The sequence below is a fragment of the Mirounga angustirostris genome, unplaced genomic scaffold, assembly GCF_029215605.1.
Source record: "Mirounga angustirostris isolate CCGP_5_RB_7025 unplaced genomic scaffold, mMirAng1.0.hap1 SCAF_4, whole genome shotgun sequence".
Classification (NCBI taxonomy): Eukaryota; Metazoa; Chordata; class Mammalia; order Carnivora; family Phocidae; genus Mirounga; species Mirounga angustirostris.
Genome location: NW_026991712.1, coordinates 175,651,039 through 175,721,211, shown reverse-complemented (window position 1 = coordinate 175,721,211; position 70,173 = coordinate 175,651,039). Strand labels below are relative to the sequence as shown.

Below are 70,173 nucleotides of genomic sequence, written 5' to 3'. Positions count from 1 at the left end.
GGAAAGGAGCAGGAGGGGCTTAGATGCTGGCATGCAAATTCTGTTAGGAATATTTACCATCAGCGGAGCTTCTACTGTGTGTCGGGCACTGGGCTGTTGTCTCATTTAATTTTCACAACCGCACCATGAGGAAGATACTGATATTCCCATTTTACAGGTGAGGAAAGTGGGGCTCAGAGAGGTTAGAAAGTTGCTAGGGTCACACATCCGGTATGTGGCAGAATCTGGGTTTGAACACAGATCTGCCAGAGCCACCCTTACTATGAGCTGGGCACTGCTCTAAGTGGTTCACACATCGTAACATAAGGTAGGTACTGCCCTAATCCCCATGTTACAGATGAGTCATTGCACCCAGGGGCTCCGCCATACTTTCTTGCCCTCCCCACACTGATGGAGGTGGAAGTGAGGAGAGCTGGCAGAGTCTGGAAAACTGCTGCCCCAACCTCACTGCGGAAGAGAAGAAAGTGGACCCCCATCTCCTAAGAGGTACCCCCATGGGGGAGAACATATCCTTTTAGCCAGTGGTAGGATCCTGCCCTCGACCCATCCCTCCCTGCAAAGCTCCACTCACTGCAAAGATCCCATGGCCTGGGGTCCATCCATGGGAACCTGCAGAGGGTATCGGAGAGCAAGCTGGGAGTTACCGAAGGTTTGCAGGAGAGGGTGCTTCCCCGAAGGCTCTGAGTTCGTCTCTGATCCCCTGCACTGGCTGGGTGTTGGGTACTTTGGTGTGTTCCCATTGTGAAAATTCCTTCAACAGCTTTGCTATCAGACTGATGTGGCTTTGAATTCCAGCTTAACAACGGCATTACCTTGATTCCACTGCTTCATCTCTCTGAGCCTCAGGTTTCCCATCTGAGAAATGGGGCCAGCAACGCACCCCCTGACAGCTTGCTGTCATGAGTTCAGGTGGAATGATGGGGACTATAGGCACACAGGTCATGATCAGTAAATGTATGGCACCTGCTGACTCCTCCTCCCAGGAGGAAAGAGTCTAAAATTCTGACCAAAGCAAGGCACTGGGCAAACTGACTTCCCCACGTGCCTCACACCCAGAGTCTCTTGTTTCTAAATGATGCAGAGCTGGTCACACACAGCGGGGGGATTTCCACTTTGACCTCTCAGTTCATTCAGAGTGATCTAAACTCAGACTAGTGGCCGTGGAATGTACTTTCAGAATCAGAAATCCCCACAGCCAGCAGCTTTGCGGTGGTCATTGCCAGAAGGTTCTTCCTTTCCCGGCCCTGGCCCGGCCCCTGCTGCTTTCCTCAAGCACACATCAACCTGGGAGGCAGGAGAGCCTGGGCATTCAGAAGGAAGTGGGGCCAGACTGGCCTGACTTGGATTCTCACTGCTCATCTGTTTCCTCATCTGTTAAATGGGGTGGAGGGAAATGAGAATGCCCCCCACCGGGGTTTTGGTAAGGATTCCAAGGGGCATATAGGGTGCTTGGCTTGTACACTGAGGCACTCCATAAACGGCGGTTGGTGTTGTTATTAATATTAGCTTATGGGGGGCAAAGACCACACTTCCAAGAAATCCCACAGGAAGCCAGCAAGCGACTCCATTCAACAGGCATTTCCTGAGCACCTACTATTCGCTGTCAGCAGGCCCAGCGCAGTGCATCGGGTGCAGAGACAAAAGGGTAAGGCAGATCCCCACTAGGAACTTATGATGTCCCCAGAGCAACCAGACACTTCAGAGCTGGTTGGAACCTGGGCTGTGCCAACCCCTGGCGCTCCATCTCCGGGTTGGGGGGTGGGGACCTCACACCAATTTGCATGAGATGATTTGCTTGGAGGTGAGTTGATCTGCCTGAGGAGTCAGAATGGGGGCATGGCTGTGGACACCAAGATATTCATTTGGCAGGTTTGGCTGGAGCCCAATGGAGAGGGCCATATAGAAGCTTCGGGCATAGGCTACGGTCACCGGGTAGGACCCAGGGGACAGACATGGCAGTGTGGGGCTAGAAGCATGCCCCCTCCTCTGTGCACAGCACAGTGTGGCTCTGAGGCTAGAAGGTGGGGTGGCCCCACCGGGCGTCTGAGAGCCTGCAACTTTGGGGTGCTGAAGCCTCCATGAACAGCTGTGGAGGTCACACGGGGGAGCAGAGGAGAAGACTAGGAGAATCCTGGGGCTCCCGAGGCTCCCACAGAGACTCCCAGAAATAATAGCAAGACTTTATTTGGGAAGTAGGGGCTCAAGGGGGTTCTGACTCACATGGGCGGGATAATAAGCCAGAGGCATTTCTTACTGTTGATATGACCCCCCAGGGGTTGGGGGTGAGACCTGGTGAAAGGGTTAGCTTAGAGGGATACACCATGAACTCCATGGGAAAGAACGGTGCTCTGCCTCGCACAAAGTCTTTGCTCACTCCCTCCTCAAAGCACAATTTAGAAGCTGGTATTATTTGCTCCACTTCCAGAAGGGTTAGTGGGACTTTAAAGGGTCAAACCACTCAAACAGAGGGATGACCAGACCTAGTGTCACTCCCAAGTCTGGTTTTTCCCAGTGGGCTGTAGCCGTGGGCTTGTGGACAATGGCTGAATGGTGCCCGCCCTCAATTTCTATGTTGAAATCCTAGTCCCCGGTACGTCAGCATGTGGCCATATTTGGAGAGAGTCTTTAAAGACGTAATTGAGTTAAAATGAAGTCATTAGGGTAGGTCCTAATTCAATATGACTCCTTGTAAGAAGGGGAGCTTGGGACAGGGACAGGCAGGGAGGAACGAGCATGTGAGGACCCAGGGAGAAGATGACGGTCCGCAAACCAAGGACAGAGGCCTCAGAAGGAACCAACCCAGCTGACACCTTGACCTGCAACTTCCAGCCTCCAGAAGTTTAAGAAAGGAAATGTCGGTTGTTAAAGCCACCCAGCCTGTGGTACTTGGTGATGGCAGCTAGAGTAGACTAACGCAGGTGTTAAGGGAGCCCAGAGAGAAGAAGAGATGCCCTGGCAGGCTCCCTGGAGGAGGCGAGCAGCTTAGTCATCATCCTCTTTCTTCTGCTTGCACCCCCACACCTCCCCCCAGCGTACACACACACACCAGGCCTGCAGTTCAGGGATTTGATCTGCGGGACTGGCCAGATCCTCCAGACGCTGCCTGTAGACAGGCCTTCCCTGACTCATAAGGCCGAGACACATGGCCCTCCAGTTTACAGCCTCCGGTGTCTGCCTCCATAAAATGGAAACGATGTCCTTTGATGCCTCATTCCTCCACAGTCAACTGCTTAATGATTAGGGATGATTTGGCAAAGCAATCATTATAGATATGGATATATAGAACATTTTTGTTATAAATGCAGAAGCCGTCTGTTTTTCTTAGAAACGCTGTTTCTTTTAAAATCAACCTTACTGAGGTACGATTTACAAAGAATGAAATTTACCAATAAAATGTGTCAAGTTCAGTGAATTTTGACAGATGTTCACCCCTGTAGAGCCACACCCCAGCCACCCAGAAAATGCTTCCATTCCCCAAAAAAGTTCCCTCGGAGAAAAAAAAAGAAGAAGAAGAAGAAGAAGAAGGTAGCAGGAGGGGAAGAATGAAGGGGGGAAAATCAGAGGGGTAGACGAACCATGAGAGACGATGGACTCTGAAAAACAAACTGAGGGTTCTAGAGGGGAGGAGGGTGGGAGGATGGGTTAGCCTGGTGAATGGTATTGAGGAGGGCACGTTCTGCATGGAGCACTGGGTGTTATGCACAAACAATGAATCATGGAACACTACATCTAAAACTAATGATGTAATGTATGGGCATTAACATAAGAATAAATAAAAAAAAATAAAGCCAATTAGATCTTCAAAAAAAAAAAGTTCCCTCGGGCCCCCCTCCAGGTTGTGTTGTCCCATGGAATGGGGTCCCCTCCTTTCAACTGGGGAGCCGGTATTCCGTTGTATGAATGTATCACAGTCTGTCCTTTTTCCAATTGGTGAACATTTGGATCATTTATAATTTGTAGCTTTATGAATGTTTGTGTATATGTCTTTGTATGAGCACATGCTTCCTTTACTCTTGGGTAAAAAGCAAGGGGTGACTTGACTAGGTCGTATGGTAGGTGTATGTTTAATTTGATAAGAAATTGCCCAGCTGATTTCCAGAGTGGCTGTACCATTTTACATTCCTCCCACAAGTATGTGAAAGTTCCAGTTGCTTCACATCATCCCCCAAATTTAGTATGGTCAGTCTTTTAAATTTTAGGCATTCTAATAAATGTGTAGTAAATCTCATGTGGTATTAACTTTCATTTCCCTAATGCCTCATGATCCTGAGCGCCTTTTGTATATGCTCATTTGTCAACCAATATCTTCCTTGGTGAAGAGTCTGTGCAAATCATTTACTCATTTTATTTATTTTATTTTTATTTATTTTTTAAAAAGATCTTATGTATTTACTTGACAGAGAGAGACACAGCGTGAGAGGGAACACAAGCAGAGGGGAGGGGTAGAGGGAGAGGGAGAAGCAGGCTTCCCGCGGAGCAGGGAGCCCGATGTGGGGCTCGATCTCAGGACCCTGGTATCATGACCTGAGCCGAAGGCAGATGCTTGATGACTGAGCCACCCAGGTGCCCCTATTTTAATTTTTTTTAAAAAATTTTATTTATTTATTTCAGAGAGAGAGGAGAGACAGAGAGAGAATGAGAGAGCACACAAACATGAGTGGGGGAGGGGCAGAGGGAGAAGCAGACTCCCCACTGAGCAAGGAGCCCAATGTGGGACTCCATCCCAGGACCCCAGGATCATGACCTGAGCTGAAGGCAGACAACCGACTGAACCACCCAGGCGCCCTCATCTACTCATTTTTAAAAATCGTGTTGTTGGGCGCCTGGGTGTCTCAGTCATTGAGCGTCTGCCTTGGCTCAGGTCATGATCCCGGGGTCCTAGCATCGAGCCCCACATCGGTCTCTCTGCTCAGCGGGAAGCCTGCTTCTCCCTCTCCCACTCCCCCCTGCTTATGTTCCCTCTCTAGCTGTGTCTATCTCTCTCAAATAAATAAATAAAATCTTAAAAAAAAATCGTGTTGTTTTCTTATTATTGAGTTTTAAGAGCTCTTTATATATTCTGGATATCAGTCCTCTATCAGATATTTGCAAATATTTTCTTTTGGTCTGTGATTTGTCTTTCCATGCTCTAAAAGCCTCTTTTAAAAAGCAGAAATTGAATTTTCATGAAGTTCAGTTTATTGTGTTTTTTTCCTCTTATATAGTGTGCTTTTGGTGTTGTACTGAGAAATCTGACTCATCTGACACAAAGATTTTCTTCAATGTGTTCGTCTAGAAATTTCATAAGCTTAGGTTTTACATCTAGGTGTATGATCCATTTTTTAATATTTTTTTTAAATGTTGGCAAAATATACAAAACTAATATTTACTCTCCTCACCATTTCAGAGTGTACAGGTTAATGGCATTAAGTACATTCACACTGTTGCAACCATTACCACCATCCGTCTGCAGAATGCTTTTCATCTTGTGAAACAAACTCTGCACCATTAAACATTAACTCCCCATCCTCCCTGTCTCTCCCTAGTCCCTGGCCACCAACATTCTACTTTCTGTCTCTATGAATGTGACTACTCTGGGGGCCTCATAGATGTGGAATCATACAGTATTTGTCCTTTTTATGACTGGCTTATTTTACCTAACGTAATGTCCTCAAGGTTTATCCAGATGGCATGAATCAGAATTTCCTTCATTTTTAAAGCTGAATAATATGATCCATTTAAAAAAATAGCTTTATTGAAATATAATTTGGGTACCATACCATTCATTCATTTCAAGTGTACACTTTGATGTGGGTTTTGCTTTTGTATATTCAGGTATGCAACCATCACCACAATCTAATTTACCACATCCTCCAAAAAACCTACCCTTTAGCAGTCACTCCCCAGCCCCTTCTGTCACACACTCCCTCCCCCCAGCCCTAGGCAGCCACTAATTTACTTAATGTCTCTACAGATTTGCCTATTCTGGACATTTCATGTAAATAAAATCATATAACATGTGGCCTTTTGTAACTGGCTTCTTTAATTTTACATAATTTTTCAAGGTTCGTCCATGTTATAACATGTATCATCAATATTTTATTCCTTTTAATTGTTGAATAATATTCCACAGTATAGATATGCCACATTTTATGTGTCAGTTCATCAACTGATGGACATTTGGGTTTTTCCTACTTTTTGGTTATTATAAATAATGCTGCTATGAACATGTGTGCAGATTTTTTTGTGTGTGGTTGGATATTTTCATTTCTCCTTGGTGGCATTGCTGGGTCATATGGTGATTCCATGTTTGGAGCTTTGGGAAACTGCTGAAGAGTTTCCCAAAGTGGCTGCACTGTTTTACATTCCCACAGGCAATGTATGCTGGTTCCAATTTTCCACATCCTTACTAATGCTTGCTATCATTTGTCTTTTTTATTATAGCCATCTTAGTGGATGTGAAGTGGTATCACATTTTGGTTTTTATTTGCATTTCCCTACTGACTAATAATGTTGAGCTTCTTTTCATGTGATTATTGGCCATTTGTTTCTCTTTTTGGAGAAATGTCTATTCAAATCCTTTGCCTATTTTCAAATTGGGTTGTTATCTTTTTATTGTTGAGTTGTAAGAGTTCTTTATATATTCTGGACACAAGTCCCTTATTAGACATATGATGTGCACATATTTTCTCCCATTCTGTGGGTTGTCCTTTTACTTTCTTGATAGTATAGTTTGCAGGAAAAAGTTTTAATTTTAATGAACTTCAGTTTATCCTTTTTTTTCCACTGTACTTTTGTTGTGGTATCTAAAACATCACCTAACGCAAAGTCACAAAGGTTTAATCCTATGTTTTCTTCTAAGAGTTTTATAGTTTTAACCTTTCCATTAGATCTATCATCCGTTTGGAGTTAACTTCTGTGTATGGTGTGAGGAAGGGATCCAACTCCATTCTTTTGCATGTGGATATCCAGTTATTTCAGCACCATCTGTGGAAGACTTTCCCTATTGAATTGTCTTGGCACCCTCATTGAACTATGAGCCATTCTGATAAATTTTTGTATATAATGAGAGGTATGAATGGAAATTCTTTTTTTCTTTCCTCTCTCTTTCTCCCTCCCTCCTATTCTCCCTCTTTTTCTTTCTTTCCTCCTTCTTTCCCTCCTTCCTCCTTCTTTCCTTCTTTCCTTCCTTCCTTCCTTCCTTCCTTCCTTCCTTCCTTCCTTCCTTCCTTCCTCCTTCTCTCTTTCACTCTCTCTCTTATTGATAGTCAATTATTCTAGCACCATTATTGAAAATCAATTCTTCCTCCATGAAACTGCCTTTGCATCTTTGTCAAAAATAAATTTTCCAGGGGTGCCTGGGTGGTTCAGTCGGTTAAGTGGCCAGCTTTTGATTTCAGCTCAGGTCATGATCTCAGGGTCCTGGGATTAAGCCCTGTGTCAGGCTCCATACTCAGTGGAGTCTGTTGGGGATTCTCTCTCCCTCTTCCCTACTGCTCACACTCTTTCTCTCTCAAATAAATAAAATCTTAAAAAAATAAATTTTCCATAAATGTGTAGCATTAATTCTGCATCATCTATTTTGTTCCATTTGTCTCTTTGTCTATCTTTATACCCGTGCACACTGTCTTGATTATAGTAAGGTTATAAGCCTTAAAATCAAATGATGTAAATCCAACAACTTTGTTCTTCATTTCAAAGTTGATTTAATATTCTAAGGGTTTTTTAAGTTTCCATATGAATTTTAGGATCAGCCTGGCCATTTCTATAAGAAAAGTCTATAGGATTTTAATTGGGAATGCATTGGCCCTATAGAGCAAATGGGGAGAACTGATATCTTAACAATATGCAGTCTTCTGATTCATGAACATGGTATATCCCTGCATTTATTTTGGTCTTCCTTGATTTTCCTGAGCATTGTTTTATAGTTTTCAGTGTACATGTCTTCCATGTATTTTGTCAAATTTATCTGTAAATATTTCATATTTTTGGATATTATTATGTGTTTTTCAATTTCAATTTCCAGTTGTTCATTGCTAGTATATAGAAGTACAATTAATTTCCTTATATTTTCATCTTCTATTATGTAACATTCTAAACTCACTTATTAGTTCTAGTAGCTTTTTAAAGATTCTACAGTATTTTTTACATGGACTACCATGTTTATGCCAATAGAGACAATCTTACTTCTTCCTTTCCAATCTCAATGCCTTTTATTTCTTTTCTTGCCAGTACAATGTTGAGTAGAAGTGGTGAAAGTAGATATCCTCACTTTGTTCCTAATCTTAGGGGGGAGAGCAATCAGTCGTTCACCATTAAGTATGATGTTAGCTGCAAGGGGTTTTTGTAATGCTCTCTTTCTTTTTTTTTTTTTTAATTTTTTTTTTTAAGATTTTATTTATTTGCAAGAGAGACAATGAGAGAGAGACAGAGAGCATGAGAGGGAGGAGGGTCAGAGGGAGAAGCAGACTCCCTGCTGAGCAGGGAGCCTGATGTGGGACTCGATCCCGGGACTCCAGGATCATGACCTGAGCCGAAGGCAGTCGCTTAACCAACTGAGCCACCCAGGTGCCCTGTAATGAATGCTCTCTTTCAAGCTAATGAAGTTCCCTTCTATTTCAGTTTGCTGACATTTTATTTTTTTTAAATCAGGAAGGTCAGATTTTGTCAAATGGGCTGTTTCTTTGTATTTATTAAAAAAATCATATAGTTTTTCTTCCTTAGTCTGTTATTATGGTTAATTACATTGATTGATTTTTAATGTAAAACCAACCTTTCATTTCTGGGATAAACCCCATTTGCTCATGGTCTATTTTCCTTTTTTATATTGTTAGACTCTTTGCTAATGTTTTGTTACAAATTTTTGCATCTAGGGGCCCCTGGGTGGCCCAGTTGGTTAAAAGTCCAGCTCTTGATCTCAGCTCAGGTCTTGATCTCAGGGTCATGAGTTCAAGCCCCACGTTGGGTTCCAAGCCCCAAAGAATTTTTGCATCTATGTTCATGAGGGATATTAATCTGTGGTTTTCTCTTCTTGTAATGTCTTTATCTGGTTTTGGTATCAGAATAATTATGGTTACCAGAAGGAGTTAAGCGGAAGCATTTCCTCCACTTAAATTTCCTGGGAGAATTTGTTTATAATTGGTGTTATGAGCTGAATTTTGCCTCCCCCCATTCATATGTTGATGCTAACCCCCAATATCTGAGAATGTGACTGTATTTGGATATATGGTTTTAAAGGGGTGATTAAGTTAAAATAAAGTCATTAGGTGGTCCCTAATCCAATTGGACTGGTATCTTTATTTTTTAAAAGATTTATTTATTTATTTGAGAGAGAGAGAGACAATGGGTGAGGGGCAGAGGGTGAGGGAGAGAATCTCAAGCAGACTCCCTGCTGAGCGCGGAGCCCAACTCAGGGCTGGATCTCACAGCCCTGAGATCATGACCCGAGCCGAAATCAAGAGTCAGACACTTACCTGACTGAGCCACCCAGGTACCCCTAGACTGGTATCTTTATAAGAAGAGGAAATTTGGGCACACAAAGAGACAAGAGGGATGTACCTGTACAGAGGAAAGACCATGTGAGGATACAGAAAGCAGATGGCCATCTGTAAGTCAGAGAGGGGCCCTCAGAAAGAAACCAACCTTGCCAGGGCCTTAATCTTGGACTTTCAGACAAGAACTATGAGAAAACAAATTTCTGTTATTTAAGCCACTCAGTCCATGCTAGTTTGCTATGGTAGCTCTAGCAGTCTCATACAACTGGTATTATTTCTTTATTATGCATTTGGTCAAATTTACCAGTGAAGTCATCTGAACCTGGAGTTTAAACACGGACATGTTTTAATTTACATATTCAATTTCTTTAATAGACATAGGGCTATTTCCAGATGTGTGAGCTTGTGTCTTGCAAGGAAATTGGCCATTCCATCTTTGTTATCAAATATATTGTCTTACATTCATTTTAATAAAAAAACACAAATAAGAAAACAAAACCACCAGTTATCCTACTGTCTAAAAATAACCATTACTCATGTTTTGCTGTATATTCTTCCAGATAATTTTTATACATGTGCACACCAACTTCCTTATTTCCCCCAGGCCCCCCTTTTTAAATAAAACTGCTATTACCCTTAATATCCAGGGTTTTTTTTTTTTTTTTGTATCATCAGATCTTTGAAGACACCATTATGGGTGGATGTTTACTAATGTGCTTAACTTATCCCCTAACTTATGTTGCTTCTGATTTGGGGAGGGAGCATCACAAAGAATGCCACATCCGTACCCTTTGCTTTGTTGCTGGGAACAACTCAGGTGTGCATCTTGGTTTACAGGCTTAGGAGTGGAATTACTGGGTTGGCCAGTTTATCATTGACTTCTGGTTTTGAGTACCCTGTGCTTCAGGGGAGGTGTGGGGAGGGAAGAACCCATCCCATTCCCCCTCCCCATCCCCCAGGGACTCACTATCTCTGGAGAACAGCACAGCCAATGGGAATGTGAGAAAGCAAGTGCAAGTTAGCACCTTCCGTGCAGGGACATGGGAGTGGATGCAGCGGAGTTTTGGTAGAGTAACTTCCTGGGAAAGAGGAGGCCCGGGATCCACAGAGAGGAAGTTGGGCCAGGAGAGATGGAGGCTGGAAGAAGGGGAACGATGGCCGCCTGGTTTGGTAGAGCCAGAAGAGGAAGTTGGAAAAGCCAAGGGTAGGAAGGGAAGCCCCAGGGGATTACCTTTGTCCCTTGTCAGCAAGTTTGGGGACATTGGGAGACAAGGGCTGATGTGAAATCGGAGGGGGGGTTTGTATGGACTAATTTCCAAGAGGACTCTTCTCTCCCTCTTCCTTGTTCCCCTTCCCACCACCATCTCAATTCACCTCAAGGCTGGAGAATAGGCTTCTGCTTGGTAGCCGTCAGATCTTTAACTGGGCACTTGCCCCATGTCCTGGATGAGTCGACACCTGTCACCTGTTAGCATGATCCTTGCTCGGTGAGGCCCGGTTACATTCTACAGCTGGGGACTGGAGGCCAGGGAAGGGAAATCTCCTGCTGGGCTCTCAGAACCAAGAAGAGGGGGTGCTGGAGTTGGAGACCCTGTCAGTGCAACTGTCCAAACCTCTGGGGGCTCCAGGGCTCCAGCCCCGCTCTGCTTCTCTCCTGTCCCTCTCCTCCCACACACATGTCACCCCCACAAGAGGCAAATGGCAGCAACTCGCAGGCCACTGGACTTTCAACCAGAGACGGCTGTGCCCCCAAGGGTACCTCTAGAAATGTTTGGAGACATTTTTGGTTGTTACAACTTGGCAAGGTTCGGGGAGAGGAGCGTGGGGCGGGGGCCCCTCCTAGGTCTCGTGCTGGAGGTCAGGGATGCTGCTCAGCACTCTGGATGCCCAGGACGGCCCCCACCACAGAGAGGTGTCGGGCTCACGTGCCACAGTGGCGCTGTGACAGAGAAGACTGCTCCCGGAGGAGCAGATGGGCTTGCCCTTGCAGATGCCAGCTGGGGACTTCCTCCAGTCTCTGTCCTCCACCGCAAAACCCCACTGTAGTGGCCCCATCTCTCTCCAGTGCCCCGTGTCAAGCCCGCCGCACTGTGCTTTAACAAATGGAACTGAATGATTTTTTGTTTCACATCCGTTTCAGGTGGGAACAGGGAGACCTCTGGGTGAACTTCCTTCCAGATGTGCAGGGAGGGGCCAGCTCCTGGGCAGGTGTGCCAACCCCTACCTGCAGGCCGAGTGCCCTGGGGTGGGGACCATACCAGGCAGCTGTGGGCAGGGCAGTGGGAGGGAGGAGGTGGAGTCTCCTTTTTCTAGGGCAGTGTCACCTGCCTCCAGCCCAGGGGCACTGCCCCTGGACTACCCTGCCAACGCGAGCGGCCGTGCGAAGCTGGGGCCTGTTCCCCGGAGCCTTCAGAGTGACCGTGGACCTTACAAGCCCTATGTTGCTGGACCCCCAGAACGCAGAACATGGCAGATGGGGTGCAGGCCAACCCCAAAGTGTTCAGGAAGAAGGTGCTGGTTAGGTACCCCTCTGGGTGGATGGGCCCAAGTCTCAGGGCCTCTTCTCCCTGGAGAACGTCCAGGTACGTGCCTGCTACCTGGGGATGGAATCCTCCATGGACAGCAGCAGGGATGGGGTTGGGGAACTGGCTCCTAGAGCCCATTTCTCCAGAGAGAAGAGCTCTAAGTCTCTGAGTGATGGTGAGATATGTCACTGCATTTTCAGCACCATAAGGATCATCTAGTCAATCCTCAGGCCCAGAGAGGCCAAAGTATCTACCCGACGTCACACAGCATTTTGGAAGAAGAGCTGGGACTAGAATCTAGGGACCCAGGTCTCTTGGCTCCAAGTGCAAGACCCAGCCAGCAGGTTGGGTCATGTGACTTCCTGGAGTGTGTATGGAAAGGAGGTTGGTTCTGATCTGTGACGGTGGCCCGACCCCATGAGACAGTGAGCTTCCTGTCTTGGAAGATGGTGCAGGAAGGGCATTCCTGCTCAGGGTAAGAAGGAAGGAGGCTCCTAGTGCTTCCCAGCTCTGCCAGCCTGGGGACTGTTCTTTCAGCAGGTGCAGGGCCGGTGGGAGGTTCTCTTCACAGAGCCTGGGGAGGCAGGAACAGATCCCTGAAGGGGCAGCATTGATGGGCCTCTGATGGGGCCTGGGAGGGAGCTGCAGGCCCAGAGCTGCAGGAGAGCGGAAGGGACGGACTCAGGACTTGGATTTTCTCCTCTCTCAGATCTAGCTTGGGTATGAAGTTCTTCACCATGGTCATCCTGGCCGGCAGCGGTGAGTAAAGGCTCTGGGGGGGCTCCTCTTTCTCTCCCGCTCCCACACTTTCTCCTGTGACCTTGGGCACCTAGGTTCTCGAGCCACTGGCTGGGGGCCTGAGCTGCCTCCCTGGGCCGCCACTTCCTTGCTCAGGCCCGGGCGGCCTTCATTGCCTTGGGGCTGTTTGCTCGCCCGGCCAGCCATAAACACACCGAGGGGCGCTTGGCTTGGCATTTACGAGCCTCCAAGGGCGACAGGGCCCAGAGCTGAGCAAGCATCGTAAAACGGTAGTGTTTGCTTAGGGCATCTGGCCGCCCCGGGAAAACCTGGGTGTTTGTGTAGATAGGAGTGTGTGTTTGTGTACATGTGTACATTAGACAAGAGCTGTGGGTTTGTGTGTGGCTGGACGCACGTATATCTCTGTGTGTGGAGGGCTGTCTCAGCACACGTCGGCAAAACGTGCAGGTGTATGTTAATTGGGGCACCTGGATGTGCGTGAGGTGTGTGCGTAGCAGGTGTCTGGGAGCTCACAAGCCGTCGGGGCGGGGAGGGGTCCGGGGGCTCCTTTCCTGGGACTGGTGCTCCCGGGCACCGCGCTGGGGACAGTGAGGCTCCTGACGCAGATCTGACCCCGCACACAGCCAGGTGTCTCGGGGAGCTGGGAGGTGGCCCGAACCCCTCACTGACTTCTCACCCAGCCTGTTACATATCACCCGAACGCAGCCTGGTTTGCGGGAAAGAAAGAGATCCCAGGAACAAAATAAGGTTAGCCCTGTGGCCAGATGTGAGAAAGAGGGGGTTGAATTGGCTGCTGAAGTTGTTCAGAAACCAAGCCCTTGCCTTCTGCCCCCACACCGGCCGGGGACAGCTGCAGCCTGACCGAGCGCAGACTGCGTGTCTTCTGCTGGGAGCGTGAGTGTGGATCGTGTGTGTTGCCTGTTGGAGTGTGTACCGGCGTGCGGCTGAGTGTGTGAGGTGTAGGTGTGAGTGCGGGTGTGTGCACGACTGTGTATGAGAGTGTGCATCTGTGTGGGAGGTGCCTGCGAGTGCATCACGGGTGTGTGCTTGTGAACACATGCGGTGTGTAGAGGGAAGTGCGAGTGTGCATCTCGCATGAGTGTGCTGTGTGGGAGGAGGGTATGCATGGGTGTGTGACCTGTGTGTGTGTCTGGGTGTGAGCTTGCTGAGCAGGACCACGTGGCCACGTGTACGAGGTGTGTACGGGTGAATGTGTGTTTGCGGGTGAGTGTGCACCGGAGCGTGTGCGCGGACGGGAGCCTGAGGAGTGGGTGCCCGTGTGAGTGTGACGGGGTGTGTCTCCCTGCGTGTGAGGGGTGGCGTGCTCGTGTGATCATGCCCACCTTGTGTGGAGCTGCTGGTCAGGGTGCCCTGCGGATGGAAGTCTGCCCCTCCCCCCCAGGATAACACCTGCACAGCCAGACGGTGGGCAGCGGGAGGCCGGGGCTTCAGGCCAGGGAGCCAGGAGGCCAGGACCCCACAGAGGGTGCTCCCTCCTCCCAGCCCGGGCACCTGGCGCCCTGCAGGAGAGCCGCTTTATCCCTAGATTTGGCAATTGATGGCAAAGCGCTTGTGCAACCTGCCCACGGCACCACAGGGCTCACGGAGAAACCTGTTTGCAAACCCGGGGATGTCTGGGCTTGACTCCCAAGGTCCAATTTCAGATCGGACCCCCAAGCTGCTTGGCACGCGCGTCCTCCTCCAGCCGCAGGACGCCAACACGGCGGGGGGAAGGGCTGGGGGAGACAGCTAGCGTCCCCTTTCTCCCTCCCCCCCACCCACAGCCCTCACACCCCTCCTGCAGCTCAGGGATGGGCTCAGGCCCATGGGACGTGGGGTCCTGCCTCTCCCTGCCCCAGACCCCGCTGAGACATGTACCTCACTCGGCACCATCCTGTCCCGGCCCCTTGCCCGTTTCCTTTCTTGTTTGCTCCTTATCTTCTGTAATGACAAAAATCACCAAGCCAATAGACAGGAAGACTCAGGTAGAGCAGGATTCCCCAAATCCCTTAAATGGGGCTAGAGCGGCTCTCCTGCCTTGTGCGGGGTGGTCTCACCCAAGTAAGGACTTAAGCACCAGGCTCTGGATTGACTCAGCAGTGAGCGAGGAGGAGATGCTGAGTCAGCACAGGCCCTGGGGGCCCAGGAGGCGGGGAGCAGGGGAGAGGAGAATCTGTCGGTGGGGTGGACTGGCCTGGCAGGTGCTGCCGCTGAGTTTGCTGGTGTAGGAAGGGGTCATGGTGCTATTGCTTCTGGTGAGACATGGACAAAGGGAAAATGTGTGTGTCTCTGTCTGTCTGTCTTTGCTGAATGACCAGAGCACTGAATTGTCTCTGGATTCATTATAACTGGCACCAGCCCCAGGACAGTGGTAGGGACCCTGAGTCCCTCCTGGGGGCAGAGGAGCCAGACCAAGCTCAGGGCCCAGAATCAAACATTCAGAAGAGCATGTGGCATTTGTGAAGCCCCTTACAGTGGACCGGACACTTGGGATCTCACTGCCTGGGTCCAAATTCTATCCCTACCACTTTTTGATAATGTTCTCGGGCAAGTTACTCAGTGCTCTGGGCCTCAGTCTCCTCATCTATAAAGTGGGGATAATAACAGCACTCAGTGAGCTAATGCATGGGAGGGGCTTAGGACAGCGCCTGGCACAGAGCCCTCAACAAATAGTAACAATAATTACTTTCTAAGGGCCCTAGTGCCTCACGATTTTTTTTTTTAAGATTTCATTTATTTATTTGAGAGAGAGACAGAGAGAATGAGCAGAGCGGGGAGAGGGGCAGAGGGAAAGGGAGAAGCAGACTCCCTGCTGAGCAGGGAGCCCAATGCGACATGGGGCTCTATCCCAGGACCCTGGGATCATGACCTGAGCAGAAGGCAGATGCTGGACGGAGCCCACCCAGGCGCCCCTTCTCACAGCTTTTTATACATTGTTTCCATCCTCCCCCTCTGCTCACCCTCCTTCCCTCCCTCCTCTTTTCCCTGGCCCCGGGGTGTGGGGAGGACAGTCAGTCAGACAGGAAGGGCCATCCACCAGGCAGGACGCTCACAGCACCCCTTGGTTCTCTTGCAGTCCTGCCCGAGGCCTGCAGCAGCCTGCTTAACCTGAAGTCCATGGTGGAAGCCATCACGGGGAGGAGCGCCATCCTGTCCTTCGTGGGTTACGGCTGCTACTGTGGGCTGGGAGGGCACGGGCTGCCCATGGACGAGGTGGACTGGTAGGTCCCCGAGCGCTTGCGCTGCTGTGGTGTTGGGACTGGGAAGGGGGCGGGCAGTGAGGGTCAGACTGGTCTCCGTCTCTGATGGATGGGACAGGACCCTTTCCCCAAAGGATGAGGCTGGTTCAGTGAGTTAGTGACCGGGAGCCTGACCTTGACCCGTGTCCTCCTCAACTGTCTTGGATGCTTTCTACTGTCCTTCTCCAAGTCTTGGGCTTGGAGGCATTTGAACTCGCACTCTCACCAGGAAGGAAACATTGACCTGCCCCAAAACACATGAGAGCAACGAACACGCAGCTCACCCTCAGCAAAAGCAAGGGCTGTGACCCCTCTCACCCCCATCACCCTGGAGGCTCTGATGGAGGGCTGAGCTTACTTTCTGCTCCTATCTCCCCAGAAGCAGCCAGCACCAAGTCTGGTATCATGGGGACCGGGGTGGGGGGAGGCTTGATAAATGCATGTTGACTAACTTCTTTCCTCCACCAGAGGGGATGGGGGTGGCCACACTACATTTGCTTCCTGTCCTTCACCCCCCGCCCCCCAATCCCACTCGCCCCTGCACACAGCCAGGCATGGCCCCTTCATATAGTCAGGCACGCTCCTTTAACAGTGACTGAGCCCTGACCCTCCTTCCCATCCTGACCACATCACCGGACAGCCTGAAGCTTCCTGCCTCCTGCAGCTGCATCAGGGCTCTCAGGGGGAAAGCCAGGAGCCCTGCACATAGAACAGGGAGGCAGGGATCATGCGCAAGAAACTGGGCCACTGGCCGGGCTCTGCCTGGCTGTGTGACCTCAGGAAGGTAACTGCCCCTCTCTGGGCCTCAGTCTGAAGGTCTGATCTGTAAGGAACTGGTACAGATGGTTGAGGTCTCTGCCAGTGAGAGACCAGCCAAGCCTACCTACATGGGCCTGCTATCCTCTACCTGCCCCTAGGTGCTGCCACGCCCATGACTGCTGTTACCAGAAGCTCTTTGACCTGGGCTGTCACCCCTATGTGGACCACTATGAACACGCCATCGAGAATAATACTTCGGTCGTCTGCAGTGAGTTCTCCCCCTGCCGTTTCCCCCTCCCCCATCTAGGAGAAGGGCTTAGATTGCCAGTCCCCCTGACTGCCCTGTCCTGGGGCTGTGCACACGGTTGCCAGATGACATATACAGGATGCCCACTTAAATTTGAGTTTCAGATAAACAACGAAAAATATTTTCACCTAAGTATATCCTAAATATTGCATGGGACAGCCTCATATTAAAAATTAAATGTTAGCATAAAATCAGTTACTAGTAGTATAAAATTAAGAGTTAGTGTAAGTATATCCCATGTAATATCTGGGACATACTTAGACTAAAATATGTACTGTTTTTCTGAAATTCAAATTAGCCAGGCTTCTTGTTTTTTTTTTTTTTTTTTTTAAAGATTTTATTTATTTATTTGAGAGACAGAGAATGAGAGACAGAGAGCACAAGAGGGAAGAGGGTCAAAGGGAGAAGCAGACCCCTTGCTGAGCAGAGAGCCCGATGCGGGACTCGATCCTGGGACTCCAGGATCATGACCTGAGCCGAAGGCAGTCGTTTAACCAACTGAGCCACCCAGGCACCCCCAGGCTTCTTGTTTTTGTTTGTTAAATCTGAGAACCCTAGCTGTGGTCCTCATCCTGATATGCTCTGATCCTCCAAGCCTGAATTAGCAGCCTGATTCCCTGGTCCTTGATTCTTAGGCTTCGCAGGGTTTAGGGAGGGTTCCGATTCAGTGGGTCTGGGTGAGGGCCCAGGAATCTTGTTTTTAACCAGATCCTCTGGTGATGCTGAGACTTTGTGACATGCCGACCTGGGTTCAAACCTGGATTCTGTCAGCATCTCCTGCTGTGTGACCTTAAGCAGGGTCCTTCCCTACCTGGCCCTAGTCTCTCCATGGGCCCATGGAAGTGTTTAGATCAGAGCAGACCTGTTCCGTTCTGGTTCTGTCTTTGGGACCTGGCCAGAAGGTGGCCTCATCCCAGGACTCTGTGTTTCCAGGATTCAAGCTATGGGAACCAGGCCCTGCAGGGTTCCCTCCCTTGCCATGAACTCTCCAGGCCATTTCTCAACTGAGGGATGTGGCGTCCAAGTTAATGGCCCAAGTGTCCCTGCCTTGCCTCCCCTTAGGTAGCAGATGCCTCCTGGCCCAGTCCCATGGGCAGCCCTGGGCTCCCTTTGTCTCCTTGTCTTAACCAGGTTCTTGCTCACTATTCCTCACTAAAAGCTCACAAGCAAGCCCAGCTTTGCAAAGAAACCCTAAGTCTCCTTTTCTCTGGGGAAGAGTCTGGTGGGGAACTGGGCACGTCTGGGGACCCTTGGGAGCCCAGGGCACTGAGGTTCTCATACACTGTTGTTCAAACGTGGAGTGAAGGGGCTGGCTTGGGAGAGGGGATGTCCCCTCATTAAAGCATTTCAAGGATCCCCAAAGGGCGGTGGATTAACCCAAGCCATGGTTTTCACATTGGTTTCTGGGGATTCCTGTGGTCATGGGGGTCGGGGATAGGGGGGTCCCTGAGTGGTCCAGTTGGCCCGGTTAACCCATTTGATAGCTTAAGGGCTTCTCTTTTGGCCATTTGATAAGTTAGCCTCCTGCAAAGAGTCTCATTTAAGAGCAAGGATTCTGCTGATGGAAAGTTTGAGAAGTTTGCAAACCACTGAGCCAGTGAGGGGTTCTCAAAGGGTGTTCCCCGAACCAGCAACATCACCATCACCTAGAAACTTACTAGAAATGCAGATTACCAGGCCCCACCCAGACCTACTGAATCTGAAGCTGTGGGGCTGGAGCCCAGCAGTCTTTGTCTCAACAAACCCCCGGTGGACCCTAGCGCACCCCTAAGGTTAAGAACGGTCAGGGTGGATGATTTCTGGAGGCTCAGAATAGGAGCAGGAGTAACAGTGGCAGCAGTGACTAGGACTTAAGCATTTGCTCATGGGACGCCCTGCGCCAAGCTCTTTAGGAGCCCTTCCTCAGCGGCTCCTTACCACCAGCTCCCTCCAGTGGAGTGGGGGGAAGGGAGTTCTGTGATTCTGTGATGGAAGAGAGGAGGCCCCGGGGTGGGGAGTTCCTGACACCCGAGTGTCTGTCCCAGCTCTGCCTTGGGTTGGCTGGGTGACTTAGGTAAACTCCTTTCTGAGCCTCAGTTTCCCCAACTATAAAGTGGCACATTGGACTTCAGGGCTTCTCTGATTTAAGTGCGCCCAGAGCCACCAGGAGGGCGGTGGACACAGATGACTGGGCCCGCCCCAGAGCTGCTGAGCCGTGGGCCCGGGGTGACCCATCAGGGACGCTCTGCTGCCGCCTCCCACGGGACCACCTTCCAAGGCTCACTAGAACCTCTGCTCTGCACAGGTGAGCTCAACGAGACGGAGTGTGATAAGCAGACATGCGAATGTGACAAGAGCGTGGTTCTGTGTCTTCGGAACCAGGCGTACAACGAGAAGCATCGAAACTATCTCAACATCTACTGTCAGGGTCCCATGCCCAACTGCAGCATCTATGAGCCCCCCCCGGGGGAGGTGGCCCGCAGACACTTCTCCCCCGCTCCCCATACACCTCCCTAGTGCCCTCTGGGGACCAGAAAGATGGAGCAGGGGGAGATGGGGACGAGACCAGGAACCCAGGGGACTGCCTGGCTGCTTCCTCCCTGGAGCCCCCCCCCACTCCCCATGAGATTGGCTCCAGAGGACTCGGGAAGGCCTGGGTCCTGACTGTGGCCCCCAGGCTCATCCAGCCCAACCCCGAGCGTGGCCGTGTCCCGCTGCCCGGGTCCTCGACTTGGCAGGGGCCTCTCCTGAGTGTGGAAGGCAAGGCCTGAGAGAGAAGAGGTGGGGGTCCTCTGAGTGGGGCCCCTGCCCCTGGCCCTCACCTGACTTCCTCAGCCTGACCCTCAAGGTTGGACCCTGGGGCCTTAGAGACCAAGATCCTGAGCTGTGGTCACAGCCCCAGAGCTTGGTGTGTCCTCAGACAGGTTCCCAGACTGACAGCGTGCTGGTCCCAAGGCCTGAGCTCTGGGGCCTCTTGGCTGCTCCTAGGCAATGACCAGGCTGATCCTTGCTTTCTCTCTAGAGCCCCAGGGTGGGTGGGTGGCCCAGAGTCCAGGCCCAGACTTCACAGGATGGCCACAGTGCTTAGCTTCTCAGCCCCCAACTCTGGCCTCAGGGCAGTCTCCAGGGCACTGACAGAACCCACATCCTCAGCGGCACTCCCCTCGGTGCAGGGTGACCAAGACGGGGGCATGAATATGTCCCCCAACACTCACAGTCTTCCCCCGCCTCCCTGCTGAGCTGGCCCTGCAATACTGCACGGCTCTGAGGAGCACCCAAACCCAGGCTCCTGGGACCCTGACAGACGTGGAGGGGACAGGGCCGTTCCCCCCACCCCCCGCAGCAGCTATGCCAGTGGGTAGAAAGACCCCAGACCCCTCTCTCCCTGGTAGGGAGAGGCGAGGTTGCACCCTGGGGTCAGAAGCCCTCTCAATGGGGAGGAGGCCGAGGGCTGGGACTCACCTCCATGAAGGGGGAAACAAAGGCAGGAGGGACCAGGTCCAGGTAGGAGGCTGTGGGGAAGATTCAGGAAGGCAGTGGGCGGGGAGCAACATGCTGACGGAAGGGAGGGGAGAAGGTGGGAGAGATGTGGGACAAGGTGAGGCATCCAGACCAGAGTGGTCTGGGCAGGAGAAGCGGGCTAAAGGAACCTGGGGCGCAGGGCCCCCTTGGGCCCAGGTTCCCATTTGGCCGGGGGCTTGTGGGCAGAGGTGGAGGAGGGTCAGCCTCCGCGGGGCCAGCTTTCTTGACCCTGCACCAGCTCTGCTGTTTCTCCAGGTGCGCCCTCCCCTGTCCCACCTGCCTCACCTCTTGACCTCAAGCTCAGCGGCCTCCAAGAAGCCAGCATGCCCTGCATCACCCCGAGGACCCACTGGCATAGTGCTGTGACCCACCTGGACACTGAGAACGGCCACCAGGAGCTCGGCCCGCCCTGCCAGGACCCTGTAGACCACTGTCCCCAGGGATGGTCAAGAAAGCCAGAGGCTAGAGAGGCATGGGGGTGGGAAGAGAATGTCTACCTCCCAAATAGCAGGACTGGGCAGAACCTTGCCCAGCTGCAGTTTCTAGAACACCAGGCTTGGGGACTGAGGATGAAGCTGTTGGTTGGCGTCGGCCAACCACTGGAGGTGGGGTCTGCAGAAGCCTCCGCCCCTCACCCGTGGGAGCCCAGGGTTCTGGCTGCGCCCCTCTAGCTTGCACAAACCTCCACTCCAGAGAGTCTGGGCCCGTGTGTTGGGACGAGATTCTGCTGCCAAGTCTTGCCTGCCCCACCCCCCGCCTTGCCCCGGCCTGTCCAGGATGCTGCACCCCAGAGACACTCCACAGGACTCAGCGCCCCTTCCTCAATCTAATAAAGGTCTCCTGCCTTGGCTCCCCACTGCTGGTCCTCCTTGGCATGGTACTCACTGGCCGGGCATCAGGGGAGGGCACAGAGCCTCCCTCCAGGGTCCACGGCTCTGGGGAAAGCAGGTTCTCTGACCCCTAGCAGCTGGCCTGGCCTGTCCCCTTCCTGCCCTGGGGCCTGGATGAAGTGGCCTGCTCCAGCAGAGAGGCGAGTGTCAGGAAGGCTGGTGCGTGCCAAGGGCTGGACAAGGACAGTGTTGGGCTGGGGGCTTTCTGGCGTCAATCTCCACCCTGTCCTTTGCTGTTGAACATCTGAGGCCCAGAGAGGGAAAGTAACTTGTCCAGAGTCACTCAGGTTGTCAGTGATGGGGCTGGGTCTGACTCCTTGGGATCCGACTTTTTTTTTAAGATTTATTTTATTTATGTATTTATTTATTTATTAGAGAGAGAGTGGGGTGGGGGAGGAACAGAGAGAGAGAGATAAACAGACTCCAAGCCGAGTGTAGAGCCCAACTCGGTGCTCCATCTCACGACCCTGAGATCATGACCTGAGCTGAAACCAAGAGTCGGACACTTAATTGACTGAGCACCTTCCTTGCATCTTCTTAATGATGACCCGGGCAGCTGGGGACAGTGGGGTCAGCGACTGAAAAATCCAGCAGGGCACCAAGTCCTGGTCCTCGCCCTGGCCCCTTCTTTGATTTAAGTCCCTTCCCTTCCCTGTTGTGATCAGTTTCCCCATGTGCAGAGGGACCAGAGAAGCTGTTTCAGGCATTCCCCAAAGCCCTGTGTTTTCCTGGGCACATCTGGAATGATCTTTGGGGCTCTGCTCTCCCCACCTCAATCTTCAATTGAGCAGCTCTGCTTTTCCTATATTATATACTGAGCATTCACACGAACTACTGTAAGAAGAAAAAGACATTCTTCAGTAACTTTTTTCAAAGCTTGAAAGCCCCTGGACAAGATCATCCATTAGTTCATTCATTCCAATGGACCTATACTGATGGTCATCTATGGACCAGGGGTGATACCTTTGATCAGACACAGACTCTGCCTGAGGAAGCCCATATATGGGGTGCGGGGGGAGACATGTGATAACCTTGCCATATGGTGCCAAGCAGTGTCATGGGGAGCATGGAGAGCATGGAGATTGAAGCTCCAAGTATGTCCTCGGCAGTCCCAGAAGGGCCCCCAAGGGGATAAGGGGTGGAGCTGAGATGGCATGTTTGAGGTCCTTGGAGGTGGAGGAGAGAGGTGAGGGGGTCACAAGTTTTGAGGAAGAGGCCCCTTGCTTCTGTAGTCTGGGGCGGGGAGGTGGTCTCTCCTTCCTCAGGACTCCTTCCAAATTAGGTCTTTTAGGCTAAGGCTTGAGGAAGGGACCACACTAGCCTTGGGCTGGTCCGGCACTGCCATCAACAAAGACTGTCCTTGACCCCACTTTAGTTAAGCTTCTTTGAGACCTTTCTCAACCAGGCCTTGACCTCAGGGTTTCTGTATCCATCTGCCCCATTTTAGCAAGAATCCCATCCCACCCTCAATATCTGATCAAATTCCTTTCCCTCCACCGTTTCCCAGGTGGTTCCTGATCACTCAGGCCTGCTTTCCCCAAGAATCCTGTTAGGTCAGTGTAGTAAGAATCATCCAACCCTCGGGGCACCTGGGTGGCTCAGTCGTTAAGCGTCTGCCTTCGGCTCGGGTCATGATCCCGGGGTCCTGGGATCGAGCCCCGCATCGGGCTCCCTACTCTGCGGGAAGCCTGCTTCTCACTCTCCCACTCCCCCTGCTTGTGTTCCCTCTCTCGCTGTCTCTCTCTCTCTGTCAAATAAAATCTTTTAAAAAAAAGAATCATCCAACCCTCTTAGCGATCTTCCATCCAGCAGCCTCTCTCCCTGGTCCTTGGCTATACACCCCCACCTAAGAAAAGGGAGGATTCGTAATTGTTGTATTCAAAATGGAGAGCCCAGGTCCATATGGGCCCTTGTTGTGATCGTTCTTGAATAAAATTCGTTTTTACCATTGAAATGACTGTACAGCTCTGGTTTTCTAACAGTTGTGGTGTCATGACTCGTGTGAGATCAGATTCATGGTCATCGGACCCCTGGCCATGTCACCCAGGACCCCGAGTGGGCATCCTGAGGCCTTTGTCTTCAGTCCTGACTGATTGATCGGGGATCCATTGTGAGCCCGACTCCTGAGCCAGGGCTCTGGGTAAATGTCCACTGAAGCACAGCAAGGATAGATTTCGGTTCTTAAGGTTCTGAGTACACTCTGTGAAGCTGGATGAGAGTTACAGGCTACTTTGTTGGACAGATACCTGCTGCGCTGGAAGTCTTTCTTCCTGGCCCTTTCTTTTGAGTAGGGATTCACTCCCTGACTCCTGAGGCTGGAATATTTTTCCTGGCTCTTTGGGAAACCTCTCTATTCTATTTGATCCTGCTTCTTCCAAGGAAACTTCTTAGTTGACTGATGCTCCCCACCCCTTCCCGACCCTCTGCTGAATTTGGAACTTCACTGCTTCCTCTAAGACTTCTCCCTTCCCATGTCCCCACCTACCTTCTTTGATCTACCTTTCAGTTCCCTTGTATCCCCTGATATGACCCTTTCAAGCCCCTGCCTCCTGCCTCCCTCTGCCTGCCCATGCCAGCCCTTTGGGCCCTTGAATATTTAGCTCCCTGTCTCCATCAGGTTTTCTCAAGGGACTCAGGGACCCCTGGAAGCACCCACCTAAATCTAAGAAGGAAAATGCTCTTTAGAAACAGATTGGATATTTTACTCACTTAGACGGGCTTTGGAGACATTCAGGCAGCTTCTTGATGTCCCCTCAATCTCTCCCCTAAAATGTATTCCACGGCCTCCTTAAAATTACATATTGGGGTGGGAGGCGCCTGGGTGGTGCAGTCAGTTGAGCCTCTGACTCTGGATTTTGGCTTAGGTCATGATCTCAGGGTCGTGGGATCCAAGCCCCGTGTCAGGCTGTGCACTCAGTGAGGAGTCTGCTTCTCCCTCTCCCTCTGCCCCTCCCCTGCTTGTGCGCTCTCTCTCTCTCAAATAAATCTATAAAATCTTTAAAAAAAATTACATAATGGGGCAACTGAAAAGCTTAAAAGTCTCCTCCACAAACACTGGTAAAAAGCTTTAACTCTCATACTGAATAAACAACCTTAACTTGTCCCATCTGCCAGAAATACAATTCAGATAAAAAATACAAAATGAAGCAAAGATGAGATCCAACCATTTTATACAAACCAGGGAGCTTGCATCACTAGGTTTCGCTGATTCGTGGCTAAAATTTTAGAGTGAAACCTGTAAGATCTCTGTCTGCATCTGTCAGTTTGTGTGTGTATGTATGTGTGTAATGTATATGTGATATCGTTCTACTCAAGATGGTGTTACCAAATTAATTCATGAAATCACTTCATGGAGCTCTACTCAAAATAGCTTAGATATAAATCAGCACTTCTATTAATTAATATTCCTAAAACACCCAGAAATATAGAAACTAACCCAGATATTCTCCAAGCCCATATGATTTGAGCAAATCTTGGTTTAATAGCGTTGGTTGAACAAAAATAGCCATGTCTTCTGAGTTATCAGCAATAAAGGGCAAGACGAGCATATGTTTCATTCTATTGGGGTTTAGTAGTTAAATAAGGTAATGTCATCTCTACCAGATGTCTAAGATTATTTTTTTAAAGATTTTATTTATTTATTCATGACAGACAGAGAGAGAGAGAGAGAGAGAGGCAGAGGGAGAAGCAGGCTCCCGAGGAGCAGGGAGCCCGATGCGGGACTCGATCCCAGGACCCTGAGATCATGACCTGAGCCGAAGGCAGACGCTTAACCATCTGAGCCACCCAGGTGCCCCCCAGGTGTCTAAGATTATAAAAAATTATAAATTGAACCTAAAAACAAATGTCTAAGTCAAGGTGCAGTAAAAATGAATTGCTTGATATCCATTACTTTGTGTAGATCAGGCACCGCAGAAAACCTGTGTCTTTAGCTTTTTTAGGTGTTTGCTTTCATGATGCTCGCCTAACACGCACGGGCTGTAAAAAGAGTTCACGGAAATAGCTTGAGATGCTGTATAGTTTTGCCTAATGTTCTAATATGCTTGCCTAAGAACAGTTTCCAAAATTTTTTTAGTGGCTTACCATCTTAACAGTTACGCTAAATTAAATTAAGTAATAGATATTCATTAAATATCTAAATCATTTCTAAGTCAGATAAACCACTAAGACATTAATCACTAAGCACAAGTGTAAACTTACTTTTGGCTTTTTATTTTTATATGGTATAAAGAAATATCTTTGGGTCTATTACTAAACATGAAAGGTTGTACTAGAAGAAGCATATATTTCTAGAAATTGTGAGATGGTACATTCATAAAATTTACTAATATACTATAGAATGTTGATATATAGCAGACAGTTAACAACTGTCTACTTCCTTGTTTTCACTGGAAATTAAGATTACTATGGGTTAAGAATTTTAATCATACATAAATGAATTGCTAGAAATTTCTAGGAATAATAAGAGTGAAGAAAAAAACTGCATGCAAATTATGCAAGAATATGGGCTATATTTCTGTTAAGGAAAAAGGAGAGTAATATTGTCTTCAATGTACAAATTGCTTAGAGGTTGTTTAAAAGTTACTCAAGAATGAGAAAGAAGAAAATATAGGACAAAAAAACACATTTGTGTGGATGTAGAAAGTTGTAGAGGGTTTGTAGAAAAGGAATTTCATGTGTGGTCAAGCTGCCTTAGATTGAATTGATTTATTTATAAGGTTTTAAAAATGAGCCTGATAGTGTACAGATGCAAAATCAGCATTTGGTTTTCTTTCTGTTGAAACAACAAACTTTTCTTGGATTATTGGTCTGCTCTTTCTATGAGACTGTAGAAAGCTTTTCTTTTTTTTAAGATTTTATTTATTTATTTGAGAGAGAGAATGAGAGAGAGAGCATGAGAGGGAGGAGGGTCAGACGGAGAAGCAGACCCCCCCGCTGAGCAGGGAGCCCGATGCGGGACTCGATTCAGGGACTCCAGGATCATGACCTGAGCCAAAGGCAGTCGCTTAACCAACTGAGCCACCCAGGCGCCCCGAAAGCTTTTCTTTACCTTTTAAGTGAAACTACCTAGGAAACAAAGGTTTTGTTTTATCCGAATAATTTCCTGTGTTTACATTAACCTTATCATGTCACTGATTCTTTCAGAGAACACAGACTTCTCATTTAAAAAAAAAAAAGTATTTATTTGAGAAAGAGGGAGAGAAGGTGTGTGCATGACCGCGGGGAGGGGCAGAGGGAGAGGGAGATGCAGATTCCCTGCTGGGCTGGGGGCCTAGAAGCATGGCTCCATCCCAGGACCCTGAGATCTTGACCTGAGCCCATCAGATGCATAACCGACTGAACTACCCAGGTGCCCCCCGGACTTTTCACTTTTAAAAGAGCTAAGGTTTTTTCATTTTGTTTTGTTTTTACATCTTTGACCATTTTGCCTTCCCAAAAATCAACTCCTAAATGAAATTCTGATCTTAAACTGACCTTGAACTGGGTCCCTGGAAAATCTCCAAGGATTCGTTCTTTCACCTTGTAAAAAGAGATGTTAAAAATAATCTGGTTTATTTGACATATTGGACTGCATGGCAGTCACTGTCAAATCAGAAAGGCTTTAACTTTTCCTGTTATGTTTGTACGGATAAATATTTTAAGTTAATATAAATATTTTAGAAAGTGTATGAAGTTCGTAGAAATTTGTCAGTGCTTTGCTGCTTATGTAATGTCCTGGCATAATGTTACCCGTCATAATTCTAGTTATTATCTTAATGTGTTGTATGTCACAGAAGCAATTACATCCCTTTGTCAGTTAATTGTTTTATAATGAGCTCTCATCAGATCTTTAACCAAGACCGTTTTAAGCCTTTTGTCATTTACAGATAGTGAGGTTTCCTCTGATGCTCTCCTGACAGGTCATGCCAATCAGCTGGCAGCCAAAATGCTCCATCTTCATTAGCAAGGACAATTTCAGAGACCCCTGGAAAGGACTAGGGCAGGTATTCAGGGGAACAGACTTCTGATGACATTGAATAAGCTTTAGATCACATCGCTGACCTGAGTAAGGATTTCCAGAGCTAGTAGAGAAGCTGATGGGTTCATCAAATTGCTAACCCAAGATCAAGCAGAACGAGAATTAATTACATGGGACTGAATTAACCAGTGAAGGATTATTTTAGTTTTTGCTTTGAACGTTGCTGTTTTTTTTAATGTTCTATTTTCAGGGTTTAAAGAACTCCTTTCCCTTTTATCTCAAGCTGTCTATAACTCATGACAATTTAGTAGATGGTAATTTTGCAAGCAGAAACATAACAGGTATCTTTTCTCCCTGCTTGATCCCTCCAGAATTTGGAAACTCATATTGAGTATTCTTATTTTCATGGCAATATAATTATTTGCATAAGTTCAAGAAGAATCTGTTTTCATCATTGGAAACTGGTTATGTTCCCAAGGCCTTGGCTGGAATGTCATATTTGAGAATGATGTGCATAGAACACAATGGAAGGAGCTAAGGTTGATTCACAGAGCCAATGTTTACAAAGCCCTTCTGGAAAAACCAGCCTGGTACCTGGCTGTACAGGGCTCCCAGCCTTGCAGTAAGGAAGGTCACTTCCTGGCAGACCCAGGGACTTTAGGATATATTGGGGACCTTGAGAGGAGAATTCACCCACACCCAAATCTATAGGTATTGTCAGAAAAATCAGGCAGTGAATTCTTGGCTTTGTTTCCTAGCCTTGAGAGGCTCTTGAAAGTCCACCCTGAGATTCCTTATGAAAAATTCCAGCAAAGCAAAATTTAAAAGGGCCTAGTGGTCAATTACCATTTTCGCTGCCCTGATGTGAAAAATCATGCCAAATCTAATGAAACCAGAAGTATTGTATAAACAGGAGTCAGCAAGAGAGGTGTCTGTAGAGATAGATTTTCAGTGTTTCAATGGGAAAGTACAGTGTATACTCCTGGGTTTCTAAATGATAGTCTTATTCATTGTCTTTTTTTTTTTTAAGATTTTATTTATTTATTTGAGAGAAAGAATGAGAGAGAGAGAGAGAGCACATGAGAGGGGGGAGGATCAGAGGGAGAAGCAGACTCCCTGCTGAGCAGGGAGCCCGATGTGGGACTTGATCCTGGGACTCCAGGTTCATGACCTGAGCCGAAGGCAGTCACCTAACCAACTGAGCCACCCAGGCGCCCTTATTCATGGTCTTTGAGCTATTTTTGGCCCCTTGGTGAAACTCCGTTGTCCTATCTACTTTGTTGCCCATCTGTAAGCTGGACTAGATCTTGCAACCTGCACGTGGTATCGGATCTTCTGGTTTCCTTGGAGATCTAACTCTCCAAACTGACGTTTCCAATTTTCTTGCTGACCTGGAGTCACTGAGAACTAAACCCCACTGTCCAGATCCTTACAGGGAGCATCTAAAGAGGCCCTGGAAGCTGAGGCTAGACACTTCCTCACTCTTCTCGGAGAAATAGACGTGACCAGGACACTGATGTCTGGGCCATCACCAAGGACATTCAAGCCACAAACCAGGAGGTCCTTTGGATTTCCTCTGTTGTTCTCACTTCACCATCTGAAGATGCTCCAGTCTCAACTTCTAGAAATCTTGACTGGCTGCCTTCTGGGCTCAGAAACTGGGCTTCGTCCTGCTCCAGCCATTCATCTTTGGTTTTCATTTATTTGCATGGAAATCCCCCTCATTTTAAATGCCTGGTACTTGCAGCATCCAGCAAACATCCTCTACTATCAAGTCTCACAGATGGTTCTGCAGGTCACTTCTGAACAAAGTGACCAGTGAGAAATGGACTCGTATTGTTCAGAAAGGAGAATGTCTTTTCTTTCCTCGAACAAGAACGGGGACTGATGAAGACTCTCTCCTTGACCAAATTTCAATCAGGCTCCCCTGAGACCTTTCTTCAACCACGCCTGACCTTTGGGCAAAGATGCCAATCTTTGCATCTCTGGCATGTGGCAAGAAATCTGCCATGTCAGTTTGGCAAGAGCGCCCACCCGCCCTCAATATCTGGTCAAATTCTTCACGCTCACTCCCCTCCCACTGCAATGTGAGGTCCGGTCACCAGGCCTGCCTTTAGCAAGAATCCTGTTACATCAGTTTAGCAAGACCCCCCTCCCCAACTGTCTTAGGGATTCTCCAGCCACAGAAGCCTCCCCCTGCCCTGCTCCTTGGCTGTAAATCCCCACTTCTCTGCTTCAGTTGAGCGCAGTTATTATACTGAGGTCTTTTTTCCCTCATTGCCATAGTTCTTGAATAAAATCTGCTTTTACTCGAACTTCTGTCCAGCTTTGGTTTTCCACATCAGCATCTCTGCCCAGATTTAGGTCAGAATTCTGCATTCTCAGGAAGCACTGCTCCCCCCACCCCATTCTTCACGGCCCTCCAGGGAGGGGCTGCCAATCCTTCTCCAGGACTCGAGTGACACCTAGTGGTCGTTCTGGGTCACCGCCCATGCTGTGCTCACATGCCCCGCCCCTCTGCTTCTGGACCCTGTTGCAGACTTGGCAGTGCCCAGGAGAGCACAAAGACACGATCAGCATCACCTCTGTCATCCGTTATTGCCGTCAACACTGTCTCCAGCCAAGAGCAGACGGGGCCACATGGCATTGAGCACATCTCCCCCGCCATGCACACGCCTCCTCCATTTCTCCACCCTGCATAATGTGGATCCCAATGAAAAACACACTGTGGGGTTGGAGGATGAAATTAGGCCATGGATGGGAATGCACCAGCACAGGACCTGGCACGGAGAATGGAAACTGTCCGCACTGGTGACTGGTGCCCTTGGCTGGCGTTTCGGGCCAAAGGTCCTCAGGGCCAGACTGGCAAAAAGCAGTAGGTAGAAGGAAGGAGGAGCTAATGGAACATTCATGGGGACATTCTCCCCAAAATGGAAACCTGGCAAATGCAAAGCTGTGGTTTAGCAAGAAAATCTGGCTCCCTGCATATGGGTGTGAAGGGGAGAGGGAGAGCGGCAGAGAGGGAGGAGGGGAGAGAGGTAGTAGGAAGGTTCTGCAGAGAACGTGTGGCCCCAAACCCACAGCCAGGCACCTGGCCTCTGTCCAGCCCTGGGCTCACTCAGCTGGGCCTGGGAACCACCGCTCTCTCACGCTCAGGACAGGACTGTGAATGCAGAGAGGCGGCCCTCTCCTCCCCAGAAGTTGGCACGGCGACGCTGGCTGTCGGCTACCCAGTTGTGGCTTTCTAACAAGCAGCTGACACCCCCAACTGTGACAACAAGCACAGTTCTGGAGGCAGGGGTGCCCGGTACGCGGGTGCTCAGAGCTGTGTGCGCCATCTCATTCAATCCTCCTAGTGACCCTGTGCGGTGGGGGCTAGTGATAGCTTTATTTCTAAAAGGAGCAAACGGAGGCCCAGAGAAGTTCAAGGTCATGCAGCAGAAGCAGGGTTTGAACCCCGACTCTGGAGCCTTAGCTCCAGAGAGCATCCAGTCCAGCCCCCGCCTCTTGAGAAAGAGGGTGGGAAACCAGATTTGACCCAGAAGACATGGGTTCCAACTCCAGCTGACCTGCCCTCTTGGGCCTTCTGTTTTTATCTGTGAAATGGGGATGAATCATTCCTGGGATCCCTCTGGTGATCAGTAAGACAATGGATGAGAAAGAGCCTCGGGAACGGTCAGATGTACACAGATACTGGGTTTTTGAGACCATGAGGAAATCAGGCCCAGAAAGAAGAGGAGCTTGTGTGAGGTCATCCTTCCTCCAGCTTCCTTCACCAAGACCTGGGTTTTCTCTCCAGCGTCGCCCTTGCTCAGCACTCACCTCCGCTCCTGTCCTCCCCGCACCAGCCCCCCTCCTGACCGCCGCCTGGAGCACGCTCCCCTCCTCTCTGCCTTGCCTGCTACCACCCACTTATCCTTCAGGTAGGTCCAAAGGCTTCCTGGAGCGGCAGGTCCGGATGGGGTGCCCCGAGGTGCGCCTGCATCTGGGCTCCCCTCTCCTCACTGTCCTGTTGGCGTCTGTGTGTCCCCACCTGGGTTGCGAGTCTCAGGTTGAGGGGGAACCCCCGCTACTCCCGCTGAATCCACAGTGCCCAGCCTGGATGGATGGACGAAACCACACAATGAGTTAGTGGCTTAGCCACAAACTAGGCCTCCCTCTAGGGCAAGTGTTTAAACCCTTGGAGTAACATCCGTGGTCACTGCCCCCCCCCGCCCCCCCCCAGTCTCTCCGGTTCTGGATTCCTTCTGGACAAGCCTGCTGAGGGGCACCGTAGGGTAGAGGGGGCAGAGTCTGACAACACTGGGCTCAAGTCCCCTGCTCTGGACGTGTTAGCTGTGTGGTCTAGCAGCAAATTGGAGCTTTTAGCAGCACCTGTGTTTGAAGGTAGCACTGTGTCTGGACAAGGGGAGTGCTCAGGACCGAGGTCTGCTTGGGGGGGCCCATGTGGACTCCCCCTCTCCCCGCTCAGGGTCTTGGGGCCCGGACCATGCCCCCACTTTGTTCTCGCATCTGGATGTGATCCCACTTCCAGCAAGCTCAGCAATGCCTGACCCATCCCAGCAGCCACCAGCCCAGGCACTCCCTGACCCAGAAACCCAGTCACCTCACTCCCCACCACGCCCCAGCGCCACCTGCCTGTCAGGCCCACAGCCACGCCCACGCTGCCATATGCCACCGTCCCCACATCTGCTCCTCCCCGCGCCTTTCACAGCTTCACAGACACCCCGGGAGTGGGAATGCAGGACAATGGTGTCACAGACTCAGCCCCCGCACACGCAGTCAGCCCAGAGCAGCGACAGCGTCTCCCCAGAAGGGCACTGAGCCCAGCACCCTGTGGAGGGAGTGACCACGGCTCCACCTCCCTCGCTGGCTGGTAGCTTCACCAGGTAGTGAGACACAGCCGGGGAAAATCTACGGAGAGCTGCTGTAAAAATACATCCACTTTCGAAGGCTGTCCCCTTGGAGGCGGGGTGCTCACTCCGACAGTGCCCGGTGGTGACGTGAATGAACCTCATGGAGCACCTGCCACCTCCCTGGGGGTGCCCCCTATTACCGCAGGCCACGCTCTCAGCCGTCTAGATTGCCCCCCGCCAGGACACTGGGGCTCCAGACGCTTGAGCTGCCCAAGTTCACACATTCAGAGTGGTTGCGTTGCAGAGAATGGGGTGGAGGAGTATCCCCACTGCTCCCAGGATCAAGCCCAGGCTTCTCAGGGGGACAGCAGGGCTCTCCCTCACCCAGCCCTGCCCACCTCCTCACGTGTGTTGGCTCTGAAAAACCACTCCCCGCATTCCCTGCTCCCCACTCTGAGCTACTGGCCATCCCCTTATGTCCCACATTCTCTCTTGACCACGATGCCATTCAACATTTACATCAGTGATTTAAAAAAAATAAAAAGACGACAAAGATCCTTGCCCTCACGAGCTTACACTCTGGCGGGGTAGACCGACGGAGCGCGCTGAGCGGCAGAGAACAGAACTGGAAGGGGCAGGACCAGGGAGAAGGGAAATGCCAGGGGCCGGTGGGCAGTATCCAATAGGGTGGTCGGCATCAGCTTTACGAAGGCGGGGAGACCCCAGCGCAGTGGGAGGCAATAGGGAGGCAATAGGGCGTGGGAAGCCCCTTCCAGGCAAGGAGAACAGCCAGCCGGGGCAGAGTCCTCTGGAGGGGCCATTCCTGCTGTGCTCAGGGAACAGCATGGAGGCCGGAGTAGCTGAGGTGGTGCAGGAGCTGAGTCAAGAAGCAGGATGGGGAGGACATTGGCTCTTAGAGGGAAATGGGGAGCCATTGGAGGGCATGAGTAGAGCAGGGACCTGGTCAGATACCAGGCACTCTGCTGGCTGACCGGTGGCTGAGTGCGGAAGAGATTCCAGGGGCCCAGGGTGGGGTCGGAGAGAATGAGGAAGAGCAGCTGCCGACGCCCACTGGGGTGATGGTGGCTCCCACCAACCATCATGGCAGCCCCCAAGGTGGGTGAGAAGTGCTCAGATTCTAGATGTTTCTGCTCTCGTTTTATTTTTTTAATGTGTGCATTTTACTAAGTATTTTATAAATACATACAGAATCTAGTTTTATTTTGAAAGGAGTGCCAACAGATTGGATGTGGGATGTGAGATAGGAGAGAAAGAATTTGACATGCAGATTTTTGCCCTGGGTGTGTGGGGGGGGGCAAGGATGGAGGAGGGCCCTGCAACTGAGATGGGGAGAGGCAGGTGGCAGAGGCCCTCGCTGGCGTGCATATCAAATTACCTTCCATCCCTCTACCGGGAGGCTCTGCACACCCCACTTGGCCACTCCAAGAGCCCTCTTCATGATTTGGCTCACAGGTGAGATGTCAGACCCCCAGCATTCCTCTGGGAAGCCTGGCCTGGCCTTCCTGGATGGCAGTCATTGCTCCCCACGCTGTCCCCGTTCCAGCATATTCTGCAGCCTGCTTTGTGATTGCCTGTTGACTTGTGTCCCCTGTTCTGAGAGCCACTTGGAGTCTGATGCATCTTTGTTTGTCTGCTCTTAGCACAGGGCCTGGCTTGGAGTAGGTCCTGAGAGTGCACTTGCTGATGGGTGAATGGCTATCCTTCCAGGAGAGCAGGCTTTCCCAAGTGAAAGTCAACGACATCCCTCTGCAGTTTCACCTTTCAAAATCGAGCAGGGCTTGGACGCTAGCATGGGCCAATTCCCTCTATTTTACACATTAGGAGTTGAGACCCAGGGAGAGGAAGGTGGTCTGATCTCTCACTGAAACCTCCATTGCCCTTGCTGAATGTAGCCCTGGCCAGCCTCCTTCTCGGTGGCAGATGGCCGGATATGTCCAGAGTCCTGAGCTGGCCTCTGCTGTGGTCAGAAACCTCTTAGGAGCGGAGGTGCCTGGCTTGGACCCAGCCACGCTAGTCCCACACCTGCCTTTCTGCAACCGCCTACCTCAGACCTTTAAGACTGTCACCAATGAATGCCCATCAATCTCAAGCTCCTCTTCTGCGGTTGTAATTACTACAGCACATGCGGGTTGGGAAGGAAGGAAGGAAGAGAGGGAGGGAGGGAGGGAGGGAGGGAGGGAGGGAGGGAGGAAGGAAGGAAGGAAGGAAAGAAGGACAAATTTACCACTCGGCTTTGCCCGCTGAGTGAGGCAGAGCCCGGAGCCCCGGCTCCCAGACCCTCTGCTGACCGCCCCTGGCTTCCCTTACTGTCTTCACATCAGTGACAGCATCACTCAATCCAGATTCTAAATGTCTGAACTTGAACTTCTAAAGGCTGCTATGACTCTTGAAGTTCACCCCAGGGTATTGAGACCTGATTTTGTTTGTTTTCTTAAAGTCTCTGAATCCCTACTGCCCAGCCCTGGTGGGGGTGCCCGACACTCACTGGGGGCTCACTAAATGTTTGTTGGATGACTGTGTGATCACGGCCCTCTGCGTGTTCTCCCTTATTATATGAGCATGGCCTTTCTCCTCCCAGACCTCAAGGTACAGGTCAGGGGCCATGTCCACAGTGTTTTCACTGGCCTCCAAGCATAGCACAGTGCTGAGAACCCAGGAGTCTCCATGAATGAAGACCCCTTGTATCACTGAGCTTAAAAATGCAGCCTGGAAGGAAATGGGGAGGGGGAGGCTGGACTGCACGGAGGGGTGCCCTGAGTGGGCACACAGGCCAAGGACACGAGACCCACTTCTCAGAACTCACTTCACACCCCTTAGTGACTTAAAAATGCAGGCTTTATTCAGCCCACAGTTCTGCAATCGGCAACTTCTCCTGGGCTCAGCCGGACAGCTATTTCAGTTCCAGCGAGCTGCTCTCGTGGGTCACGGTCAGCAATGAGTGGGCTTTGCTGACCTTTGCTGAGAGCTCTTATGTGTCTGAGGTCTGAGTGGACACGGCTGGGCTGACGGACTCTGGCTCCCACCTGCCAGTGGGCCAGGCAGAGCCCGGCGTCCTGGGAAAGCAGAGCACCAGGCCTCCAGAAGCCTAAGCTCGGGAACTGGTAGACCATCCAAACATTCCACTACATTCTATTGACCGAAGTAATTCACAGGGCCAGCACGGAGTTTGGATTCAACCACTGGGCAGACTCTCCTTCTCCATGGGCAAAGCCGAGCGTTCCTTCACGAGAGGCAAGGATGCAGCAAGGTAAGGACAATTGGGGCCAATTTTACATTCTGCCATGCCAGTTGGGCATTATAAAGAACAGAATCTGCTCAGCTCAGGTCACTTTGGTGTTCATTAGAATCTAAGTCTGATATCACCAGGGCCTTCTGAATTTGGATGGAAATTTTGGGGCCCTCTGATGCCCTCTTCCAGGCCCTTTCTCCTCTCTGTGACATCTTGGGCCATGACACACATGTGACAGTGGTGGGTGTGGATATCCTCATGCCCTGTCTCCGGAGAGATGGAAATGGCATTAATTTTTCCTACTTGAGGGATTTCAGAGAGCAGAACCCCAACAGATGAGAAACAAAGTCCAAGGGCATCTCTCAGATCCTTGGCTGTGTGCCAAGACCGTGTTTTCCGGGATCCCTGTTCTGCCCCCGGCTGGGTGTGGGTTGCAAACCCGGTTCCCAGGTCTGCCCTGCATCCTGATTTTAGGGCAGGGGGTTGGAGGGAGAGTTTAGGGTAGATCCTGGGTCGTTTTCCCGTCTTGGAAATTCCTGGGCGGGGCTTGGGAACAGCTCTCTATCCTGTCACCTATTGGAGTGCTTCTTAGCACTTGTGACTATCAGAAAATGTTACTTATTTTTGTCTATATATAGGGGCTGTCTCCCTCCATAGCATGCCTGGATTTTATTTTTTCTAATGCTGATCGGCTGCCCTCAGGGTCGAGTGACAAAGGAGTACCCTAGGCCATGTGCTGAAGTGTGACTGCAGAACTAGAGCCTGTAGGGGATAGCGTGAGAAGGCTTCTGGAAGGACGGGTGACACTGGATCCCATGCTGGCCGACGAGGGGGCCCGGGGCTGCCTAGCACTGGGGCTTCCGCCTGCCACAGCGGGGCCGGCTGGAGAAGAACTGCTCAAAGTTTTTCTCGTAGGTGGGCAGGCTCTCTCTGAAGCAATATGTAGACTGCCTGTCACACTCACATGCCCACAGCCCGCAGAGACAGCTGACTCTGGGGCCAAGGGCACACTAACCTGCAGAGAGAGAAAGGGTCACTGGGGGCTTCGCTTGGTTCTAAGGTTGGGGAAAACAGGGGCTTGCAGCAAGGGGTCAAGGGTTGAAAACAGAAAGGGAAGAAATTGGGAGTCCATCTCCGGGGTCCCCGGTCACACCTGGACATGCCACAGGGACTAGAGTGAAGAGCAGCCTGGAAGGAAGTGGGGAGGGGGAGGCTGGACTGCATGGAGGGGTGCCCTGAGTGGGCATGCAGGCCAAGGACACGGGACCCACTTTCTCAGAACTCACCTCACACTTCCAGCTGCTTTCTTGACATCTTGCTGGGACGTCTCCGGCATCCCCAACTTAAGGCGTTCAAAAGGAACACTCGATGTAGTGCTCCCTCTGCCCACGAACCTGTCCTTCACCCACGCTCGAGGCTCACAAACGGCATCACCTCCTCCTCGAGCCAGAAAGTGAGCAGCAGCCTGGGTTCCTCCCTGCCTCCCACTTTGCACATCCAGTCCACAGCAAGCACCACCCGTGTCTCTGTTTAGAGTACTTCACGCTCCGCCCTCTCCCCTCCACCTTCCTGGCCACTCCCCCACTCCCTGTCACCACCAGTTCGTCCTCCCTAATGGGACCTTCTTAAACTGTCACCCCGATCAGGTCCACTCTCCTGCTTCAAGCCCCAGCGCAGTTTCCTAGTATTGGGGGAAGATACCCAAATCCTCACCAGGGGCCGAGAGCAGCCTCGCCGTGATCCGGCCCTCGCCAACCTCTCCATCCCCACCGTCCTTCACTCTGCTCTGGGCACACTGGCCTCTCTATGCTTGGCTCCCTTTTGTCCCGGGGCCTTTGCTCACACTGTTCTGTCTAAAACACTTGTCTCCAGGACCTTCAAGCAACTGGATCCATCTCCTCCTTTGGGCCTTGGTGAGATTTCCCCTCCTCAGAGAGGCCCTCCCGGGCCCCCGACCTAGAGCTCCCTCCAGCCAGTCTCCTGCACATCCCGTCTATCTCATTCACTGTGCTTTGCACAACCCGGGTGTCTCTTATGTGTTTACTTGAGTGTGTTTGTCTCCCCTCGACGGAGTGTGAGCTCTGTGAGGCCGGGCCTTTGCCTGTCTCGGCCCTCACAGTATCCCCAGCATGCAGAACAGATGCTGACACGTAGTAGGTGCTCCACGGACAGTCGCTGATAAATGAACCCAGCCTCTGTCTGGGCCTTTGGGATTGAGTGTCTGCCCTTTGGCCGAGTCACCACTAGATGGGGATCTTTTATTTACTTGTCAGAGCTGTCGTGTTTGGGGGGGTGTGTGTGTGTGTGTGTGTGTGTGTGTGTGTGTGTTCTGCTCTCTTCTGAGGGTTCAGGGGGAGGAAGGGAGGCAGCCTGACTCCCCAGTTTGTTGATCATGGGCAAGCTAGTCAGTATCCACATTTACAAAATGATGATAAAAACTATAATAGTGTCGAAAATAAATAACGGTGTCTACTGTGCAGGATCATTGCGAGGGTTTTCGTGGCTGTTTCGGGAGAGAGTGGTGTGCATGTGGCGGGCGCGCCCAGAGTGCTCCGTAAGTGCTCATGGTGATGATGATGGTGTTGCCTCTTGGAAGAAGAGGAGCCCTTTGAACTTGGCCCCAGTGCTGGCTGGCCTCTGTTTGTTTGCCTTTCTCCCTCCGAAGTCCGATTCCTGCAGCAAGCTGTCCTCTGGCATCTCCCCGGAGACTTGGTTTCTCGACAGCCATCCTACGCTTCAGCTGTGCCCTCCGTGCACCCTCATGAAATGTGCCAGGGATGCTCCCGCCCCTGGCTCTCGGCTCCTGTCACTCCCACTATTCTTGACACCTGGGTCACCTTTGCCCTCGCACTGCCTCTTTCCATCTGTGAAAATCCTCCGGGATCCATCAAGCCCCAGCTCCCCCAGGAGCCCCTTCCAAGCCCCTCCGGGTCTCTGGCCTCCCTCGTACCCAGTACACCCCTTGCTTCCTTCCGGGGTGGCCGCCGTGGTCTGCAGGGGCCCACTTGGACTTGTGGGTGGTGTCCTCAGGGGGCTACTTGGATGCAGGGCACTGCCCCCTTCAACCTCACTCTCCTCGGGAAAGGGCCTGTCACTCACCCGGAGCGCTGTCACTCTGCCTCTGCCCCTCCTCTTCCTTGTCCTCTTTCTGGCTACTTCTGTCTTCTGTTCCTCTCTTCCTCTTTTCCATCTCACCTGTCCTTTGTCCTTTCTCTCACTTCCCTGTCCCTTTCTGGCTTTGTCTGGTCCTTTCTGACACACAGAGTATGACTCTCTCCTGAAGCACAGGGCACCTCTAACACCCCCCTCCTGGGGCCCAGGCCCCTGGCAACTGATCTGAGCAGGGGTCAACGGCTGTGGGCTACCAGTTCTGGGGCATCCCACAGCCATGGCCGGACCAGGCCTGTCGAGACCTGGAAGGAGAGGCAGCCCCCGGGCCAAGAAATGTCCTCTTTGCAAGCCATCTTTTCAAAACCAGCCTGAATCCAGTTTCTGCATCTTCCAGTTTGTGAGTGGAGACACTGAGACAAGAGCTGAGACATGAAGAAAGGAACTGGTGGCTTTAGGGCCGTCTTTCTCAGTCCGTGACGTAGGCTCCCACAAATGGGACGAAGCAGGACGCTCTACAGGAATGTTCGCCACGGAGAACTCGGGCTCCTGCCAGGCCTCCGCCCTGCTCTCTCAAGTCTCTCCCTGGGCCTCTGGTTCAGTCTCAGGGCTTTATATGCCATCTGAGGGGCGCCTGGGTGGCTTAGTCAGTTAAGCATCTCCCTTCAGCTCAGGTCATGATCCCAGGGTCCTGGGATCGAGTCCCGCATCGGACTCCCTGCTCCACGGGGAGTCTGCTTCTCCCTCTGTCTCTCCCCTCTGTTCCCTCTGTCCCTCCCCAGCTGCTGGTGTGCTATCTCACGCTGTCTCTCAAATAAATAAAATCTATTTATAAAAAAATAATAAATGCCATCTGAACACCCATGACTCTGGGGTTCTCATCCCAGCCAGGTGTCTCCCCTGAGCTCTAGACTCCGATATGCTCCTGTCCACTTGACTACCTGTCGGGTGTCTGATATGCATCTCAAACTCAAGAGGGCTCATGCCAAGTGCTTGCTGTGTCTCCCTAACCTGCTCTTCCCCATCTGCACAAGCTCGGACAACACCTTACCTACAGCTGCTTGGGCCGGGAAACTTGAATTCCATCTCTTTTTCCTTCTTACCCGGCATCTCATCCATCAGCAGCTCCTGGCAATTTACCTCCAAAACACCCAGCATCGGACACTTCTCTCCTCCACTCCACCACCCTGTGGAAGCTTCTCCCCAGTGCTCACTAATGGCTCCCCATCTTTCCTCCCTGGTTCCCCAACCACACTGGACAGTGGCCAGGGTGATCTTTCTAAAGCAAGAGTGGACCATATCCTGCTGCAAACACTCTGGCCACTTCCCCTGCAATGGAAGGAGAAGGCGCCCTCCACACCTGTTGGCCCAGCCCGGTGCCCCCCCATTTCCCGTGCACCACCACCCTCCGCGGCCCCGCTGCCCATCGCCTCTTCTCCTGCCACACTGGCTAAATGCCACTTCCTTGCGAGGGCTTCTTCAGCCCCAGGAAGTAGCCATCCTTCCCTCTCCCTGACGTCATCATTCTGTATCCTGTTGCCTTGTTGTAGCACTTTATTTCTCAGTATTTGGGGACCTGACTCCCTCCCTGGAGGCAAGCCCCCTGGGCAGGGAATTTGTCTTCTCATTGCACATCTTCAGCCATAAACACGCAGTGTTTAGGCTGGATGTTCACCTTCTGCGGGACAGCAAAAGGATCCCCATTCCAGGAAACGGGAAGCCAGGTTCTCCATCCAGACCCACCACCTGTGTGCTTTAGGATCTCAGGCTAGCTGCTGGTCCCCAAGCCGGTTTCCGCAGCTTTCAAGTCAGGAAACAGACACTTGCATTAACTATTTCATGAGTTCATTCATTCACTCATCAAACAGGTACTCAGTCCTGAACATGTGCCTGGCCTTCGGCACTGGAGCTGCAGGTCTGAGCAAGCAGACTCCACGTGGCATAGCTCCCAGGGCGTCCTTCTCTGTGGGTTCTAATGAGGATGAGTGCCCACCCCCAAACACAAGACAGACTTGTCCCTTGCTCCCCCCGAACTCACATTCTGGTTGGCAGGACAGCGGATGCATAAATAAACAAGGTAATTTCAGGTAGAGACAAACGCTAGGAGGAAAAAAAGGTGATGTGTCAGCAAGTGGAGGTGTTGTGAGGAATACATTTAGTAATGAAGGAGAAAGAGCTTTGCAAACCACAAATTCCAGTGGTTACCGTGTTCACCTTCCCTCACTGGCAGAGGGAGAAGTCAGAAGCTCAGGCATGGAGGTGTAAGTGGACCAGTGGCTGGAAACTGGTCTCTGCCCCCCATGCCGCCTGCACAACGCATACATGTCTATGTGGGTGGAGGGGGGCATCTGCTGGCTAATCTTAAAGTCCCTTGCAAATGCCAAGTACTTATGTAAGCCCACTCAGAGGGGGGATAACAATCTCCCTGGTTGCTCGAGGGTGGCCTTTGCCACCTGGCAAATTGGCCCCAGGGCTTGGGTTATAGGCCTTTCTCTGCACTCATCTCCTAGTGACATTTAAAGACATGGACAGGCCAAGTTGTTTTTCTCCTTTCCCTTCCTTCTCACCAATTGCATCCCAGATCAGCTGCTGGTTGCTAGGCAACCCGGGGCCAGGCTCTGGGTACAGGATTTCAGAACTTGGAGGCTGGGGGGGGGGATGGGGGAGGGGGAGGCAGTTAACCCTTGCAGGGCTGCTCTTTGAACCACAGTGTAACTGGGGTGGAGGGGGGAAGAGATTTTCTTCCCTAGGGAGTTAATGACATTAGCTTGAAGAGGTACGGGTGTAGAGGAGAGGCTTCAAAGAAATCTCCTAACAGTAATGAAGAAAATCCCAGTGCTTTTCTGCAAAAGTAAAGGGAAAAAGAAAACTTGGGTGCAAAAAGAAGTCTCAGCTTCTAAAAGGAAAGGCATTACCTAGACACCTGCTATGGGTCAGACCCTTTAGTGGGGTTCCTTTAGCAACTTTATGAAGTGTAGATTATTATCCCCATTTTACAGACAAGGAGACTAAGGCCGAGGGTAGTTGTGCGATTATCCAGCTAGAAGCAGTGGAGCTGGGACTCAGACCCAGCTCTGCCTGACTCCAAAGTATGTGCTCTCTCTGGGCCTCTTAGCAGGGGACATAAAGCTAGAACAGAAAGATCTGGGGCATTACAGAGGGGCCGAGTCCATCTGCCTTTCTCTGTCCCCTGGGCCAGCACTGAGCATTCTGATGAGTATGCTGTTGACAACAAGACTTGCATTTGTGGGAGCTCTCCAACCAAGTGCACCTGCCCAACACCCTCCTGGCAGCTCCATGCCACTGGGGAGGGCAATGTGAGGCAGGAGCACCAGCTCTGGGACCAGACAAACTGGGTCCGACTCACAACTCTTCTTTCCCTGGCTGTGTGACCGTGGCCATCTCAGCTAACCTCTCTGAGCCTCAGGATCCTTCTTGATAACCATGCCCACCTCAAAGGTATATCCTGGGGGTTAAGGTGTTGTGTGTAAAGAATCTATCACAGATGCTCACAGACTGCAGCTGTTGCTAATGTACCTATTTTATGGATAACGAAACTGAGGCCCAGAAAACTCAGGCCAAGCAGTGTGTTCCAGAGCACTGGAAAGGCTGAAGATGCATGTGTTTCAATCTTGCCTGTTACTCAGATCAAACTCTTAAACTCTCTGGGCCTCAGTCTCCCTGTCCCTACAATGAGGGGTTGGTCTCAAGGGTCCCTAAGGGCACTTTTAGCTCTGGAGAATGCCAGAAGAGCAGGACCTGAGGTTGCCTTGCTCTGCGCCCCAGCCCCTACACAGTGCTGGCCCTGGATGGGCACCCAGGAGTCACTCAAGCAATACTGGACAAGTAAATAAATGTGCCTGGGTCTGGTTTGTGGGCTCAGCAGGTACCAGCAGCGGACCCAGGATCAGAACCCAGATCACCCAACTCCTAGCCCTACTCCTGGGAGCTGGGGCTCGGCAAGGTCGGGTGGGGAGGACAGGGAGTTGGCCTGGTACTCATTGGCTGGGTCAGCCAAGGAGGAGGATGCTGACGTCCTGCTGGTGATGGGGAAGCACCTGCCCCCTCCCCGTGCTAACTCCCTAAGCAGGGCTTTGGACTCCAGGAGGTCTGCTGAAGTTTTGAGGGCAACTGGCTGCCTGGCAGCATCTGTGGAAAGCACAACCCAGGCTGCAAACTTTTCAGCCCAGCTCCCAGCCCCTGCCTGCACCTCTCACCACCACTCAGCAGGTGCCAAGCAGAGGATGTTTCCATGTGCCACCTTGGGGGGCGTGCTCCAGCCTCTGCCCCAGATCACTCTCTCCCTCATCTCCTGGGGTCCCAGGCTGTGGCTCTGGCCCTACATGGGAGGGGGAAGAGCGCTGCTAAAGAAGCTGTTCAAAAAAGAAGAAGAAGAAGAAGAAGAAGAAGAAGAAGAAGAAGAGGAAGAAGACGAAGACGAAGGAGAAGGAGAAGGAGAAGGAGAAGGAGAAGGAGAAGGAGAAGAGAAGGAGAAGAGAAGGAGAAGGAGAAGGAGAAGGAGAAGGAGAAGGAGAAGGAGAAGGAGAAGCAGCAGCTGCTCCAGGTGCAGAGGGCAGAGGCTTGCCCCGAGCCTGGGACCACAGTGCGGGCAGAATTCTGCTTCCCTTCCCAGATCACCTTTTCCCTTCTTCCTCGGCCCCTGCACTTTACGGGGGCACCAGAGGACAGAACTCCTCGGGGATATTTTCTCTAAAAGTGATAACTTTTCAAGCACTTTAAGGTAACACTTGACATGACAGATGTTATGATCAAGAGGAAAAGAGAGGAGAAGAAACCGTATGGGAGCGAGACCGTGAGCCAGGCTGAGAAGAGTCAGAGGCACCTTTCTCATGTGCGCCCGCTCCAGCTAACCGCCAGGCTTGCCCCCCTGACTCCTGCCAAGCGGGGCCCAGAACGGTGGGAAGAGGCAGCCAGAGACTCAGTCCCTGCCTCCGAGGGCATCATGTGCCAAAGTGAACAACACTCTGGGGGCAACCTCCTCCAGCCCCCTTCCCCTGCACCGCCCCCACTAGGCCCTGATCTCATCCCATCCCCTGCACGTGGTATGCGAGATCTCCCAGAAGACACACTGCTTTAGGGGTCAGCACCATCATGGCCAGGGAGCTCCGGCACAGATGTCTCCTTGAGTTCACATGGGAAATGAGGGTTCTCCCCATCGATGGTGTGCGTGGGGGCTGGGGGCTGTGGAGCCTGAGAAGCAGACCATCAGTCCTCCCACTGCGGGGTTCTGAGCCACAAGCCCCCCCCCCCCCCCGCCCCGGCTCAGGTCTCACCACTGGACCAGGGACACTGCATAGTCCTAACGCTTGGTCAGTCTTGATGTGTCCTGAGCTGGGGCCCGGGGGTGGGGGGGCATTGGGGAGCCCTGGGGTTTGGGCACTGAGCCCCCACCCTAAGGGGGGAGATGAAGGGAAGGGAGGTAGTGGTTCCCTGACCTCGGGGGGCAGGTGAACTCCGACACGCTCACAGCTAAGCACAAATACACAGAGGGAGGAAAGGGGTTGGTGCCACTCCTCAAGTCCAGGTGGGAGGCCAGTTGCCCTGAGGGGCATTAAAACCACTGCAATGAGTGGCATTCCCGGAAAAGCTATAGCCAGGACTTCAAACGTGCTTGCTCTTTAGACCAAACTTGCCCTACACACACCCACACCCCAACAGCCCCAGAACATGCTCCAGGATATCGGGGGCCATTCCCCACCTGCTGGACGCTCAGTACTTGCTTGCCCTTGTCCTTTGCCCTCCTCCTTGAATGGCCTCGACGACACATGAGTTCCCTTCCCCAACCCCTCCTATTTACTTTTGTGCCCCCCCTCCCACGGCACCTACCAGTGCTTGGCATGTCCTCGCCCTCAACAAATATTTGTTCAACTGAAAGACAGCTGAGCTGTTTGTTAACACATGACAGACGAAGAATGTTCTCAACAGCGACAGTTGCCAAGCAAAGCTGCAAGATTCAATGTAATCTCAAGTCAACAACTATTTATTGAGCAGGTGTTATACCCCAGGCCCCGCGCTCCGTGCTCCCCGAGAGTGCAGGGGTACAGCCACGGACCGGAGAGACCAGAGACAAAGCAAGCGCTCCCAAGAAGCTCCGATTCCTAGAATTGACGCTTTCTGTCTCAAAGCACTCCTCAGCCAGCAGGCAGACATGAAGGAGAGGCCCAGGTTCAAAGCCATGTGTCTGCAGAGAGGGCTACTCACAGGCCATGGTCCCATTGGCGATGTGGAATCGGTAGCTATTCAGCATGGGCTGGCAGCCGGGCTGCTTTAGCTTCCGCAGCAGCAATCATGCATCAGGCAGCATCTGGGGGCCAGATCAGAGCAGGTGAGGGGGGCAGGCCCTGGGGCATCAGCGGGGTTTGGGGGGAGAAACGTGGGTAGAACCTGGAAAGGATCCCCCTGCCTCCTCCCCAGAGCGAGAAGGTATTGAAGGTAAGGAGGTAAGTTCCTGAAAATCATAACAATATAAACACAACCACTCACATTTAGTGAGCCTTTTCTAGTACCTTCTGCATCTCATGAGCTCCTCTGTGTAACCCCATGAAGTGTGATCGTAGTCCCCATTTTTGTAAGGGAGGAGACGGGATCCCAAGAACGGAAATTTCTTAAAATTGTAGAGCTGGAAAATCACAAACGCACACACACACACGGGGCTCAAACCTAGGTCCATGTGACTCGGTCATTCATGTAATGAGTTTTTCCTGAGCACCTACTATGTGCCAAGCACTGTGATAGTCCCTGAGGACACGGGTCAGCAAAAACACCCATAGTCCTTCAGTCCTTGTTCTCACGGTGCTCAGAGTGACCCAGGGTGGGAAGGGAGAACACCAAGAAGAGAAAGCAGCTGGGATGGACAGGGAACGGATTTAAGACACAGAAAAGCAAATGCTCTGGGCCAGATGCTTCAGTCCTTCCTCTCGCCATCCTGCCTCTGAGCTGGCTCTTTGCTGTTTGTCATCTTTGTCTCATGGCGTTAAAACTGTCATCGGCCTTCGGGCTTGGAAGGTGAGGAACAGAGGGGCAAAGGGCCCGGATTTGGAAACAGGCAAATTCTTGTTCACTCAGGGGCTGGTGTGTCTTTAGGCTTTGCTACGGTGGTTTAGGGGGTCCTCACAGATGCCGCCTGTCACCTGGGGATGGTACCACTGCCTTGGCCACCGGACATAAGGATTAAGTTAGGCCCCGTGTGCCCATCACCAATCCCAGTGCTCGGCACATCATGGGGTTCCATCAGTGTCAGTGCCCCTGTAGGGCTCAGGGATCCCTCCAGCTGGAATATTCCATGCTCTCAGGAGCCCAGCCCCGAGGACTCAAGCTCCAGGAATGACATTTCAGGCCCTGCCGCAGGAACATATTTATGCATGTGAGGTTAAAAGTGGCGAGAAACACCTTGTTTCTTATTTCTTCAAATGAGTGATGTGCAAACTATCCTGTTTCCTACCTCCCCATGCCCTCGCCACGTCACGCCAACCTCCACTTCTTCTGGGGACTCACGCTCCCCACCCCCACGCTGAAGAGTAGGCCTGGCAGCCACATTGGGCCATGTGGCTTTGCCCAGATGGACAACTTCTCCAAACTGGGCCACTGGGATTCTCTCTCCCGGAATGTGGAATTAGGCCCGGGAGACAGCAGGGCAGCCTTGCTGTGGTCTAATCCTAAAAACTGGGTTGCTGAGCGGAGATCACGTTTGCCGTGACGTTTGAGAATTGAAGACGGTTCTGCGGCTCTGAGCAGGACTCACTGGATGATTTTCGAGGCCTGGTGCAACACGGGAGGTTGGAGCACGTTGTTCGGACACAAGAATTTCGAGATGGTGGCTACAGAGCAGCAAACCACCAATGGGCTCCTGTCATTCGCAATGCGAGAGTCCTAACACCCTGCCTCACCCTCAGGCCCGGGTCTCAGTGCAAATCAAAGGAAAGCAGGCCTGGCGCCTCAGGACTCACCTGTCAGTGTCATCCACGGGGGTGTCTTTGCCCCCAAGGCCACAGTGGCAGCCGTATCCATAATATGAGAAGAAGGCGCTCCGCCCCGTGATGTGTTTGACCAACTTCTGAAACCAGAACCTGCTGTGGGCAGGGACCACCACTGCCGGCCAGAACATAAGAAAGAAGACACGGGGTAGTGAGAACAATGTCAGCCCGGAGACCCGTACCTAGAGCGCTTGCATCCGGGACATCAGGAGACACCCCACCCACCCCCCCCAAAACATGCCCGCAGACATGGGCATGGCTGGGATCATCAGCCCCTTTCATGGGGGAAAGTAATAGGATCAGAACACCGTGTCCCATAGCCAGTTTCTTGCTAGCCCAGGATGAGAACCCAGCTTCCACGATGTTCGGGACATTACTGTCCACCATGTCTTCCCCCTCCCCAAGTGAAAAACCACCATCCTGGCAGAAACACCCTTGGGTCTGATGCAACATTAACGGGAATGGTTCAAAACCAGCAATATGCCAATTCCTACAAATATCATCAGGCATTTATGATCTCACAGGAGAAACAAACCACTCAAGAGGCAGAAAAGATGCCCTCAATCTATTTTTTTATGGCAAATATACATGGGCCCGGGAATTTTTACTTCTACAGAATGTTTATGGAAGTGGGGGAAGAATATATATATACACACACACATACATACACACACACATACACACACACAGGGATGTTTGCTGCAGCGCATCCCTTGTGGTATTAAAAAATTGAACACCACCCACATATCCACTGACAGAGGGAGAATAACTAAATGGTGTCTTGAAAACATCTACTTTTAATAGCAATGTCTCCGGGCAGTGGGATTGAGGAAGTAGGTGGAGAAGAAGATAGACACCATTTATATACTTTTATGCTGTTTGACTTTTTTTTTTCCACAATGACCATGTATTACTTTTCTATTAAAATGGTTGAAATGTATGTGTGGAAAAGCCTAGAAGCGTATCTATGAAACTCTTAAAGTGGTTACATCTGGGGGTGCCTGGGTGGCTCAGAGGGTTGAGTGTCTGCCTTCGGCTCAGGTCATGATCCCAGGGTCCTGGGATCGAGCCCCACGTCGGGCTCCTGGCTCGGCAGGGAGCCTGCTTCTCCCTCTCCCTCTGTCTCCCCCGCTGCTCATGCTCTCTCTCTCTGTGTCTCAAATGAATAAATAAAATCTTAAAAAAAAAAAAAGTGGTTACATCTGGGTGTAGGAAAAGGACTAGGGTTTGGGAAGGATGCAAAGGGGCTTTATCTTGTCCTGTTCACTTATTTTACTTTTTAATTACATGCATATGTTAATTTTGCAATAAAGTAACATAACAACGTGAACTTGAGGAAGAAACACAGAAACAGAGGGATTTGGGACATGTTCACAAGGAGACTCCCCACGTGAAACTGTGGTTTTGTTGTTCTAAAGCACCTCAGAGGGGGTGGGGACGCCGGGGGTGGTTTCTGCTGTCACAACAGTCCCTCAAGAGAGTGAAGACTCTGGTCTCGTGGAGGGCCCACCATGGGGGCTACAGAAGTGGTCCTCCCTGCCTATGCCCTGCCCCCCACGATCTTGAAAACTGTAAATTCCACTACGGACTAACGAGAAAATGGGTGCTGCATTTTTGACATTTTGACTTAAAGCCACACAGCTTGAAACGGAGGAAAAATGGATCTGGAGAAATCTCTACTAATCAAACTCATCAGAGTCAAAGAGTTTTCCAACAAACCCAACACGGTTTGCTAGTAAGTTCTTTCTCACCGTGCAGAGGTGTGTTATCTGATCTCCTGGTAGCAATGACTTATAATTATCCATTATTCCATAAGTCACCATAAGAGAGCCTTCCTGATGAGAATTAATTGTCCCTAAATTAGCTCGATATATGTCTGCGTTTTTGTTCTGGAATCTACGTGACATTAAACAAAGGCAACTGAAGGGGAGGGAAAAAAAGGCTCCCGAAGGGGGGTTGTGGTTAAACAGTAGTCAAGGCCCTTTTTCTTAGCAAATGGTTAGCAAGCTTTGATTTTCTCGAAGTTTTGTGAGGTCCCAATGCTGGGACCAACCCATTTTGTAGAAGAAACAGAAGGAGGAGGACTTTGGTGGAAGCCTGTCCCACTCCCGATTCTCTTTTGAGTGACACCTGGTTTTCCCCTCACCCGATGCCACGTCAGGAGGGGCTGCCCCAAGACACAGACACCCAGACAGGAGGACAGCGCCCTGGAGCCTGGCTCCGGCTCGGTACTACTTACGGCAGGAGGCAAAGACCACGAGAACCCCAAAGGCCTTCATTCCTGAGGACACCAGGGGGTTGGAGGCACCGTGATCACACCTTACTCTGCTCATGAAGGGTCTGCCAGCCTGAAAATGACCAAAATGAGGCGAGGCCATATGGGTGCAAAACCCCAATCACAACGCAAGGCTCAGAGCAAAGGGATCTTTTTCAAACCTAATTATGTCTGAATATGATACCCCTTCTGGTATTTAGACCTAAATATAAAGATACGAAGGGCTCAGTTGTTTCTGAAAAGTGCAAGTGTTTCTTTTCTTTTTCTGGCAACATCCCTTCATCTCTTTCTTTGTTTCTTTTGAGGAGTCAGTGTTTCCTCTGTTTCCAAGTTTAAAGGCATCCAGGGGGTCTGTGATGGAAATCCCACTCCAGGAAGTCTAGCTCCACTTGCACGGTGGGCCCCCTGCCCATGTCTTCCTTCCTTGGTATCAGGTATCTCATTCAGGAGCTTAGCCCCTCTGAATCTCGGCTTCCCCTCCTATCAAGTGAGTCCAAAATACCTATCAGTAATTTTGAACATTTATTAAGAAGTTACTCAATGCCAAGTGCTGTTTTCTTTAAGGTCCTCACAGGTATTCCATGATTTAACCCTCACAAACGGAGAGGCTCTGCTATTGCTTTAGAGATGGAAACAAGAGTCAGAACAGCTTCCTTGAACCCACAGAGCCCTCAGCTTCACAGACTTGGGGGGACCAACGGAAACAGTGCAGGTAAAGCTGCTCGATACTGTAAAATGCTTTGACAGCGAAACGCAGCTCTTTTGTTATAATTGCAACGCTAAGGGTCCTCATATGTGGCTCACTTCTCACAGGACAACAGAGGAGGGCTCAGGGTCCCCCATCATCCCAAGGAGCGCCCCCTGTTCCGGCAACATGCAAGTGGTCTTGAGGTGGCCCATCAGAAATCAGGCTAAATCTGATAACAGCAGGACTTGGAGTATGAACAATAGCTCCGTTGAGCCTGGAGAATTTGGCAGGCACAGAGCTTTGGCTAGATTTACTCCCTGTGACAAAGTTTCCCAGGAAAACTTCAAAATGAGCGTCCTGTGCAGAGCCCTGGGCCCATTCATCAGGCGTCTTTGCTACTTCTGCCCCTCTCTGGCCAGATTCCGGTGGAGGTTGTAAGGCTCTGCCCTGACCAGGCCTGGTCCCAGCCAGCCTCCCTTCCAAGGGCCGCAGGGAGATTTTTAAATTAGGTTCCATCTCTACAGGCTGGCTCCCTTTCCTCTTCTGAGTCTGCAAAAATAACCATGTGATGGCATAGTCCAAGAAGAAGGCACACACGTCTTGTAAATGAGCAGGTGATGACGCTTTGGAGAGACAAAGAAAGGGACCTGGGTGCATTACTGGTAATGAAATCAGTGTTTCTCTGTGCGCCAGCTCCTCCTCTGTGCGCCAGCTTCTCCCTCTCTGTCAGCTTCTCCCTCTGTGTGCCAGCTTCTCCCTCTCTGTTAGCTTCTCCCTCTGTGCGCCAGCTTCTCCCTCTGTGCGTCAGCTTCTCCCTCTGTGAGTCAGCTTCTCCCTCTGTGTGCCAGCTTCTTTCTCTGTGCGCCAGCTTCTCCCTCTGTGTGCCAACTTCTCCCTCTGTGTCAGCTTCTCCCTCTGTATCAGCTTCTCCCTCTGAGTGTCAGCTTCTCCCTCTGAGTGTCAGCTTCTCCTTCTCTGTCAGCTTCTCCCTCTGTGTGTCAGCTTCTCCCTCTGAGTGTCAGCTTCTCCTCTCTGTGCCAGCTCCTCCTCTGTGCGCCAGCTTCTTCCTATGAGTGTCAGCTTCTCCATGTGCCAGCTTCTCCCTCTCTGTCAGCTTCTCCCTCTGTGTGCCAGCTTCTCCCTCTGTCAGCTTCTTCTGTGCACCAGCTTCTCCCTCTGTGTGCCAGCTTCTTCCTCTGAGTGTCAGCTTCTCCTTCTGTGTGCCAGCTTCTCCCTCTCTGTCAGCTTCTCCCTCTGCATGCCAGCTTCTCCTTCTGTGTGCCAGCTTCTCCCTCTGTGTATCAGCTTCTCCCTCTGTGTGCCAGCTTCTCACTGTCAGCTTCTTCCTCTGTGTGTCAGTTTCTCCCTCTGTGTGCCAGCTTCTCCCTCTGTGTGTCAGCTTCCCCTTCTGTGTGTCAGCTTCTCCCTCTGTGTGTCAGCTTCTCCCTCTGTGTGCCAGCTTCTCCCTCTGAGTGTCAGCTTCTCCCGCTGTGTGCCAGCTTCTCCCTCTGTGTCAGCTTCTTCTTCTGTGCACCAGCTTCTCCCTCTGTGTGCCAGCTTCTCCCTCTGTGTCAGCTTCTTCTTCTGTGCACCAGCTTCTCCCTCTGTGTGCCAGCTTCTCCCTCTGAGTGTCAGCTTCTCCTTCTGTGTGCCAGCTTCTCCCTCTCTGTCAGCTTCTCCCTCTGTATGCCAGCTTCTCCTTCTGTGTGCCAGCTTCTTCCTCTGTGTGTCAGTTTCTCCCTCTGTGTGCCAGCTTCTCCCTCTGTGTGTCAGCTTCTCCCTCTCTGTCAGCTTCTCCCTCTGTGTGTCAACTTCTCCCTCTCTCCAATCTTGCTCTATTCACTTCCTGACAGGTGTCTCTCCTGGGAGCCTCCCGAGAATGCACTTCCTGTCTCAGAGTCTGTGTCCAGGGAGGCCAATCTAAGCCCATGTAGACTGATAAGCAGTGAACTCACCTCTAAAAGGACGAGTTTGAGGGGACCTTGAATTACCTTAAATTTGTATTCCACTCCTATTTGCTCCTCATACAACCGGACAGGTAGAGCCTATCACTTTCTTGTTTGGCAGTTGAGGAAATCAAGGCTCAGAGAGAAGGGACACACAGCTACCAAGCGGTAGGACTGGGACATAACCTCTGGTCCCAACCTCCAAATTCGGCGCTCTTTCCCCCTCACCAGGCTCCCTGCCTAGACCTCTTGCCCATGTGGCTTTTCGAGGGTGACAGAGCATTTTCACAGGCACTGGCCTCCAAGGCTATGACTTAGGCAAGACGGGCACGGTTCTCTCCTCTGACTGATCCTTTGCGGGTGCTTTGGATTGTGCTGAACTGAAACACAGGGCTGGCAGCCCAGGGACGTGAGGAAGGGCAAGAGCGTGGGGAGGGGGAGGTGGGGAGCATGGCATGGACTCTAGGGTCAGCTTCTAGCGTGGCAGCGGTGGGTTGGCAGGTCTCTGCGAGCAATGCTCTCAGACCCATCAATTCATCCGACACAGATGACGCTGAAACGTTGGTTGGCTTTTGTCCCCGTGGAGGAAATAAGGAGGGAAGAACCTGTGAGCTCCGTAGGTCAAAGATCACGCTATTTCGTTCCCCTCTTTATTCCCAGTGCCTACCGGCACATGCAGAGCCTGACACACACTCGCACTGGTGGCGTGTCACACTTCGACACCCTGCGAGGCTTCTGAGCACCTCACAGTAAGTCCCCCCGGCTCCCGGCTGGAGAAGTACTGCTATTACCCTCATTGTGCAGATAAGAAAGCCAGGCACGGAGAGATGGGAAATAAATACATATCTGAGGAATGAATGAAGGAATGCATGAATGATCAGAGTCCGATCATGTTTCGAGTTACAGAAATAGAAACAAAAATATACGCTACCGAGGGCCAGCATGGGCTAAGCAGGGTTTGTGGATTATCTCCCTAAGTCCTCTTCCAATAGTCCCCATGTGGCCTAGATGATCAACCCCAGTTTCTAGATGGCAGAACAGAGACTGGCGGGGATTGGGTATTTTGCCCTGCAAAGTGACGGAGCCAGGACTCGCCCCAGGTGTGTGGGCGCCAAAGGCGGCATCCCGAACCCTGAGCTGCTCTCCTGCTTCCCTGCGGGGCATTGCGCCGGGAGCTCTACCTATCCAAAACACCGCTAAGAAAACAAAACCAAAATGGCCCGAGCATCTGATCAGATGCCACAAGTGCTCTTAAAGATTGTATTTATTTATTTGACAGAGAGAGAGATAGCAAGAGCAGGAACACAAGCAGGGGGAGCGGGAGAGGGAGAAGCAGGCTTCCCGCCGAGCAGGGAGCCCGATGCGGGGCTCGATCCCAGGACCCTGGGATCATGACCTGAGCTGAAGGCAGATGCTTAACGACTGAGCCACCCAGGTACCCCCACAAGTGCTCTTATTTGAGACACGATCCCAGCAAGGGGTCAGCCTCCTTTTCTCAGACGCAGCGGTTGAACAGGAAGGGAGTTATCGTGGAGGCTGTTAGGAGGGAGGCAAGGGAGAGACAGGAGTGATGAAAATAGTAACAGACCAAGCCTCTGAACCTGGGGCCACTGAGTATAGGGGCAGATGGTTCTAGCTACAAAAACGCCGTTGCGCCTGGAGTGGTCGTTGACTTCAAGTCGTCAAGAAAAGGCTGCATCGTGTAGGAGATTGCCAAGGTGCAGGGCAAATAACTCCAGATTCTCTGTCGGAGAAGAGGGTTGGAGCAGGGCACCACCACCTCCTGGGAGAGCCATTTAAGGTCCCTGAGCCTTCGCTTCATCACCTGTGAGGTGGAGACAATGAGCCTGACCCCCCACGGGTTGCCAGCAAGATTCAACAAGTTCCTGAGGTCGAAAGCACTTGGTCAACTGTAGCCAAGGTGAGGTACCATGTTTTCTATGTTCTACTTAAGAAGACGGGGAAGGAGGCACGACATTTATGGATGTTTTCCAACAATATGGGGAAACAATAGAAACCTGCTGTCCTTCAAGAGATAGATTTCGTTATCTAGAAACTTCCCTCTTCCAGGGCCTCTTGGGAAGCTGAGGCAACAAGATGCATAGTAACTGTGCCAGCCTCTTGGCCTCTCTACCAGAGCATGCACCCGGTCCCTGTTCTGCTTGAACATTATCTAGGGTCTCAATCAACACGTCTAATGGGATCGAGGGCAGAATAATACACTGGGTATAGACTCCAAAATCTGGAAGCTGCTAGTTCAAAAAGAGGCCAGCTGCTCTTTGGGGACAAGCTGCTGAGACACTGAAGCTATTGCCTTCAGCCCAACCCTGGGGGAGGTCATTTAGACTTCAAACCAGATATCCTTGGGGGATACCAAGTGGCAGCCAGCCGGGTCCCTCGGTGGAAAAGCCAGCTGTGGAATCAGCATTGTCTCTTAATTCATTTAACTTTCATTTGCTGAGCGCCTACTGTGAAGCAGGCACTGTGTAGGCAAAGCAGGGGACTCAGACACAGGCACGTTCCTAGCCTAGAGGAGCTCAGGAGGAGCTGAAGGAGAGGCACACGGGAGGATGAAACCAACACGATAATGAGCACTAACGCTCACCAAGCATTCACCATGTGCCTGGCACTGTGCTAAGACCTCTACCTTTTATGGATGGTAGCGTCTGATTTCACCCCCGCCACACTCCCATTCTTAACCACCTACATTCTATAGAGGTAGAAAGCAAGGGGCAGGGAAGTGTAATCAGCTACCCAAGGTCTGCAGCTAGCAAGTAGTGGAGCCGGGATTCGAACTCAAGCCTGGACTCCAGGGGCCATGCCTACCACCTCACAACCAGCACAATAGGCGGGTACAGGTAAAGGCGCCACGTGGGAGTGCCAGGGTGGGGGTGGGCTCTGGAGTATGGGGTGGAATCAGACAGACTGGGGTTCTGGAACTGCTCTGCCACTCAAGAATTTGAAGGACCCTGAGGGTCAGTTGGTTTTTTTGGGCAAAGGAGGCCAATGATGCCTTTCTGGGAGACAGCCCTGAAGATCAGAGGAACTGACCTGGTGAGGGTGCATGTTGCCATCTTGGGCACATTCCACTGGACCAAAAGGGATCAGCAAAAGCCCATGAGGCTTGGGGGTGGGGAGGAGGTGGTCAGGAAAGGCCTCCATGAAAGAGGTGACTTTTTAACAGCGGCTTTGAAGGATCAGTAAATTTGGATTGACTTCAAGGAAGGAAGCAGGGTGGGGCGGGCATGAGCAAAGACCCTGGAGATGAAAAGACTGAAGGCCCATTTGGGGACCAAGCTGGCTGGACCCCATGAAGAAAGCCATGTAGTAGTAAGGGAACCATGGCTGGAAAGGAGGGTGAGTCCACATTTAACCTGGCAAGGCAGGCACCTCTGGCCATGTTTACTGAGAATCCATTTTGCGCGTGTGCCCGAGATGGGGCATTATAAGGTTCGTCCTTTGAAGACATGCTCTTTAAAGAAAGAGGGGAGACAAATGTAGCAAAGTCACCTCTCTCTTTAAAGAGCAGGAAGGCACAGCAATTGGCTGGTTGGCTCCTTCCCTCCAGCGCCCCCCGCCCCCAGCACTGCACGTTACTTGACACCAGGGAGCAAAGGGCACCTGCTGCTGAATATTAAACAGACCCTAGGCATAAGCACCATTTCAGTTCATGCCCATGTGGGGACACACACATACACACACACAGAGCGGGGGGCAGGGGGAGAAGCCAATTTGATTTTCCAAAAGATTGCATAATTCTTAGGTGCTATTAAAATAGCTGATGAAGAATCTACTTTAATCTTTTTTGGGTGGGCGTCGAAGGCCTGAAGAGCATTGCTTAGATATTTCTGACAGAATCATTTACAAGAAATAAGCCACCACCAGCACTAGCTGCAAAGCCAACAGCTCCTAAAACCATCACCTCCTGCACCCTCTTGGGGCCTCAGATGCCACCCCAGATGCCCAGGGTGGGTCAGGGGGCTGACCCTAGCAGGAGGCGTGCCCAGCAGCAGCTCCCACAGGTCAGGTGCAGCTTCGCTGACACAGGAAGAAACATCGCTGCCGAAATGATCCCCTCCTCCCGGGGCCCGAAGACCTTCCTATCAGTGTCAGTCACGTGGCACATAACCACGTCCAGCCTGCACCTGCTCTTCCATTCTTGGCTCAAACTGTATTGAAAACAATCTCATTTGTAACTCTTTAGGGACGTGTGACACACCTCCTCAACTAAACTGTGACCATCTTGTCTGGCGGATGGAGTCATGCCCTATCGCAATCCTGTGTCCATGTGTCCGGGATACACAAGATAGCAGATATCTGGCCGCAATGCTAGGTAATGAATCCTAATTCTTTCCTCTGATAATTTGGTCTTGGATGTCTACTAACATTATCTTCCATCTGCACATTCTAAGAGTCTAGAACCGTGCCTGGCAGACAATAATAGTCCAGTAAGGGCTCCTTCTGAATCTATCTTAATTTCATTTTGGAAGAAAGTCTTCATTCATCAAGTTGGGATCTGAAGGGTAAGTGGGCATTAGGCAAAGGAAGGGAGGAGACAGAGTTTGGGGAAGGTGGAGAAGAATCTTCTAGGCATCGGGAACAGCAGGAGCAAAGGTCTGGAGTGTATGTGTGTGGCCCTGTGGCAGGCAACTGGCTTTGGGGCCGTTTGGAAGAGCAGTAGGTCTTGGACAGAATCAGAGGACGTGTACCCTCCCATTCGAGCAGGAGGGACGGAGGAAAGCAGGCAAATGTGTAGTCTGATGGCAGAACACTAACAAGGCTTCCATAGGATGGCTTCTCCTTTCTCTCTGAAGAGGGAGGTGAGGATTCTTCTGCGTGGGAGGAGGGGCAGGGGAGAGGGGAGAGGTTTCAGGAGAGAGGACAAGGTTTGAAATAACCACGGAGAGAAGAGACAGAACTAAACGGGCGGGGGGGAGGGGGAGTGGAAGGATTTCTGCGTGGGGTTAAGGGTCCAGGAGACGTTGGAGAGCACACCTTTCCGCAAATTACGCTGAAGTCCGTGGCTGGTCAAGGTGTCTTCAGCCCCTGGGTGTAGGTAGACTGATGGAGTTTCATCAGGTGGGAGGGAGGGAGAGGTAGCAGGACAAGGGCATGGGGGATTCTCGCAAGGGAATGGCCTGGGTAAAGGACCGTGGGCTGGACAGGGCAGGCAAGAAGCAGGCTGGTGGGCGGCAAGAAAGCGCAGAGGGCAATGGGCTGCGAAAGACAAATGGGGTAGAGGTGACTGGGGTTGCTGGAAGTAGAGGGGTCATGGTCAGGAGGGGCAAAGCAGGGCAGATGTAGTTGATATCCAGGGTCCAGCAGCGGCCGGGAGTGGGGGGCTGATGTGGAAGGGAGGTCACGGACTCGGTGTTGAAGGCTTGCACGGAGAACAGACAAGGACGAGAGGCCCCAACTCAACACAAGCCCTAAAAGCAGCCACTGAGCCTGGAGGGAGCCCACAAATCAGTCAGTCCAGCAGCTTCTCCCCAAACCGGGGTCGCTGAGCGGGCCGGGGCCTGCCCCCAGGTCACAGCCCACGGGGCTCCCCAGCCCGGCCCGGGGAGAGGAGCCAGAAGGCCCCCCAGCCGCGCGCCCCCGGGCCCCACCGACCGGAAGCACGTGGCCCCCTCCGCCGCGTTGCCCCGGAGACGCGGGCTGTTTACCAGCGGGACGGAGCCGGGCGCCGGCGGCGGATGGAGCAGCGGCCCAGGTGAGCGCGCCCTGCCGCCTGGGGACGCGGCGGGGGCTCCCCGGCCTCGGCCCCGGTGGCGCCCCCGGGGGACAGGACGGGGCCCGGGGAGAAGCGGCAACTCCCGGGGCAAAGCCAGCCCGGCCCGGCTCACCGTTGCCGGAATGGGACGGCTGCCGGGCTCCGCGGAAGCCGAGGGGCCTGGGCAACCGCCGGGCCATACCCTCCTGGCAGGGCAGTGCGGACGGGGGACACGGACAGCCCCACAGGGCCCAAAGGACGTCCTGCTCGCGGAGAGACCGGACCCGGCCCAGAGCCTCCCCCAGACCCATGCTCTTTCCCCCAGGCACCTCTCACTTTCTAGGCGTTCTTTCTTGCCCCTCCCCCAAATGCCTGCTTCGCTGTTCCAGCTCAGCTCCTTCCTTTTAGAGCTGTCCGTACTTGGAAATAGTTGAGCTCTCCCCCTCCCCCCCTCCCCCACGTTGCTCTTGCAACCATCCCCACTGCCTTTTCCAAACCTTTGATCACTTGGTGGCTTGTGGTCCAATTTCTCCACTCCCCCTTTTAAACGTGGCACTCTGCGTGGGACAGTGCATTCTCATCATTTAGTCGGGGGTAGAACTGGGAATGGTACCAAAGTTTTCTCCTGCTCAGGCCAACTACCATCTCCTGTTGATTCCTCTGAGTGCTTTCATCTTGAAAGCCTCACAGGGGGCGGATTGGGGTGGGGGGGTTGTTGGCAGGTGATAGTATTAACTGATAAACATTTTTAAAAGACCAATTCAAATGTATGCATCCTCGGTATGTATCAGCAGATGGTATGTGGGTGGGTGTATTTTACTGCATTTGCTGTGGGTTTAGATTTGGGTTGTGAGTGAAATGGGGTGGTCTGACCCTGTGCTGAGAGGTGGGCTCCTTTGGAAAGCAGGAATATGGCCTCAGCCTTTCCTGTCCAATGTTCTTCGTTTCCAGTTGATTTGGCAATTCATCTTAAGCAATGGGCACCTTTTGGCAGTTCCCTGGAAACAGTTACGAAGAATGTTTGTTTCCCGACTCCTGGCAGGCCTCTGGGGTGCAGCTATTCTGTTTAAGTAAACAGGCCACTTGCCTATTCAGCTGACGGCTTGATGGATGCCTACACCTAGATCTTGTCAAATCACTTTGTGGTTTCGTGGCTGCCAGGCCCGGAGGTGGGGAAATGAGCTGAGCGGGGCTAATGATGGGCACTGCCCAAGCCTTCCTGGACCCGGGGGGGGGGGGCAGAGTTCGGGACCCAAGGTGTGGGTACAAAGGCACGGTTGGCCCAGGTCCCCAAACACCTGTTCCCCCCCCCCCAGCTTCCCCTCTCTATGGAATAGATGCTGGGGAGAGTTGGTGCTCCCTCCGTGTAACAGATGGTCCCTGCACTCAGGAGGAGGCAGTGGGTTATGAAAGCAGGTTCGATGGAACGGTTTTACCTGAAGGAGGTGTTAATCTCTAAATAACCATGAGTGGGCTTATAGGAATTAGTCATAATTGAGGTTTTTTTCTCTGAGATAGCTCGCAGTCATGTTATCTTATGACCAGGGTGTCTTGAATATGACACCCCCTGAACATGGATAATTATATAGTACCAAAAGGTATAGAAAGTGCATGCACATACTCAAGTTTTACTGTTAAAAATAATCCAGCAGAGAGCCTGCGAGAACACATGACTTTCCTCATCAAAGTTGTTAAGGAAGAGGTTTCTAAGTTACCAAACTTACTGACAGTTAAACCTTCCCGAGGCATGTGTGGGAGTTAGAAGCCAAGTTTGTGATAATTCTGTAGAAGCTGTGGCAAATTAATAGCCATTCCTGGAGGGGGGGGGCGCCGAGAAGGGGAGCTTGTTCCCGAATTGAACTTATCTTTGGCAGAACAGTTGGACAATTATGACCTTCTCATGTCATCCTGAGTTAAAGTGCAGAGCTGCTTAATTACAAATGAAAGACTTTAGAACTAAGCCAACAGCGGAAAAACCACATTCTTCACAGTTGATCAGAAAATAGATTAAATTAACAAGGAGACGGGCCGGCATTTTTTCATGCCAAGGAGAAGGTTCCTGAACTCCCAGCAGCCAGACTGGGTGTGAAAACCTAGTGAGAAGTGGAAGATGGGAGTGTGGAAAGACCCAGTCTGTGGACGGAATGGAGCAAACACAGAGGCCTTTAAGTTAAGAAAGGGAGGGTAGCTTTCGAACTGGCTAGTGCCTTGGGAACGTAGGGGAAGACTGTGTTTTGTTTGGGTATGGTTTCAATGGAGAGGAGTGGGATACTTTCGAAAATTTGGCAACATGGGTAAGAGGCACAGAACGATAATGTTAGAATGCAAAGCTACAGGGCTGGAATTGCATTGCTCAGGATTGTGTGACGAAGGTAGCTTGGGGTAAGTTGGTTTGAGGTTAGGATGCAATTAAAGTGGGGCATTAGAAGGCATTTCTTAGAAAAAGCATCATTCTGCATTTTTGAGGCAAGTTCATAGGCAGTAGCTCGCTGAAATCAACCTTCCCGCGTTCCTGTGCAGTGGGCGGGGCACGCACGGGTCCCAGGATTTGCCTGGCTGGTTAGAGGTGACTAGGAGCAGAACCACCTAAGGCCCCCTGGGGAAAAAGCTCTGGAGCAACAGGCAGGGCTTTTGGACCTAAAATAATAGAAAACACTAAGCAAAGAGAAAACCAGACACAAAAGCAAAAGAACCTTAACTCTTCTTAAGCCTTGACTACACATGCCCCGAGCCGGGGGCTTACAGCCGTGGTTCCATGATTTTGTATTACTGTCTTCCTGGTGCAGAAAAAGGGACTGACCTGGGAGGTATTTAAATAATGTTTTCAAGGCCATATGGCTAATTCTATAGATGAGGAAAGAGATGTATCAGAAAGGTAGAATGGCGGTCCCACGGTGGCTCAGCTAACTCTCGGCAGAGCCTGCAATAGAACCCCGGACTTAGGACATCAGGTCCTGGTTCCTTTGCACTCAGACATGCTGCTGCTTGGGGACCATGGGGCACTGGGAAATTACCAGAAGGCCTTTAGAGGGTGGGGAGGCACCTGGTCAGCTTGTGCAGTGGTGGTCAGGATTCCAAGGGAGGACAGGAGCCCTAGACGCCCCACAGTGTCCAGGGAAGGATGTAAGCAGGGCGTGGAAGGGGGAGGTGGTGGTAATCGGGTTAATGAAGGGGCCACCTAGATGGTGAGGAGGGGAGAAAGAGACCCGATCTGGCAATTCGGGCCTGCACAGAGGAATGCCCACGCCTCCTACCGACCTTGGGAACACGGGGCTTCTGTGGGATTTGGCTAGCACGCATGAGCACCCCCAGCGGGAGACGCACATACAGAAGCCCTCAGAGTGTTCACCAGGTAGCTGGGAAGACGGAAGGCGAAGCCTGGTCCTCCAGAACATGGCCGGGTGTCACAAGACCTGGGTCTAGTTCAGGCTCTGCCAATAACTGGCTTTGTGACCAGGGGGCAGTTGCTCTCACCCTCTGGCTCCTACATCTGTAGGATTAGCGCGTGCGCAGAGTCCCCTGTGGAGTGGGTCTAAGACACGGTTTGGTACACGATGGCCCACTGCCAGTTTTGTGTGGCTTGTGGGCTAAGAATAGGCTTTATACTTTTAAATGGTTGGGGAAAAAAATAGAAAGAAAAGGGATCTTTTGTGCCACATGTAAATGATATGAAATTCAAAGGTCAGTGTCCATAAACGAAGCTTTATTGGCACATAGCCTCACCCGTTTATTTACCTGCTGTCTGTGGCGCTGTCACACCCCAAGGGCAGAGTTGTAGAGTTGCCACTGACCCCGAGGCCGGCAAAACTGAAAATATTGGCTATCTGGCCATTTACAGAAAAGGCTTGCTGGCCCCTGGTCTAGGACCTGTGTACCTCCCTGTGAGTTCTGGCCAATGGGCCGAGATCAGCAAGGGTGCCCCCCCTCCCCTTCCCCACCCCCCTGGTGACAACGTTAGGGCGGTGGAGGGATTTTTGACATTAAGTGATCTGTGCAGAGACACCTTGGGGATTACTGTTACTGTTAATAGTAACTAAAAGGGCAGCAAAGCTGAATGAAAAGAGGAAGGAAAAGGAAGGAAGGTCAAACTGTGGGTAGAAAGGGAGAGTTAGGAAAGGCCTAGGGGAGAGAGGGAAAACGGGTCAGTGGCTTCGAGGGCAGGGTTGAGTCATTGGAAGAGAGATCACGTGGCTCCCAAATACTGAAAACCTGTTCAGAAAAAATTAGCCAGTCCCCGCTCTGGATTGTGACAAGGCTTGTTGCTTCTCATCCCTCTGGTCTCTCAGCTTAAAGTATCCCCTACCCCGGTGAGAATAAGAATTTGTCTACCCCCCCCCCCACCAGTCACTCTCTGGTGCCTACTTTGTTTATTTCACTTCAATTATTACTCATTGAAAATACCTCTTTACTGGTGGGCTCGACACCTGTCTTCCCTCACTCTTGGTTCACTGATTTTTCCAAGTGATTGGAATGACTGATCGAGCGAAGGAATGAATGGCAGCCGGTGCCCCTCCCCCGATGCCCGAAATCCAGAGAGAAGCCCTCCTGGCCAGTTGGCACTAATTCCGGCCCCTGGGGGTGAATGGCTTGGAGGCAGGAGTCCTGGGAAGTGTAACCCACGGCTTCTCTTCTCTCCTGCTTCCTTAGGGGTCTGCAGAAGCAATGGCCACAGAAGCCCCTGTGAACCTAGCCCCTCCTGAACGCAGCACCGTCGGCAGCTCGACAGCTGACAGCTTCATCTGGCAGCCAGACTCGGCCAACATGCACGTCCTCAGGCCCAAGTCCGCCAAGGGACGGACGCGGCCCAGTCTGCACAGACCACAGGGCGCAGAGCTGTGCCCTCACCGCGCGCCAGCCTCCCTGCCTCCAGCCATCCCCTGCGAGTCGCCAAGCAGCCAGAGACCGGGAGCCTGTGCACCCAAGTCTCCAAACCCGGGAGCTCCCGATGAGATCCCCGAGCTGCTGCAACAGGTGCTGGCTGGCGCATCCTCTTCCCTCAATAAATACCCAGTCCTCCCTTCCATCAACAGGAAGACCCTGGAGGAGGGGTCTGTGGAAACAGTAGCTAAAAAGGTCGGCTCCCTGCAGCTGGGCAGCATCCAGGCTCTTGACCAAGAGGAGACTGGCACCGTGAAGACAAGTGAAGAAGATTCCAGAGCTCCTGCTTATTCCCCAGAGAGGAAAGTCATCATCCAGACCAGGAGACAGACCTCCCCCGGGGCTGGGGACGTGGAGGAGACATCAGATCGAGAGCCGAGGCTTCTGCTGGCCATCAGATCGCCGTCGGGCCGAAGGTTCGTTCACCATTTCCGGCCCACCGACGCCTTACAGACCGTCGTAGCCGTGGCCGAACACCAGAACCAGGCCAGTTACCAGCCCTGCAGCATCGCAGTGATGGGGCTGCCCAGGAGACGTTTCTCTGACCTCACCAGATCTCTGCAGGAGTGCAAAATCCCCCACAAGTCGGTGCTGGGCATCTCTCAGGAAGAAGGGGAGGGGGAGCCCTGAGTCCACAGTCCCCCAGCTGGGGTCCTGGGTCTCTGAGTAAGGAGCACGCCTGGGTGCTGTGGCCTTCCCGGCAGCTCGGTACCAAGTGCCACGTGAACCTGGTGCGGCTGTGATCCTTGGCACTCATCTTCACAGCCCCTCCTCTGAAGGAGGGAAGTTTGCACATGCACCAAGCGCACTGAGAAGGTTCTCCTCCAGTCGTTAAATTGCCTCCAGCACTGGAGTGGACTGGCAAGTTACCAGGGCTGTTCCTGTAACCACGGTGACCAGGTCTCCCCCTTCCCCGAGTTCTGGGTCCTTTCTGGAGCCCCCGCTTGCCTTTACAATGAACTCTCACTCTCCTGAAGCCAATGGTTTGCCTTTCTGTATTTGATGCAGGATTAAATACTTCCCAGGGAGGATTCTAGTCTGGCAAATAACCAGGGCTCAGGAAATGTTGAACTGGCATTTGTATTTCTTGCAAACATCTTTAAGAAACAGGCAGTTGACACTATCTTGGAAGCAGCCCCTTGGCTGGGCTTGGGTGGCTGGCGTTTCTTGGGGATTACTGTTTGTGTGACGTGGCTTCAGAGGGAAGAAGAAGTCTCTTGCTAATACGAATCCCCCAACACATCAACGTTTCTGAAATAGTCTGAGAGCTAGAAAGTAAATTGCTCCCACCACCATGGATTAGCCAAGTAGCCACTTTTAAATAGAGAATAAGTAGGTTGGCAAATATCGGTAGCTACTCTCTGCATGCGGCACTCTTCCCAAACTGAGAAAAACCGGTGTAATCTGATCTCCTTTGCTTTTGTCACTAATGGAATCTTTCTGTTTTTAAACTGTACAAACTACAAGTTTGTACTAGTTTGCGCCAAAGGCACCCTTGGCCTATCTGGGTATGGAGACGTGGTTTCAGTGTCTCGCCTCCTTCCAACAGAGACTCCCTGGAGCGGGGACAGCGGTGCCCCTGTTCTGTGATGTCGGAACCTCCGGGAGGACAAGGGTGCCTCCACTGGGCGTCACTCAGCTGACCATGTGCCCACGTGTCTGTCTGATTGAATGCCTTAGCCCGTAGCTGTGTTGAAGACCACAGGGTCTTGGCTTTCCAACTCTGAAGTGGTGACGTGGACAGTTTGCCAAAGTTCTCTTGTATCGGGAGTTCAGCAAGGCTTCCAGCTCTCCTCAGGATCCTCTTTGTAGCCAAATCACCATTCAGAGTAGGGAAGCCGGTCCCTCAAGGGCTCAGCCATCACGAAGCGCTGAGTATGGATGCGCTCTCCCTGCCCCTGGGTACACAGAGAAGGCAGGGGTTCTAGAAGCCTATCAGCGTGGCAGCCTCAGCAGCAAGTGCGTCTTGTACGTAGATAAGGAAGGCAGCTGGAAATGTTACTTCCGGCAACTTGATACTCAGCCATGGAGATTAACGCCAACATCATTTCCTCTAAAGGAGGCTCACCTTGTCCTTCCTGCATCCCACACCACCCAGATCACTCGAGAGTGGGTTCTTTCAGAATGTGTGGTCCAAGTTCCTAATACCAGCTTGGTTGCAAAGGTCAGCTGGGGCTTGCAGCACCTCGGGCAGGCCCACGCAGCTGGCCACCTCTCCTAACCAGCGACCATGATGGAGGGGACTGGGGGGTCGAGCCCGGTACTCTCAGTACAAGCGTTTAACTCCCACCCAGGACTCAGGTGCATATCCGCTTCTGATCTAGGAGGCTGGGGGAAGATCCTCCCACAAAAGCCACCTACTCTACGGTAAGAATAAAATCCCACCCACCTGGGACTCGGTAATTTCTCCAGGCAGGAAATCTGTAGAAAACTTCAGTGAAACGGAGCATGCTCGAGGGAGCTAGAATCTTCTGCACTTAGGGTTTTGCTGCTGCAATTTAGCTTGGAATTTGGGGGTGGCAAAAAAAAGTGGAAGGCATGAAACATAGAAATATTTTAGGGTGTCTTAGGACATGTGAATAAAGCTAGATTTGAGCCACCCTAATAAACTTCTTTGGGAACAAAAGGATGATGACACAATAAAAATTGATTTGTGTGAAACCGAGTCAGTGGAGAAGCACGGCTTCTATTTTAGTGCAGGACTCCGGCCACGGTGCTCTGGCGGACAGAGGGGCTCACCAACCTCACCTTCTTGGGAAAGCACTGGACTCGCTGTGAAATCCAAGTCCTCGTCCCCAGGCACCCCAGCTACCCACCCTTCCCACCTTCCCATAGCTCTTGCTTTTAGGTTACAGGATAGCACCAAGCTCTGTGTGGCAAGAGTCTCCTGAATTTCTTCTAAAAATCATTCTGAGTACTCTCCTTTGGAGGTTGGCAAGAGTGGCCTCTATCAGACTGTCAGAGGGATGACTCTGTAGGTGGCACGGTCATGTGGGCACCCTGGCCTCATGGGTGGCCTTGGGTGACCACTTTGTAGTCACAGACCTCACTCATTCATCGAACCAGTGGTTACTGAGGACCTACCCTGTATCACACACGGGTGGCCGGCACTGGCGTCCCACTAAGGGACCACTGGCAAGGAAATGTGGAACCACCTCGGGACTCTCAACTCCAACCCGACCGAAGTGGGTGGCTGTAGGTTTACCTGCGAAGGACCCTGGAGTGAGGAGCAGATAGGCTCTTGCTGTCCCCTCGCCGGCCCTGTGGAAATGCAAAGGCGAGTCCTCCCCCACCTTTCTAGCGACTTCACCAGGAATAGTGGTCATTAGGGACGTGAACTTTGCTTAGGACAAAGCTTCAAGACTAGTTTTCCCAGCATCTCCCCTGATACGGTCTAAGAGGTAAATTAGTCCTGGCAGCAGAAGGAACAGCAGGAGAAATAAGTGACTCATCATTTAGAAGCCCAGAAATTTTCACCAACAGATGGCAGGTGGTTTTAACACAACAGTCCTTGCCCTGAAACCACCTGGGGATCCAGCCACCAGCCGGTAAGCCAGGGCAGTCCTGATGAAGAGATGCAGGTGAACTTGACTGTGGGCCAGCAGTCGCTCCAGAGATCCCGCAGAAAATATTCCACAAGCAAAGAAACGTAGACAAGCCTTGAGGTTTCCACGACCATGAAAAACCTTAAAGTCTAGTGACCGGTCACTGTCCCAGGCATGCATTACAAAAGGAGGCATTCCAGGAACTAAGTTTCGCTTTTGTCCATGCACTTTACCACCATGTCCAGTGGGTTTCTAGTGTCAAATAAAGCCATGCTGCCCCAAGGGGCAAAAAAAGTTTCTCTTTACACGGTTTTTTAATAAGTGGATATAAAAGGGCGCACGGTTTCCTGTAGTTTGAGGTGTATCTTAGACGAGCCTTTTATATGGTAAGAGGATCTACTTTCCTACCTTTTAAACGGGGTTGCAAAGAAAACTAGATGATTCGACTTCAGCCTTCGTTGGGAGTCCTTCTGCAAAGCAAGCAGGAACATCCGTTTCCACAGTGCACGGCGAAACACACTACTATCAAGTGCAAGGTTTGGAGCCTGTTCACCCTTGCCCGGAGCCAGAACCAGCCCAAACCCAGCCAAGGTCAGAGGCCACTGCGGAGGAGTTGGCGAAACCCAAGCGGAGCCTCCTTTTGGTGACTCACTCACACACAAGACAGTAACTCACGTTGTAAAAATAAAATTGGGTGTTTGGTTTTTCGTCTGCACGGGTGGTGTGACATTTTCCCTTCCCAAGCAGGGCAGCGTCTGGCGGCCCTCTCTGACGCCCCTCTGTGTTCCTCTACCTTCACACCGTGGAGGAAGCGGCATCGCTCCTGAACGATTTATGCGGAAGATCAGATCTCCGGAGGTATTTCTGGACACGCTTGAATCCTATCCCAGGAGGCTGAACCACTGATAGGACAACCGCTGATGGGTACGATTAAGCAAGCCTCGCTCCGAAGGTCTGCTGTGCTGGGGTGGGGGGCACTCTGGGTGCTGTGTTGAGAGTTGACAGGGGCGCGGGGGTCTGGTTGGGAGACGGAAGGCCAGCTCTGGCCGTTGCCAGTGACCAGGCAAGAGATGACCTGGGCCAGAACAACAACCATAGATGTCGTAAGAGGTGTCAGATTCTGGACACATTGTCGGTTAAGGGGGGCAAGAAAAGGCAAGATAGTTTTTGGGATCCACCCAAATGGATGTCACTTGACCATATCACCACGGGGCACTGTTCCTGCAAAAACAAGCAAGCAAACACGTCAGCCATGAACCTGTGCTGGGCAGGGAGAAGCACCGACCAGCAAAAATATTCGTAGGAAAGAAGTGCATGAGTGCTTTCGGATAAAGTGTACAGAGAATCCCAAAGCCATTGATGGCTTTAACTGAGAAGAGATGCAACTGAAATTGTCACTGATGTTCACCGAACATCAATTAATCGCCATCTAAGTCTCGGGGTATGATTCCTGACCAAGGTTCCTTAATAAACCTGGCTCCAGTAAAATAACACATTGTTTATATCCCCCTCCTCCCTTTCCTGCCTGCCTCTGTTCTGTTCATTCAAACCCAGCAGCTGATTTGGGATGCATTTCTTCTTGGGAGGGCAAAGAAAACCACTGTCCTTTGACCAAATTAACAAAGCTTCCAAATTTCAAGATTTTCATGCCCACCTGTTTTTTTTTACAACGAGGAGATCTGTGCAGTAAGGCCCTGGTCCTTTTTGTGAGCAGCTGAGGATGGCACCTTCTGGCATCTGGCCCGTGAGGGAGAGGTAGGTCTGCTCTGGTTGGTGAGTGCCACGGACAGACACACTGGGTCGGCTCCAGCCCCAGCCCCCTGGCGCCCAGAGTGGCCAGCCACTCGCAGACAAACTGTGGGAGAATGGTAGCAGCTCTGCTCCTCCCAACTGGGAGGTACAGTCTGGGAATTACCCGCCACCCCACTCCAGCCCTGCATCTAGCTTTGGGATGCTGCAGTGTCCACCTAGACCAGACTTAAATGTACCAAGTCCCAAAGCCTCTGGATCTAAACTCTGGAGGGTTTATTAGTTTCCCCAACCCAGCCTGGGCCTCAGCTTGCTCTTTGTCACCTTTTTTTTTTTTTAATTTATTTATTAGAGAGAGAGCACACACGAGCGGGGGGCTTGTGGGGGAGGGGAGAAGAGGGGCAGAAGGAGAAACAGGCTCCCCGCTGAGCAGAGACCCCAAAGTGGGACTCCATCCCAGGACCCCAGGATCATGACCTGAGTGGAAGGCAGATGCTTAACCGACTGAGCCACCTAGGTGCCCCGCTTTTTGCCTTCTTAATGGAGCTCCCAACCCACCTTCATCTTATTCAAATCATCTGTAACAATTTCATTCAGCAAGTATATACTAAGAACCTATATGCCAGGAACCTATTAGGTCTATCAATGAACAGAGCAGAACAAAAGTCCCTGCCCGTATGGAGGTTACACTCGAGTGTGGGAATACAGAAAAAGAACAATAAACAATAAATAATACAATGTGGTGGAAAGGGATACATGTGATGGAAAACAGGAAAACCTAGCAGGGTAAGGCGGATCTGGAGAGGATGGGGGGTGCGGTAGAGGATGAAGCGTCACATGGTGGTCAAGGCCGACCTAATCGACAAAGTAGCATCTGGGCAGAGAACTTGAAGGAGGTGGGGGGCCAGAGGAGGGGGGATAAGTGGGGGGAGCCTGTTCCTGGCAGAGGGGATGCAGAGGCCCTAAGGAGTGAGTACATCCAGCCTCTTAGAGGAAGGGTCCCAGGCAGGGTGGCTGGAATGAGGGAGGGTGGAGCCATCAGACATGGGGGTAGGGCAACAGATCAGGCACTGTCACCGGGTAAAATGGGGAACCAACGGCAGGGTGCCGCGCAGGGAAGTCGGTACATGACATGGGTCTTCAAATCAGCGATCTGGTTCCTGTGCTGAGAAGAGGCAAAGGGGGCAGATGGAAGCCCAAGTAGAAGCTATGGCTTCTGTAATCCAAGCGAGGGATGAAGACCAGAGTGGTAGCCACAGATGGCACGAGAAGCAGTCAGCTGCTGGGTATATCATCCCTTCACTTTTTTTAAAAAAAGTAGTGCTTACTTTTTGGGGCACCTGGGTGGTGCAGTCGGTTAAGCATCCAGCGCTTGGTTCAGCTCAGGTCGTGATCTCATGGTCATGGGATCGAGCCCTGCGTCGGGCTCCGCGCTCCGCGTGGAGCCTGCTTCAGATTCTCTCTCTCCCTTTGCCCCTCCCGTTTGTGCTCACTCTCTCTCAAATAAATAAACAGATCTTAAAAAGAAGTAGTACTACTTTTATTGTAAAAACAGTATTAAAGTAAATGCTAACCCGTAATATGCATCATCATCGATCATTTTTCCGGGCAGGAGAGGCTCACTCTTACAGAATCCATTGCGCTCTGTCCCCCAAACAAAGCACACGCCTTTTTTTTAAATGGAAAATTTAGAAACTATAGAGAACATTGAAGAGGAAAATAAAAATCACCTATAATCCTTTCAGTCAGAGATCATTGTTATTAATATTTTGGCATATGTTATTTCTTTCTTAAAGATTAAATTCATTTTGCACATTACTTTCCTGCCAGTAGGCACACATACATTTAACATTTGTAACCCTAACAAACACAGGGGCTTTAGGTTCTTTTTTCCAAATTTCTCCAGTCTTCGTAATGATTTTAAGGCTGAGTCATATTTCAACATGTTGCTGTACTATAACTTATTAAGCCATTTTCTTCTGTGGAACATTTCTATGTTTCCAGCTTTTGCTGTAGAAGTCGATGCTTGAAGCTTCATCTATGTAGCTTTTTGCATCTTTTGAATGATTTCTTTAGGACAATTTCCAGAAATAGGATTGGTAGGTTCAAATTATCTAAACAAAACAAAACAAACAAAACTTGTGGATTTTGCTTTGCTTTTCGAAGGATTATATGGCAAGCACCCCAAGTTTCATTATGGTACCACCAGCTTCGAGGCTACTGCTTTGGATATAATGTCCCTTACATTTGTTGGTTGAAAATAAAAACAAAATTTTTTTTCTAATTTTGCACATCTTTGATTGCTATTGAATATTTAAAATCTTAACGTGTCTTTCAAAATATTTTTAACGTTAAAGTAAAAAAACCGAAGGTGCAGTTAATTCGTTGTCATAATCTGGGGCAATTAAAGCCAAGGCAAGCTGGGGCTGATAGTCGGCTGAGAAGGAAATTTCTTCGTTCTCAATATTCCTATTAATTGATCTATGCATTCTACCTGATACAAGTATTACACTTTTCAAAATACATATAGTCATGAACTGAACTCTGTGCATGTTGGATTTTCTGAATCAAATCTTAGTTAAATACATATCTTTTCATTGAGCCAACTAAATAACCATGTGCACACATCGGACGTGGGGCATAAGGATGAATCAGACAGGTCTTTGCTCTCAAGGAATTTTCAATCTAGTGGGAAGAACCATGTAGATAAAAAAATATACATACCATATGTGGTAAGTACTATACTAGTCTTTTACCTC

At 51.3% G+C, this 70,173-nt stretch overlaps 3 protein-coding genes across 3 annotated transcripts; 2 read left to right on the top strand and 1 right to left on the bottom strand.

Annotated features, from left to right (window-relative positions):
* The first annotated feature begins 11,939 nt into the window (after nt 1-11,939).
* Nucleotides 11,940-19,558, top strand: PLA2G2F (phospholipase A2 group IIF). The gene is made up of 5 exons (XM_045895497.1): nt 11,940-12,055; nt 12,708-12,757; nt 15,834-15,978; nt 16,914-17,023; nt 19,347-19,558. The coding sequence occupies exons 1-5, from the start codon at nt 11,940-11,942 to the stop codon at nt 19,556-19,558; spliced, it is 633 nt and encodes a 210-aa protein (XP_045751453.1).
* A 16,805-nt stretch (nt 19,559-36,363) lies between these two features.
* Nucleotides 36,364-57,442, bottom strand: PLA2G2C (phospholipase A2 group IIC). Its single transcript, XM_045899148.1, is given in 6 exon segments — nt 36,364-36,533; nt 44,849-44,951; nt 45,297-45,300; nt 46,594-46,735; nt 48,860-48,901; nt 57,376-57,442. Coding segments are annotated over 6 exon segments (528 nt in total).
* Nucleotides 57,443-61,887: 4,445 nt separating this feature from the next.
* On the top strand, nt 61,888-62,788 carry UBXN10 (UBX domain protein 10). Its single transcript, XM_045895496.2, has one exon. The coding sequence runs from the start codon at nt 61,905-61,907 to the stop codon at nt 62,748-62,750; it is 846 nt and encodes a 281-aa protein (XP_045751452.1). The 5' UTR covers nt 61,888-61,904; the 3' UTR covers nt 62,751-62,788.
* Nucleotides 62,789-70,173: the final 7,385 nt, after the last annotated feature.

Coding starts and splice junctions, on each gene's coding strand:
- UBXN10 (XM_045895496.2), top strand. CDS start 61,905: ATGGCCACAGAAGCCCCTGTGAACCTAGCCCCTCCTGAACGCAGCACC.
- PLA2G2F (XM_045895497.1), top strand. CDS start 11,940: ATGGCAGATGGGGTGCAGGCCAACCCCAAAGTGTTCAGGAAGAAGGTG. Junction 12,056..12,707: donor TCTCCCTGGAGAACGTCCAG/GTACGTGCCTGC, acceptor CTCCTCTCTCAG/ATCTAGCTTGGGTATGAAGT. Junction 12,758..15,833: donor GGTCATCCTGGCCGGCAGCG/GTGAGTAAAGGC, acceptor GTTCTCTTGCAG/TCCTGCCCGAGGCCTGCAGC.